The following is a 72,089-nucleotide window of genomic DNA, read 5'->3' as shown; positions in this document are numbered from 1 at the left end:
TCTAGTTAATAACCCTGATTGTTGGCATGTTATGGATTACCCTCAAATCCCCAGTATGGTCAGGAAACTGAGGTGAGAGAAGGTGGCCCATTGGTAGGATTGCCTTGAAGTTAGGCCAGCGGATTTGGGCGAGTATAGATGGGCAACAGTAGTTAGACTACATGGGTTGTATGTACCCGATGTCGTTCGTCTTATGCAAGCCTGGACTCGTAAGGTCTAGTTCACTTACTGACCATTTATATTTGTTAACCATGTTTGCCCACACCTGTATGGGACCTGGAACACCCTTCAACCGTTGTAGCCCATCGATAATGTTCACTCCCCAAGTATAGGGTTGTGATGTAGTAATAAACTCGGTGAGACCGAGGTCGAATCCCAAGGGACTGAAACCTGTATGTAATCTGAAATAAAATAGAACTAGAACTAGAATGAGATAAAATCTAAATCGAGTGTAAATTGAGGAATAATGATGAAATAATTATTTAAAACTTAAAGAATTCAGGGAAAGGAAACTAGGGATTCAAAGGATCCACTTGTAGAGATCAGGGAGATCTTATGCCTGCGTCAAGAACTCGACTGGACTTAAAGTCCCATCTTCATCCAGTTGAAGAATATAACTATGGAAATCAAGACTGAACTTCCTTTGATATAGTTTTCAAGAGATGAAAGGTATATGAATTAGAATGGATTCCATCACCAAACCATGCCTAGGAGATAAAGTAAACAATAGAATTAAACTAATTAACAACCAATCAACATGATATGAAAGTTAAGAATGGTACCGTCATCCGACCATGCCCAGTAGACGATGGTGAACAATAGGGCTTCCTGACGTCATAAACATAAAAAGGAAAGGAACATGCTCAAAGCTATCGCAGACCCATTGTAATTTTTGTCACAACAGACCATTAAAAACTAAAAATATTCTCTTAATTAAACCAAAATCAACATTAGTTCTTTATAAACAAAAGACATAAGCTAAAAGTCTCCCCTCACGCTGCAAGCTTCACCTCTTAGCCCTAGCTAAGAGGTTTAGCCCAACATGATTAGGCTATCCTCAAATATCATAAAGAAATTAAATAGAAAACTAAGAAAACAAAACTATGTAGAAACTGTTTCACGTCCAGGCTTCTCTGCTCCACGCTCAGCACAAAATTGAATGCCCTTTCTCTCTTTTTTCTTGCCTCTTTATAGGAGCACTAGGTTGGTCGGCAGAGTGTTTCTGCACTCCATGCAGTTGGTGTAGAAGTTTTACGCATCAGCAACACAAGATACGTGCGCGGGTTCTTCATAGGGCCCATAATTGAAGTCGATGGAAAAATCTACACCGTCCATTGGATGCGGCTTGAAAAGCCCGTTAGAGATGTTGATTTTAGCTCGGATTTGGTGTGGCCCACGGACTCTTTCTTGGTGACGTCTACCTGGCATTTGAACGGTTGAAAACCAATCGCCGTTGTCTTTTTCAAGTCCGTCACCTAGGCGTGAATGAGATGGAATGAGGGACTCTCTTGGACGGTCTGGATCAAACCGTTGACGCACGGTGATGGCCCACAAGATTCGTCCGCAGGCTCTGTTCCTGCGCATTCAGTACAGTGATGGCTGGTGGGTCCCAGATTGACGTCAGGTGGAATATCCACGCCGCCTATTGTCTTTTCCTTTAAAAAACATGCAGACTTGCTCGGTTTTGGATCCAAACCGTAGTGGCCCATGATATTTTCATTCCGCCGTCCATCTTAATGTTGAATGGATATTTCTTGTGATCATGTGCATGAGACCAAGAGGTCATGTCACGCCCCAAACTCGGAAACCGGGCTCACAAAATTCTCGATCACCGAATCCGGCGCCGACAGCCTCCGTAAAACCCCATTCTCGGCTCCCAGCGCCCATTCGCCAGGTTCCGATCCTGGGATGCTACAAGGAGGGTTTTCAACATCAGTTTGATTCGTAATAAGCATAACCAAAGGCATAACCCACAAACAACAACCAAAAACTTCATCACATTTCCACTATGATCAAAAACTTTACAAGTACAATGAACATAAAGGGAAATACAATGATGATAGACCAAAAGCTCCACAATGATCTGCTAAGTGCTCCTGCCTCAGCACTGCTGCGATCCAACGTCACCTGCACGCAACGGTCGTGCATAAGCTTATAGAAAGCTTAGAGGGTGGTGAAAGTGTTTGCTCAAGGTGGTAATGCAGTTATGCAGTATCAGAGTAATGCGGAACATGCTGATGAATGCCAAGAATACCATAGTCATACCAAGGCCATGTGGTGCAAAGCATGAATGATGTCGGCCCTACCAAGGCCATGCAATGTGAAATGCAACTCAAGTATACAAATCCTCATCTAAGTCCACATCAATACAGCTCAAAATCTGGGATATCACCGGGGTCTAGTACAATAAGGTGAGTGGAAAAGACCTCACTATCCGCCTGCAAATATCGGGCTCGGCTCGTCAATAGCGGACCCATTCCTCGAGCTGGTCAGACTCAGCCTAGCTTTGCCCCCTACTCTCGGGCAGGTAAGGCCGCACCCCCTTCCAACCGATCACGACACAGTGGAAAGCGCAACCGTCTGGTAATCGGCACTCAGCGCTCATACACCCACTCAGTCTAGACGTTGGAGTAACCTCTTAGTACCATAAGGGTTTAGGGACTTTCACCCAGGGATATCTATCACACCCCATGTAGAACAGTATTTTCGGTATCCAATCCTGGTAACCATGATACGTCTGTGGAGGCTACGGCCCTGATATCGCTAGAGCGTACAGTAACCATATCACACAATGCGAATGCATGAATCACACTATCCAGTCATACAGCAATCCTGCGCGTATCGTATGCTCATGTAGGGAAACACCCCCTGTACGGGAGCCCCTAAACAATCTGCCCGAAGGCATATGCTATGATCAGTCATTTCTCATATCAAGCATACGTATGATGCATATGATCATGAATCATGGAATTAAACATGTTATATGGGATGGATAATGTTCATAATGAAGATGGGCCTAGACGGCCTACACATTACACGTATGGGCCCTAGGAAAAGTCATAATGCGGACATTTAACCAACACTATGCTTGCAATGGGGACGTCAAACCGCCATTGCTCCCAAGGTATAGCCCGTCGTAAACATCATTACATAAATTATGTTGGGATTGCACATTGCAATGGACCTTAGGTATATCCCATTGGGCCTTCAATACATCAAATGGGCCGTATCATATGGGCCTCATATTCATCAAATGGGCCACATCAATGGGCCGCACCAATGGGCCTTATGTGCATTGCAATGGGTCATAACCCGTGGGCCTTAGAATGCATCAAATGGGCCTAATCTTATGGGCCTTATGTGTATCAAATGGGCCACACCAATTGGGCCCCATATGTACATCAAATGGGCCTCAACCCATTGGCCCCATTACATCTTAATGGGCCTCGACCCATGGGCCTTACATATAAATCAAAGTGGGCCTCAACCATGGGCCACAAGTAAGCTGAGATGGGCCTTAAATACATATCAAAGTGGGCCTCGACCACGGGCCACAAGTACTGAGATGGGCCTCCCATCACCAGCAAATTATATATAATAAAATATATATAATATATATAGCACATACAATATTATACATAATATAATATTATGTGTATACACACACACACACACACACACACACACACACACATATATATATATATATAAATATACATACACACACGTACACACCCACACACGCACGCAAACATCACAGTGGGCTCCACCGTCTGCATGGACGGTGGCAGCAAAACACAAATATCAGTGTGGGCTCCATGTGGGGCCCACCATAATGTTGATATGCCATCCAACCTGTTGATAAGGCCACGTGGGCCTAGATGAAGGGTGAAAACAAATTTCACCCTGATCCAAAACTTTTGTGGACCCAAAAAGGGTTTCAAATGTAGAGGTTCAATCCCACTATTTCCTACGGTGTGGACCACCTGAGTCTTGGATCAGGCTGATTTTTGGGGTGGGCCCACGTCAGGTAGTGGCCCACCCTATGAACGGATTAGATGGTAGATAAACATCAAGGTGGGGCCCACGGCTAGAGCCGTGGGTTGCTGATCGCCAGCCCGTCCGCCAGCGTACGTGCGCAGGTAGCAGCAGGCGCTGCCTACTCTCTGACAACGGCAGCAACGCTGCTGCTGCCCAAGCTTTGTTTTTTTAAAAAAAAAAAGATGATTTCCTGTGTTTTTCACAGGTGGGGCCCACGTCTGATCATCCACTCCGTCCAATGGCCCTCCATGGCTCCCGACAAGCAAAACAAGCCCAATATTGGGCCTGTTTCGGCATATAGAAACAACAGGGGATAATTCAATGGTAAACCCGTTGTTTGCCATGCCATGGCCCGCCTGAAAGTCTGATTGGTCCCATCTTTCGGCTCAACGCCTAAAACAAGCTTGGGAAAGGAATGGACGGCATGGATTTAATACATACATCAAGGTGGGGCCTACATAAGTGGACCATCCTCATTGGCTTGGAACCAAGCTATTTTGGTTTCTTTCCAGCAAACGTCCAGCGTCCCTGGACGCTGGACTTAGCATATTCGTTGGAGGTGGGCCCTGCTTAGGTGGGCCACCAAGTGATAGATGGCATGGGTACTACACATATAAGGTGGGCCCCACTTATAAATGGTTTGGATAAAATACCTACCTGATGGTGGGGTCCATTCAAGTGGGCCACACAACCTCATTATCATCACAAAAATAACATAAAATGAAAGAGAAAGAGATAGAGAGTGAGACCCGCGTGATGGAGGGACCCCGGCACTATGGGCCCTCCCTTGCACTAAATCATACATCAAGTGGGTCCCATTACATGTGGGTCTATGAAATCGAAATCCAACGATGGAGATCCCTTCTCCACTAAAATAGACGGTCTAGATGACCCTAAGTATGCAAGAAAATAAACATCATGATGGGGTCCATGGAGAATGGCCCCATCATGGAATGATCATGATGATCCAAGTGGGCCATTGGCCACATCTTAGGGTCCAAAGTGAGATCCAAACCATTGATCGGTTGGCTTCACTTGGCCCATCTTAAAAACATCAAAAACTACCCTATCAAAGCACCCACCGCTTGATCTTCTTGCTCCATTGGCTTCCTTAGCTCCTTGTGCCTCACTTTGATGGAGGAAGATGAGAAATGGATGGTTGAGATGAGAGATGAAGGGGTAGGAAAGGTGGGCCACACTTGAAGCTTGGGAGATAAGGGGAGAGGCTCATACGTATGGAATTTTTCTTGCTTGGGAAAGTTTGAAAATGAGAGAGACTTGTAAAGGGAGAGAGAGAGAGAGAGGGAGTGATGGGTGATGGAGTGATGGATGGGGTGGTGATGGGTGTAAGAGCTCTTTTTGACTTTTTTGGCAAAAGTTGTAAGAGAATGTATGGGCTTGTAAGATTTTTTTAACTTTTGGGGCTTGCTTGGGAAAGGGTGAAAGGTGATGTGTACTTGACATGATGGGATTGATGGGTTGATTGATTGATGTGACACCTTGTAGAGAATCTCTCGAAATTTACACGCGCGGCGTTTTCCTCGCACCGAACGCTGGCCCACATCTCCCAACCACGGTATCGCCTCGGCGCGTAAGTCGCGGCATTGGAACCGCGGCGATGACGCAGTCGCTAAGGTTCAAGTCCTGGGTTGAGCCGACTCGGGTTGACGGCATGAGAATCAAGGTCGCACGCAAATACCGGTTAAGGGTCGAAGGTTGCCGGAATTCGACCGGGAAGACCGCGGAAGCCTATGGAACGGTACGGTCTAGGATACGGGGCTTACAGGTCACCTTGGTGAGGGTCCAGACTCCCCTATGGACTTAATAGACGGTCCAGATTCTACAAAAGGATGATGAGTGGGGCCCACTAGTGAAAAATGGACTGATAATGGGAGGACGCTGTGTCCTTTTTTGAGTTGGAGAAGATGGAGTCGGTTAGCATGTGCTGACCGACTTTGAGAATTTTAGTGCACGGCTAGTGCACTTGTCTACCATGCACACATGATGTACATGAGGTCCTTTGAAGATGTTTGTGAGAAATCCTCTCTATCCATCTGTATTCTCATCTCATTTAACCCGTTGATACCAATTTTGAAGCAAATGCAGATCACAGGTGGGCCCAAAATCAGAGTTTTAGGAGCTGATTTGTTCGTTGGGACACTTCCACAGGGATCGAACAGATGAAATTCGACGTGTATGGTTAATTTATGGTCCTCAGGCTATGTATGAAGTTTCGAGCTGAACGGATGGTGAGAATCCTGTGATCTTGCATTCTGGACGTCTTTCGAACCACTTAAGCTCCAGTTTCTCAATTTTCTCGGATCTCTATCATGTAAATTCATCGATCTTGATCCCCTGGGGTCCATCCCTTACCTTAGTGAATTCTGAGTGTTAAATCCATACTTTTAGTACCCTGTTTCAATCCAAGCTCGTAAATACAACCTGCATCACAAACACGATTAAATCAGCCGTTAAACAGTACCAAGTTCGTAAATCTAGGCAATAATTGGGTCTGATATGCAATATTTGACCCTCAACAGATAACTAAATTGAAACCAATCCACCGCCTCATGAGTCGGGCATGGTGGAATGGGACACTGTGTCCGAGCTGTCGGCCTATACTGAGGCGACGAGCCTCCCCATAGTGACCACGAGTGATCCCTTTTCTCAGCACTCCCCATGTGCTTGAAGTCGGGGATGGGGAACCCGACGGGATTAAGGATCGCGGGGTCTTAACCTCACACGTTGGGGGGCCTTGGCCTCGCAACTAGTTCAAGGCATTGATACGTGGGGTGTATCAGTTTTTCCAACCTACTAGATGAATGGAATTAATTAAGAACTCGGCTAACATTATCATCGCATCGCACTAGCTAGGTTGGTGACTCGGCAGTAGAGGTCGCAATGAGGGAGTGTTGTTCATACGCAATCGTTAGTTGAAGTCGCTTGAGGGAGAGTTGTGGCGAGGGCATGCATCATATCATCTATCATGCATATGCATTAATAAGATTAGTCAAGTGTTTATGAATGATTGTCTTTCATTAAGTTCATAATATAATTGATGCTTGTTACAACTTAAGACTAATAACATCCACTGAGTTAATCACTCACTCCTACTCTAGGATAGTGTTTTAAAACACCAACTAAACTCTCCCGTAGATGCAAGTGATGCAAAGTACGAGAAGCCTGGCGGGGCGAGTCTTGATGAGGGGGGCGACCTGTCCTACTTCTAGCTGATGGGCGGTTCTCCATCAGCTTAGTAGCCGAATTTTGGATCGCTGAGTATTGGACTCAGCTCATCATTCTTTTTGGACATAATTTTTGTAATTTTTGTTGGGCAACGCCTTGTGCAACCCATTTATATTATTTTGGACTTATATATGTTTAGCCTCTTTCATTTCAATAGACTAGTTGTGTTTGTGCTTCATGTTTCAAGAAATTTCATACTGCGCATCTAAACCTAATTAAACGCAAATTAGTAAAAATCGGTTATAAGTGATACCTGGGAACTTGTGAGTCAAGTATATATACGACCCCCAATTTTCAGGGTGTTACATTTTCCTAATATGCTGAATGAATATGACTTAATAACTACCTAGTTAATCTTGTATGTCAATCACAATGCACTAGAATATGTTGTTGCAATTAGAGTTGGAGTCACGTGATGAGGGAGTGTTGGTATTTTTGAAATAGGCATTGAAGTCACTTGTGAGATTGTGTTGGATTGTTAGGCTCGTGCATCATTTCATTATAACATTCGTACATCTAACAAGATTAGATAAGAAATGTTTCTTTACATGTTCTATCATTACTTGCGATGATTGAATTGATAACATGTGCAATTTAAAATTAATGGAACAATTTAGTTAATTACTCACTCCCACTCTAACGATATTTTAAAACACCAACTAAACTTTGTTATAAATGCAGGGGTTATGAGGCGGCTGCATTGTAGGACGTGTACATGGACCTGGAGGACGAGTTCTCCTCCTTCTAATTATCTGATAGGCAGTTGTAGTTAGCTCACCACTTAACTGAATTGGCAGATATTCTTTTGTCGGATGGACTTTAAGCTTGACACATGTTTCTTGAAATTATATTTTGTGTTACAAATATGGATCCTATGCTATGGATGGATGCACATTATATATTTTAAATTGTTACTTGCTTTTGTTATATTTATTTCATAATATATTTTGCTGTTTAGCTTAGTTCTATGATTGCTCGAATATTATGTTAAAAGTATAATTAATTTATGCTTTTGAAAAGTATAGGTGACACTTAGAATATTGGGGATTGAGTACGTGATTGACCTCTGAAATTCACGGCGTTACTATGACTCCACAAAAAGCACTCCAAATATCTTGAAAATCTTTTCATCAACCTCTTATTTCTCGTGTGATGCTACATGCCATCCTCTTATTGGATTTTTCTAGAATGGCCAAAAATAAGGTACAACTGATCCAATTCCCAAATGGACCACACTAGGGATTGAACACCCACTGTTAAAAACTTCTTAGGAGCCATGAAAGTTTTATATTGATATTTGTGTTCCACATGACCTTATGACCAAGATGAATGGAAAATAAACATCACCGTGGCCCCTAAGAAGGTTTTAATGGTGAGGGTCATCATCACCATTGCTTTCAATACTATGGTCCACTTGAGATTTGAATCTCTCTCGTTTTTTGTTTTTTTTTCTGGTTTGTACTTTAAAATCTTCTAAAAAAAAGGATGGACAGCATGGATAAAACCCATACATAATGGTAGGCCCCATGGAGCCCGTGTCGAGACAGATTCTAGTCCAGCAAGGGCAAGACACAATCCACTTCTAAACATTGGAGTGAGCCTTAGAAAGTTTCTAATGGCATTTAATGTCACTGATTTCCTACTACTTATTTAGGAGCTTATATTTCAAATACCTCTCATTCCAAATCAAGGTGATTCCAAATCTTTAGTTGTATTTTGCACGAATACTTGAAATCCAAAAATAGCAATACATGAGAATTATGAGGTATATTTACAATTTAAATTAAATCAACTTTAATATTCCTAATTAGTGTACACATGTAATATTTGACACAATGTTTGGTCAAAAATGATGAAATTCCAAACCTTGGGTGGGCCATAAGCATAAGATCATAAGTGAATAACTAACCAATGTTTTTTTAACCATGTAAATATTAATTTATATGGGTAAAGTATTTTTAACCATCGATTTACCTAGCTAATGTTTGGACTGCTCAACACATTATATTAATGTAATTTTAGTGATACAACTGCTTATTCAATCCGTTTAGGATATCATCAACATACCACGTTTAGAATGAGTTAGTAGCCTAACAACTCATATGTTATGAGTGCGACCTTCTTACCTTTAAAAATAGCAAGGAAAAAAACAAACACAGCAAAATTAAGTATTGAAATCTTTCTCTTTCCAAACACCTTCTCATCCATGCTGCCAAACAATCCTTAACTTCACATCCACTTTAATATCCTCCAATAGACCCCGCCTCCTTATAGTTCACTTGAAGATTTAAATATACCTTTTCTTCTTTTTTTTTTTTTTTTTTTACTGATGCTCTAAAATGAGACAACAACGTGAATAAATGGCATGAACAAAACACACACATCATGGTGGGCATAGAGCAACCAATAGTAGTAACATCGCATGGGGTTAATATGCAATTCACCTGTCCCATCAAAAGACATTTGCAACCAAACCACATGAATTTACAACAAAACAAAGGAATTTCAAAACATACCAAAAAAAAAAAACATTTCATCTACCACGTTACAAGGCGCCTAACTCTCAAAAATGTACAATTACCATCCATTATCACCAAATATCATGGAATACATGGTACCAACCAACACCTCATGCGATTAAAGCATCGGCACCATGTACTTTCTTATGACATATACTTCATCCATCATGTGAGATTTATCAATTTTACTCAGCTGTATAGAAAACTAATTTGGGCCCACCACGGGAAATAATGTAAAATCAATATTTCTAATTTCACGAGATGTGGCCCACAAGAGTTTCATGTCAGGCTGAGTTTCCGAGTATATGTTCATTATGGTGAGGCCAACCTGATGAACGGATAGGATGGAATACAAACACCATGGTAACCCCACACAAAATTTATAGTTGACGTCCCCTTTCCATTGATCACCATCGTGTGGCCCATCTATGCTCTGGATCCGGCTGAGCTTTGGCCTCAACGTCTAAAATCGAGTTGCGAACCTGATTTCCCGAGTGGATGTCACGCATGAAATGATGGGCCCACGTAGGTTGTACGCACGATGGGACGCAGATTTTCTATGGGCCCATCATGATGTTTGTGAGAAATCCACCCCGTCTATCTATTTTGCGATCTCATTTTAGGAATGCTAACGAAAATGAGGTGGATCCAAAGCTCAAGTGGGCTGCACGAGAGGAAACAGCTGGTTTTCAGTGACCAACGTTGAAACATCTTTATGGCCACAAAAGTATGTATCATTTTCGTTGGCATTTCAGGCTGAGTTGGATCCCAGGAAGGTCTCAACGGTAGGAAACTCTTTCCCCAGTTTTTCCTCTCGTATAGCCCACTTAAGTTTTGGATCCACCTCATTTTCGTTCGCATTTCCTAAAATGAGCTCGTAAAACGGATGGACGGGATCGATTTCTCACAAACATCACAGGGCCACACGTAGCATCCCATGCAGAACTTCCTGGAAAGGCCTTGACAGGAAATCCGCGTCCCGCGCGATGCGCACAACAGGTGTTGACGAGGATTCCTGCCTTACCCGCGACTTGAATAGTTTACAGCACCTGTATTACCACCACGTACAACACCCAGGCTCCGTGGGGCCCAAAATATTTAATGTGTGACATCCGATCCGTCCATCTGGTTGGGAAGCTTATGTTTACCGTAAATCCAAAAAAAAAAAAGATAAACCAAACTGCTGATAAAAACATAATTAACCTAAAACCACTAATTTGATGACCCCACATACAAACTATGGTTGGCGTCCCATCCCCGCTGTTCCTTGTGATGTGGCCCACATGAATTTTAAATCGGTTTCATTTTTTGTAACAATCCTATAAAGGAGAACCCCACCAGATGAACGGAGTGGATTTTAAGGATAAAACACGGCGACACCAAATAGCTTGCGTGTTGTACGCACTACTTAGACAACTGTTGCAGATGATTCGGTCCGGGCAGCGCGCGGACCGGAAATACTCTACAACACCTGTTGTACGTTGCGCGTACAACAATAAAGATCTGTGGGCCCACAATTTTGTTTTCATAACATCTGATCCGTCGATCAGGTCCACCCTTAATGCCAGACCGAGTGACCAGAAAATCAATCCAATCCATTAACGACGGTTGACTACACGACAGGAAAATATTAAGATGGAAGGGTGACTAGAGATTGATTTCTGGGCCCACTATAGTGTTTATATTTCATCCAACCCATTCTTCAGGTTTGAATCAACATAATGAATGGAAAATACAAAATCAATCCTCATCTAAAAACTCAGGTGGGCTGTACGATGTGAAATTAGATGCTTGAGTGGCAATTTTAAATTTTCTCATCGGTGTAGACCATAATATTTTATATGAATATCATATTTTTTTTTATACGGTGAAAATGAGATTATAAACATGATGAACGTATTGGATATTTAAAAACAATAATGGGCCCCACAGAGATTGGGTGCTGTACATGCTGCCTAAATTGGGCCCGCACGGGCTGACGTTAGAGTGGCAGTAAGGTAATTTGATTAAAGACGAGTGTCAATTCAGGAATACGAACCACTCACTTGTCGGGCATCCAACCACCGATAAGGAAAGCTGCCCCATGTCATCCGAGAATCGTGGCTGTTGAAATATCTATAAATACCTGACCCTAACGCTCCCTTCTCTCATCTCCAACTCCACCAAAAAAAATATCATCTTTCAGAATCACAGAGAAAAAGAAAAAGAAAGAAAGAAAGCCAAAGGAAGAAGAAGAAAATCCTTTTTATTTTCTTTTCTCACTCTTCTTCTTTCTTTCTTAATCTGTGGTGAAAAGGCGAAAAAGTAAGAGAATTCAATGGCAGGGAGTGGTGTTTTTGCAGAGATTTTGGATGGAGATGTGTTCAAATACTACGCAGCAGGAGAATGGAAGAAATCCTCTTCTGGGAAATCTGTGGCTATTATCAATCCCACCACCAGAAAGACCCAGTATAAGGTCCAAGGTATAGTTGCTTTTTTTTTTTTTTACTTTCAGTTCAGTTGGGTTGTTCTGGAATTTAACAACCTTTCGAGGGGTGAATTGAAAATTTTATATTATGAGGCCGTTTGATAGTAAGCAAAGTTGGGAGTCAGCCGCCTCAGGCTTCAGGCGGTTATAAAAAAAGTCAGACATTCCATAACAGATGTCCGGCTAGACTCCCAAGAAAATATGGGACACTTGTCTCTTTTTGTCGGGGGTCGTTTCGATGCCTTAAATGATTTAAATGGTGTAAATCATTTAGCTGTAAGTTGTAAATGATTTTTATAATTTCGATAGTAGCCCGTGAAGTTAAATTTGATTTTTGAAATCTTTGTAAATGGATGATCATTACTCTTGCACTCCCTTTGAAAAATCCATAAACTTTTATTTGAAATCGTGCAAATTATCTTGACTTAAATTTATGAGCCCCATCAATATGTATATGATATATATGTTACGTCCATTTATTTTACCAGAATATTTTGAATCATGAGTGGGGAAATGAGACAGATCTAATACTCACGTGACCCACATCAAAGAAAAAAGGGCCCCAATAAGTTTTTAGGTATAAGTATTTGATTCACCTTTTCTTACGGTGTAGCTCACTTGAGCTTGGATTAACGGTGTAGATAAGCAACATACATTATAGTGGGCCTCACAAATATTTTGCAACATTTTCAATTCTACCTTGGACGATCAAATCAAGATTAGGAAAATAATTATTACCAATTTACATGTTATTTACAAAGGAATTTGAAAATCAAATAGGCTGAAATAATTGCTTTTTTACCTGTAAATTAAATGGAGCCAAAAGCTTACAAACCATTTTCAGCATCCAAATATAGATTATAAATAATTTCTAGTTAGCTTCATTTCCAAGTACATGGATGACTCTTTTAAAGTTAGTTAGGTTCATTTAATAAGTTCCTAGCAAGTTCAGAAAGCATTCTCTCACTCTCTTCTTTTTTTCTCTTCCCTTTCCTGTGTGTGATTACATCTAATCCATTGATTGTATTGGAATCGTTATTTGAGACCTTCAGATTAAATATAAGCCCGATGCATAGGTTGTATGATAAGCAACAGTGGAGTTGAGATACACCAGACATAGTAGGGAGTCTATAAGATTGTTTAAATATTAAATTCAAGTTGTCAACAGTAAATGCAGTCATTGAGATGCGGTCCAATTAGGTTGCAACAGATAAAAAGTTTCTGTTTGCGCCATGGAGATGATATTGATTTATCTGTTTAAAATCCAACTGCTGACAAACAAGGCGGTTGTGTTACAAGTTATCCTTAGAATATCCATTTTCTAGAAAATGCTTCTTTTTTCTTTGAACTATTTTTATAGTTCACCTCCATCTTTAAAATGGTGGTGACTCTTCAACCGTACAGATGGCCTCATTATGGGAAAATCCAGACCTTTCAGTTGCATTTAACTGAGAAAGTAATTGCAAACATCTGATTTCTCTCTTGGATTTTGACCGTTCACGAGTTTATTGCGAACAAACCGTTTGGGAGGTATCGATTCGGTGGTTAGGATTTCTTGATCATTGTCATATTATACATATCATCCATCCAAAATGGGCCTCACAAATGTGATGAACTGGAGTCTTATAAATGTTGTAACGGGAGGACTGAGGAGGATAAATTGTAACTATTTTCAAAATGGTGGTAAACCACGACTGAAGTCCAACGGTTGCCGCTCTCGTTATCCCAATTCCAAGTGGTTGCGCTTTTCACCGTACATTTGGCGAGGTGATATAGGCAGACGTGGATTTCCTGCTAAAAACTTTTTCAGGAATCTCCTGACGCGGAACCAAGGTAGGGCCCACCGTGATGTTTTTGAGAAATCCACCCCGTCCATCCGTTTTCTCGAGCTCATTTTAAGACGTACAACCAAAAACGAGCCGGCTCAAAGATTCAAGTGGGGCACACGAGAGAAAACTGTGGGGATTGAACGTCCACCGTTGAAGCGTTTGGATGGCCAGAAAAGTTTTCTATTCAGCTCATCCCAGTGGGAATGACGCTATAAATGGTTTGGATGTCTCAACGTGGGGCCAGGAAGGTTTCAACGGTAGGCATTTCTTTACCTGCTTTCCCTCTCGTGTGGCCCACTTTAGTCTTTGATCTGGCTCATTTTCGGTCGTTATTCCTAAAATGAGTTCGAAAAATGGATGGACGGGATGGATTTCTCACAATCATCAAGGTGGACCCTATCTAGGATGCAGCGTAGGAACTTCCTGGGAATCGGCGTCCAATCTGGACTGCTAATCTTCTAGGCCACCGCACGGATGGTTTATCGGATGAAAATTGCTGCAATCGTATTGCAATCGCCATTCATCTGTTTTGAGTCTTTGTAGCTGAGTGTAGACCGTTGATGTGTTTTGATTGAACCGTCCCTTTTTAAGGCCCATGATCGGATGGCTACCTCAGTCTGATCCCTTTGTATTTTGGTATATGGCCCATCCACGTTCTAGATTACTAAATCAATGGTCCTGATTACCTTAGAGAGGTGCAATCGTCATCGTAGCATTCCTTCTCTTTTTCTTTATCCTTTTTCTTTCTTTGGTAGGGAGGCGAACGGTTTTCCGGTTTGGCCTGTACGTTCTATTTTATTTTATGTTAATAGTTCGGTGGCCCTGCCGAACACTCCAAAGTGTAGGGTAACTAAGCTATGCCGTACAAATTTAGCCGGTAAGATCTGTAGTGATGGGGCCCAGTACGAAAACAGTCACGGATGTCAGCCTAGCTGGCATTCAGTTTGTGTGATGGAGATTTGCTTAGGGAGGACCACGAATGTTTTTGTCTCGCGAGCTACCTAATCCCCTGAACAATACTCCTCGGGATATCTTCCGTACATTGAGCCCCACTCGGTGATCTGAGCCTTTCATCCGGTGGTCCCCACCATGGATGGTTAAGGGTACAAATATAGAAATGGTTAAATATCCAAATCATCCCGTCAATGGACTTCCTGTAGATGAATAGGGATCATCTACTCTTTCTTGTGGTTTGAAGGCCACCAGAACAGCCGTCCCAAATAGTTCCAACGTGCTGAAGCCGTCGGGAATGGGCACGATCACTTTAATTACAGTTCGTTTGAGCCGTCTGATGTCATTCCATGATGTATATGAGGAATCCAAACCGTGCATCTGGTGGGAATCCTCATATTCACCGTAATACCATGATCCAGCCTTATAAATATCTAAGGTGAGACACACCACAGAGATCAATGTATAAACACACCTAAAACCTATGCATTCAGTTTTTGTGGCCCACATGAAATTTGGAAAGGATTGGGTTAAGATGTGTCCATTTACCCTGGTATGGTGCGGGTGACATAGAAACAACACCGTGGACTCCACATTCCATCTAGAAGTTTCTGTGGTGACCGTCCACCTCCTCTTTGCCCCCATTGTTCCCTTTTCTGTGGCCCACCTGTGATCTGGGTCAGGCTGAATTTTGGAATCTAGACTTAAAATTGGGGGGCACATCTGATGGACGGGTTGGATGTCACTCATACTTAACAATGGACCCCACATGGCTCCAACCAATGGTAATCACCATCACAAAATCGTCCCGTATAAGCTGGCTCATCGAGCAGCCAGAGTCAACACGATCGATTCGACTCACCGACTATTTCGAGTCAACTCAGCTTGAAACCTGTAAATCAGCTTCTGAGTCCGAGTTTTAGAAATTCCAAACTCACCCATGTCCATGCATTGTGTTTCCTACCAGCATGCACCCAAGAGGAGGTTAACAAGGTCATGGATACGGCGAAGCAGGCCCAGAAATCGTGGGCCAAAACGCCGCTGTGGAAGCGGGCTGAGCTCCTCCACAAGGCCGCTGCGATCCTGAAAGAACACAAAGCACCGATTGCTGAATGCCTCGTCAAGGAGATTGCAAAGCCCGCCAAGGACGCTGTCACTGAGGTAACGTCCGACGTTGCAATGCCAATGTCATAAATATATAAAACTGACGTTGAATTCTCACTAATTTGTGTTTTTTGGGCTGTTTTTCATGCAAAAGGTTGTACGGTCAGGCGATCTTGTTTCCTACACAGCCGAAGAAGGTGTGAGGATTTTGGGCGAGGGGAAATTTCTTGTGTCTGATAGTTTCCCTGGGAATGAGAGGAGCAAGTACTGCCTCACTTCAAAGGTATTGTAATTTGTTTCTTGGGATTTGAAATTTACACCCTTCTTTTTGATACATACACCGTCGTGCCGGGTTCGGGCCGGGCTGAGGTCTGTCCTAGCCTGCCCACAAAGTAAAACCCGGGACCGAGTCCTGCACGGGCGCATGATGGGCCAAAACAAACAAGCTTGGGCCCAAGCCCGACCACCCTCTATTGTGAGAGATCTAGGCCATTGGCTGGGCAGGCTGGGTTCGAGCAGGGTTTGTTTATAGTGATGGAAAAGACAATAAGGTTTGAGTGGCTTGGGTTCTTTTCTTCTTCTTTTTTTGCCTGAAGGGTGTGTTTGGTTACACCACATATCATGAAATTTCATTATATTTGGTTCAACCAAATGCACGCTTTATTTTTAGTTCTTTTCAAACAGATTATGATTTAATTGGCTTAGGATTTATTTGCTTCTGGGTGCATTTGGTTGCAACAGTTTCATGATATTTCATTATTAATTAGTCTAATTTGGTGCAAACTATCATGAAATTTCATGATATTTGGTACAACCAAACACGCCCCTAATTTTCATTTTTTTCGGCATTTTTATCTTGATGTCCTAAGAGGAAAGAGAAATAAAAAGAAAGCATCAAATGAACATATGAAGCATATCAGTTTGATTTTGGAGTAAAATTGTAGAAATGTAATTCGTATGTATTCCCTTGTTGATGTAGAGCGGGATGGTCATACCAATTGGGCTGCGTTTGGCTTAATCGAATAGAATTGAATTTCAATAATTCTAATTTGATAAGATGATAAAATCCTCAGCAGATTCTCCACTGCACCCAGATTACCGTCCAAGTCGAATATGGAAAATTTATGGAATTGCCATTCAAGGGTCTGGTTGAATTAGGTGCCCGCCCCACCATTTCCACTACACTTGATTGAATTTATAGCAATTTGGTCCAATTGAGCATCTGGACACTACCTAATTTGTTGAGTTTGAACAAATGGATATTGAGCTCTCAGTACACTATCTAAATGCATTACAGACAATGATGATCTGTATTTATCTTTTCTCTGTTTCAAGCATGGTTTTAAGACTAGGACGAGTCTGATACTACTCATCTGAGTCGAGTTGAATTCACTACTACCCAATCTGCTTCGATACATGACTCAAGACTGAGTGAGTCAATCCACGTTGCCAAGTCTGAAAACCATCATTTTCGAATGTTGGAGGATTTTAGTTGGTTTATTGATTTTGCTTTTGTTTGATCGTAGATTCCTCTCGGAGTTATTCTTGCAATCCCACCCTTCAACTATCCCGTCAACCTGGCGGTCTCAAAAATAGCTCCCGCTCTAATCGCCGGCAACTCCCTTGTGCTCAAGCCTCCTACTCAGGTATCACTATCATACACATAGCTAATTGCTTAGTACTTACCATTTTTTATTAGACCCAGAAATGGTACAAGTGGGACCTGGTTTTCAGTAACATGAGCCATTGATCTGGAGGGCTTCATTATCGCAGGTGATCTATGCACTAAAATTTCCTGTATTAGATGATTTGAACCACCCAATGAAGATGGATAAATACAACTGATTTTCCCATATTTTACAAGGGACAGATAGGATGGTTCGGATCGGCTCATGTGGGAGATTTTGGGGCATACCCCACCTACCATGCAGCCCAACACAACATGAGGCGGGGCCACGTTCATGTTATCGATGAGGGGTGTGGTCTGTACAATTGTATGGCCTACATACGTGATGGTAATAAGGACCGTTCACTCGCACGGCCCACCTTTTCTTTAGTGTTTGGTCATGTAGCCTCTCACTTCATGTTATTTGGTGACTCTATGGTGTAACATTTTTGCACGTTTGTGCATGTGCTCATGTTTTCCTTGCAGGGTGCGGTCGCTGCTCTACACATGGTGCATTGCTTTCACTTGGCTGGTTTCCCCAAAGGCCTCATCAGTTGCATTACTGGAAAAGGATCCGAGATCGGTGACTTTCTCACAATGCACCCTGGAGTGAATTGTATAAGGTATGTCTCATTTATCTTTTGGGTCTCCAGTACTCAATCACCACCATCCAATTCCCTTTCTCTCCATCAACTTACAGTTTCATTTTCATGTCTACTAGCTGTAATCACCTTTCACTTGAAATTCCCTTGTTCTTGCAGCTTCACTGGTGGAGATACTGGCATTGCAATTTCAAAGAAGGCTGGCATGATCCCTCTTCAAATGGAGCTTGGAGGGAAAGATGCCTGCATTGTGCTTGAAGACGCCGATCTGGACTTAGTAGCAAGCAATATCGTAAAGGGAGGTTTCTCTTACAGGTAAACAAAAACAATTCTTCTCAAAGCATCCTCAGTATTTCAACGATATATTAGCTGAAATTTACCATAGGCAACTGCTACACAAGTGGCCACACATGCTCCAGACTAGAGCAGTTCATCAAGCAGGCCTTGAATCGAATCTGGCATAGCCCACAATTCAGGTTGGTCCACTTCAGGTGGACCATGTGTATGCCAAAAAAAAAAAAACAAGATTTAAATGGTTACTGGTGTCCAATTTCGATTTATAATGTAGCCCACCTAATGACCGGGCCACCCTATTTTTGGGGTCTGGGTGCATTGATCGTACGTATAGCTTTAAGACACGAACAAGTACTGTTCGCTTGAGTCGACTCGGACTTGGTCAGATCCAATCCGGTTCAGCACCATGAGTCACCCCTGATTCGGCTGAGTCGGGCCAAATGTCCAATTCAGCCCCAACTCAGGCGAGTCACAACTCGACTCGAGATCGGACAAGTTGGTCTGAGTCGCTGAGTCTTTTAACTATGATCATGCAGCCCGCCTTGTGAATGGCCTGATCTTGTTTTGCAATTGTGTATTTGTAAGTAGCATCTTATGTTTTCACTATTTATCTTGTTGATGACTACATTTCCTGATTGATATACATCTCATCCATCATCTATACAGTGGTCAAAGATGCACTGCTGTGAAGCTTGTCTTGGTGATGGAATCCGTTGCTGATATTGTTGTGGAGAAAGTGAATGCAAAGGTGGCGAAATTGACAGTGGGCCCACCTGAGGACGACTGTGATATCACTCCAGTCGTGTCGGAATCGTCTGCAAACTTCATCGAGGGATTGGTTATGGATGCCAAGGCCAAGGGAGCAACTTTCTGCCAGGAGTACAGGAGGGAGGGCAATCTCATTTGGCCATTGTTGTTGGATCACGTGCGGCCCGACATGAGGATCGCATGGGAGGAACCTTTTGGGCCGGTGTTGCCAGTGATCAGGATTAACTCTGTCGAAGAAGGCATCCACCACTGCAATGCCAGCAATTTTGGTCTTCAGGTATATAATTTTTTGCCTTTGTTCCAAGACTCAGCGACTCGGACTGACTCGTTCAGTCCTGAGCTGAGTCATGACTCAGCTGAGTCAGACCGAGTCCCTCGCTATATTCAGTTCCAGCTCATGGTTTTGAACTGGGTCAGTCCGAGTCGAGTCTGAGTTATTTTCTGATGCTAAATTGAAAGAAGCGGAGTTTTTTCTTTCCACCCAGTAATGGTACATGCAGAGCCAAATTGGTGACACAAACCATAGATCTGGTGGGCCATATCTTGGGATAATTTGTTCCTTAGTATACATCTTCCAAATCAGATGATCCAAGCCATTAAATGAAAATGGAAAGCTACAACCAACAGTCCCATTCAATGGGGCCCAGCTGAAGATTTAGGATCTTTGGATACAGGAGATTTTGGGCAACCCCAATCCACCATGGGGGCCACAAATCAAGGGTGAGCTCAAATGGTCCATATTCAATGGCCGAACCTAACAACTTGGGGCGGTCACGATAGTCTGGACACTTGTTTCTGGTCATCCATCCATGTGGGGCCCATTTGATCAACGGTCTGGATGACCATACACATTTGCCACATGGATAGTGTACACATTATAGAAATCTTACTAATGGTGATTAGCTTGGTAGGATGCAAAAGAAAATGAAATTTTCAGTAGTTAAGCGACAAAGACCGATCGTCCATTCTCTCTGTAATTCTCTTGATAACTGGAGTTGTGGTATAAAGTTTAATTTTCCTCTTCTACAGGGCTGCGTCTTCACGAGAGACATCAACAAAGCAATGATGATCAGCGATGCAATGGAGACTGGAACAGTCCAGATCAACTCGGCCCCAGCTCGTGGGCCAGACCATTTCCCATTCCAGGTATAGCTATATTTCAAGCTTTAAAACATTCACGGATGCAACCATTCATCGGACACTAACGAATATGGCTCGACCAATGTTGTTACAGGGTCTAAGAGACAGCGGCATCGGATCGCAGGGCATCACGAACAGCATTACAATGATGACCAAGATCAAGACCACTGTTATCAACTTACCCTCTCCTTCATACACCATGGGTTGAGTCCTATTACACTGTAGTGTTAGTAAATGCAGCAAATGAGTACTCTTTCTGTTAGTTAGTTAGTTATATCCTTTTAAGGCTTTTTTGGAATAATTAGAGACAAATGATAGGATGGTGTCTCAATGGTTACATGTTGCACTAGTGTAACGGACGTTGGAATGGACGGTGTATTGCTATACTTTGATATGTATGTAATGGATGGATGGATGGATGGATGTTGTAATGCTCTTTGCATAGTTGAGGTGGAGAGAGATGATCTGTATCTTAGGAACTCAGGTGGGCCATGATTGAAGGCGGTGTTCGATGTCCCAGTGAATGTGGGAATGATTAATGGTTGGAAATAGCATGCACATCTGGTTGTCCATGTTTGGTAAGTTTTATGAAATTTATATTGAGTTTGGGAAGCTGCCCATTGGAATAGTAAGATGTAGTGTTGGAGTGTGTTTAATAAAAGATGTGTGTGTTTACAAATCCTTGTTTTTGTGGGGAGATATTGGGTTTTGAGAAATAATCACATTGACTGTCGTGGACTGTCTTTCCTGGCCGTCTGTGTGAAAAGGGTGGGCCAGACCATGAGGATCACCTGAGGTGAAAATCCAGCGGTCCATTCGCTAGGCGGGTTACATAGTTGAAATCAATGCACAGTGTAAAAGCGTAGTGCACCTAATGAGTGGATCCACGTTCTGTGTTTTTTTGTGGAAGGTGATCTTCATGGTGGGGCCCATCTTTTTCGTGATCAGATGTTGTGCTTGCATGATGAATTGGTGGGAAGAGAGGTTCACATCATTCTCTCTGTTTTTTGGCAGAATTGAGAACCAACACTGTGTTGATGGTGGAATATCAAGTTTTTAAGATTTGGAGTAGTGTGCAACTAGTCTGAGTCAACTCGGACTCGGTCGAACCCTGTTTGTACCAAAATCCGAATCCGACCCTGTTTTACCAAAATCCCTACGGATAAGATGAACGGTATTGATGTTGCCAAGTGGTGTCAAAGACATTTAAGAAGAGCATGCGGTATGAGATTGAGGATTGACTCGACCCAGAGCATTTTTTATTATTATTATTTTAGCCTCATCAGATAAATGTAAGTGGTTACCCCAGTCATGGTAGCTTCAACGTGCACATTTATGGGCAAAATCATGGTGGATAAAGTGTAACCACTTGTTTCCAGCTGGTTGCACAAGATGAAGACACGTATATGGACAGTTATTATCTTACCTTTTTCCCGGATCCTATAAATACAATGAGCAAATTGGAAGAAAAAGATCCATCGATCGTCAGCAGGAACACTATCAAGCTAGCGCAATGTTGTTTGTACTTAGGCTTTGTTTAGTCTCTCCCTGCTTAGTAGCAATAGTGTAGTGTTAGGAGCAGTCCGTCCTTGCGCACATGCTAGACCTGACTTAAGTTGTAGCCATTAGTTGTAATTGCATTTCACCTATTATGCCTGTGTGCCAGATCTAAAGGAAGACTATAGTTTAGGAACTCATCCGCCTACGCTCATACACTGGACCAACTATGATTGTAATATCTGGCATTGCATTTGCTTTGCTCATCAGTACGTTGATCTCAAAAGCGCTCCGCTACTCTCAACCAGGCAAGTGATTCCCCATAGCAGTAATTTATTTGCATTTTCCTTAACTGCATCAATCTCCTGTCCTTAATCATTTTGCATATTCCTTTCTTTTTTGTTCATTTTGACCATACAACTATTGCACATTCACTAGTCCTTGGATTTTCAAGGCAAAGAAGAGGTCATTCGGAGGAAGAGCCCCAACCTCCGTCAATCGCCTGAGTAATGTGCGCACAATAGTTGGCCGAATAAACGAACAATCAAGCCATGACCGAACCATGCTCTATCTCAACGGCAGAGGTTGGTGGTCACGGTTTGAATCGGACCCAATCAGCTCTAGCATGCCCGCAACCCCCACATGTGTTCCACACGACCAAATTTGAGAACCAACAGCGCTCTGACACGCCCCAATGGGACAGGTGTACAATTGTTAATTTAAACTTCTAACAACATGAGTAGACGATCTACTCGAGTAAGTGAGAATATGGAAGAAGAAGTCCTTAATTAGGCCCCTGAAGCATTAGAAATGTAGGCCGAACCAGAGGTCCTTAATCCATCACTTTCGACAATTTCAGAAGTAAGATCAACATCACAAAATAACTCTATGGATTCTAATGGAGTCTTAGGAAATGTGAACATTAGCTTGCGAGAAATAACTGAACAAGACAAGTTAAAGGCTGAATATTCTCAAAAACAAACTGAAGCAATAAATAGGCTTCGTGTCTTTCCTTAATGACAAGTTACCTGATTACCGTCAACTTAATCCAAAAATCAGAGATTCAGCAATGCTATGCCTGAAATGTCGATGATACCTCCACGTTGGCTTGCTTGACTCGAAGTTGAGTTCGAACCGAGTCGAGTTGTTTTTTTGAGCTCGAAAACGAGTTCAAGCTTGCCCCAGCTCGACTCGACTCGGTGTATATATATATATATATATATATATACCCCCTTAAAAAGAAAACCCTACTTACCAGTTACCCCCTTTTAAAAAATAAAACCCTATATATATATATATATATATATACACCCGCTTAAAAAGAAAACCCTACTTACCAGTTACCCCCTTTTAAAAAATAAAACCCTACCCGTACTGCACGGCCATTTCCCTTACCCTTCAAAAAATACCCTAAGGGGTCGTTTGGCACCGTGGATTGGAGGGGATTGGAGGGGGTTTCAAATCCCCTTGGTTGTTTGGCAACATAAAGTAATTGGGGATTGCCAATCGAGGGGGTTTCCAGTCCCCTCTTTGAGGGGGTTTGTAATCCACGGTGAGAGCTTGGATTACACCTAAAATCATTTCAGTAGTTGCAAGTGTAACATGTATGTCACTGTACACTATCATTCTATTGGGGCACATGGCCCACTAATGATGATCAGCACCGTCCAAACATTGTCCAGCACCAACTAAACATTGTCCATATTAATCAACAATTAAAAATCATTGGTTAGTGACTCGGACATGATCTTGTGCTTGCGGTCCATCCGAGACTTGGAATTTCATCATTTTTAGGCAAAGCATATATATCTCACTAATTAGGGATATTAAAGTTGATTTAGTAATTAAATTCAAACCCTTGTAAATATACCGTGCATTGGTATTTTTGAATTAAAGTTGATTCACAAACACACCGGGATGATTGCGAATCCTGGGGGTTTCCAATCCTCGGGGTTCCAAATCCACGCTCCAAACAGGCCCTAACCCTCCTTACCCGCGCGGCCATTTCCCTTACCCGTCTTCTTGACCCTCTCTCTCTCGGGCGCTCACCTCGCCCAGTCGCCCTGTCCGGCGCCCTATCTGGTCGCCACATCGACAGTCCGACGATCCCTGCCCTGCCCGGTCGCTCTTTCCCTTACCCGTCTTCTTCCCTCTCTCTCTCAGGCGCTCACCTCGCCCTGTCCGCCGCCCTGTCTGGTCACCACATCGACTGTCTGGCGTTCCCTGCCCTGCCCGGTCGCCCCTGCCCCTTCCGCAACTCGCTAGTCCGAGTCCGACTGCCGTTAAGCCGCAAACCCAGTCACCGCTTGCTTTTAAATTGATGTATTGCAGAAATCCAAGCCATTCATCAGGTGTGTCCTGGCATTTAGGACCAGGCCCCAAAAATCAGCCCAAACCATAATGAGGTGGGACCCACCATAGGAAACAAGACATTCTAGATCTCAGGTGGGCCCCACCATGTGATTTTACAGGTCGAGTCGAGTGAGCTAACCGAGCTAGCTCGGTTCGTGTACACCCCTAGCTGTTCCAGTCTTCCAGATGGTGTGGCCTACCTGAACTCTGGATCCAGCTAATTTTTGATGCATTGTTTGGATATTTGACATGCAATTGACTGTATTGTATAGCAAAAACCATATCAACTTATATGATGCATATATTGGTCTATGTTCCCTAATGTGTTATGGTCCTTATGGATCAACTTGTACAGGGCATTCAGCAGACATTCAATTTTGTCAACTACTCGTTCCACATTGAGCAGACAAAATCAGCTGAGTAAGAGTTCCTCTACAATTAATTGGATAGTCCCATTTATTTTTATTTTTATTATCATTTTATTTTATTTTTTATTGTCAATAAGAATTTCTCACGCCCAACTGGTCGGACACGTAACTTGCCATCCAGCTAGCTAATGACTTCCAACATGCTCGGCATCTCACAATATTTAGCTTTATCAGTGGCTGGACATTTGTTTTCTATATTGTGGGCTACCTGATGATCATACAGGATTGGTTTTCACAGTAGGTGAACTTCATGGTGGGGGCAAACCTAGTACAAGGGTTGAATGTGCAATGCACGTGAAATGATGGAAGTTATCAGCTGGATGTATGTTAACTTGTCATCCAATCGGCTGGACTGAACTTCTTTTTTTTTCTTTTTTTTAAATAATAATGATAATAATGAAATTTGAGTGGGTAAGCAGTACAATGGCACCATAACACTAGCCATCTGGTGACTTGCATTTGATAATTTAAATCTTAATTCTTTGTCAGGTTATGAGACATTGCATATTCCCTAATGTAAGCTGTCAACTGAAAGTCTGGAAATAGTTACTGTTAGAAAAATGTTACTTTTTAGCTCTTACTCCTTTCTATTAGTAGCCTTTGGAAACACCTTTTAAGTGCCCGACTCCAATGGTCTACTGCCATTTTAAAATGGAGCATGCAATCACAGCCCTCCTAATTGCTGACCCAACAATGGGATGGAGCATCACCCATGAGCCACACTAGGTAGATGATAGCAACCATCTGGCATTTGGGCCACTCGGTATTTTACTTTTAACCATCCATGTTATGGTGACACCAATTTGATAATTAGGAAATTTTCAATAAGTTTGATTTTTGAGATGCACTCCATCCATGGATCTAAAACTTGGTGACCATGTCGGCCAGGTCAAAACTCGAGTAGATGAGATTTCAGTTTGAGTTATTGAGAAACTTGAATCACAAGAGAGAGTCAGTTCCGACCAAGGTGTCCCGTATTAGTATCGGTTGGCGTACCGGTGTCCTCCAAAATCGATACGTATACGGGGGCGTAACGGCCCGTAACGGCGCAAAATTTTTCTTTTGCCAAAAAAAATGAAAAAATATGTATTAAATCCAGAATATTTTAAGCATTCCAAATATGCATTTATTTATAAATTGGAACATGTTTATGATGGTGTAACGGTCCACTCTTTAGTGAGAAGTTGTATCGGACTGTCTGATGAATTTATGAACCAGATAACCTGAATTTGACTACAAAATTCATATATTTAATTTTCTAACTATCTACTATCAATGATAGATATATTAGAATGAATGTAAAATGAAAATATCTTACATTAGGTGTTTGCAATTATTTTTGAGGAATTTCTCGAACATACTTGTGCACGTGACTGTGATTCCTGTCTATGACCTGTCATCCTCAAGTCAAGAATATTAAAAAATAATAATTAGTAGTGTCTGATATACTCCCTTACAACTTGATTAAGGATTACTTGATTGGTTGTTAAGGGAGCTATTTTAAATACAAGTTCGGCAGTGTCAAGTGTGTGCATGGCTTCTTGCAATAATACTGTTGTGAGCTGTTTGCTGTAAATACTTACCTTAACACAAATATATACTCATAATCACAAGTCACCACCAAAATGAAAATCTGTTTTTTTGTGGTTGCTCGACCTCCACATCATCGTCATCGTCACCATCAAGCTGAGGCTGTCCAATAGGTGTAGGTGCTGCATATCCATAATATTCAGTGCCAGAAGGAAATACTATATCAACGAAACTAGAGGATGACTGATCCTGACTAGGCAACGACTCTGACCCAGAGTAAGGATATCCACCAATGCCCGTCGAATAGCCATACTGGTACCCATACTCAGGCTATTGAGAATCTTGAGATTGAGAGTGCGTCTGCTGTGATGAGTAACTTGGATTTAGATCTGGATATCTATAATCATATGGATATTGATCGGGAGGGCTACTCCAACATGAATGTGATGGAAAAGGCTCAGTATAACTATCATAATAACCAAGACCATGAGCCTGCTGATGTTCCGGACCTCCTGGACCCGGTGCACCACTAGATGTACTCACCTCCTGCTGGCTGTATCGTGACTCGGTACACTCATAAGTCCGATCTTGTGTACCACCTCGTCGATGTTCATCAACATCGTGATTTGTAGACTGCTGTATAGGGTGTTGAGTAACATCAGAAGTGCCAGCACCAGGGGCAGGGGGGTCATCGTCATCATCCGACACGGTTATGCTACCACTGCTCGTACTCTTTTGTTAATCTTGAGCTGTATCCATACGTGGCATAAACGCTGCCCCTCTTACTGGGTCCAACACATCTGCACGACTTTCTTGTTGCGCTCTGCGTATTTCTAGGTCATCAATTTTCAATTCTTTACTATCCTCTTCAATTTGTTTTTTCCTTGTTTCCAACCAAGGTAGAAGTGGGTCATCCTCATCATAAATATTGTCAAAGTTTATTGGACAGTAGTCTCCGTCATTAGCAGTTATAATGCTCCTATGATGTCGTCGCATTCTTAGTTTTATATTGTAGTGCATGAAGACAAGTCTATCTAATGTTCTAGTTTGCAATCTATTCTTATTCTTTAAATGAATGAGCGCAAAACAACTCCAATTCCTTTCACAGCTAGAGGAAGATGTTGTCTGGCTCAAAACTTTTACTACAATTTTTTGGAGAGCCGTCGTACTCTCTCCGAAATTAATCCACCATTCGGCCGGTTGCAACCTAGATACTGCATATTGTGCAAGAGTATCTCCAAAGCTACCAAGGCGATTTCTAAATGTATCTAATTCATTCAATGCCTTTATTTGCAGATCTAAGTCAGGCTCTAATCTCTTTATCACATTTTTAGCCCGACACGAACTTCATCATCCGCAATAAATGATTGGGCATATCTATACCTAGGATTTAGGTAGTAACCTGCTGCATGAAGATCGTGATGGAGTTGTTTTGTACATCTCTTATCGATCATCTTCTAATAAGTCTCCCAACTTCTACAATCACGTTGAATTGTAAACTTTGCCTTATCCATGGCATCATATAGGAAGCCCATAGTAAGTGCTTCATCGGATTCAACAAGACGGAGTACCCTCATTATTGACTCCATCACCTTTAGGATCGCCTTGACCTTCTTCCAATATTTGTTGTCTCGTATGGTGTTCGTAACTTCGACTGGTGTCCCTGATGTCTTCTTCCCATGTTTTGTGTTGAGCCATTCTCGGAAAGCGAACATCTCACTCAACTCTTCCCTATGCTAAAATAAACTCTTTAATGCTATAAAGTTTGTTGCGAATCTAGTCGCCGCAGGCATCAACAACTCTCGTCCTCTCGTGAACTTTCTCATTATTGCAACTACTTGATTATGGTTGTAAATAAATGTCGTCACTTCCATTGCCCTTTCGACCATTTCCTTAACATTCTTCTTCTTCCCAATATCTTCAAATATAAGATCAATACAATGAGCAGCACATGGTGACCAAAAAAGATGTTTTCTCTTATCCATCAACATATGTCCTATAAGCTTATATGTTGCTTCATTATCTGTCACAATCTGCACTATATTCTCCTCTGCAATCTCGTCCACAACTTTATCCATTAGTTCATTAATATAAGTAGAATTTTTTATTGCCTTTGAAGCATCCATTGACTTGTGGTATATAGTTCCTAAATGGCAGTAAACCATGAAGTTGATCAAGTTGCGTCTGGTTGGGCTAGTCCAACCATCACACATGATTGTGCATCCCTTGGCTTGTCATACAAGTTTAAAGGTAGCCACGTATGCTTTCACATCCACATACTCTGCATCTGTCCATTTCCCACTAATCTCCTTAGCCGTGGGAGCTTTTATTCCTTCGCCTGCTTCTATTGCTGCATCAATTACCACCTGCCAATATGGAGAATTGGTTGCGTTAGGAGGTATGTTGGCATGTATAAATAAATTTGTTACTGCTCTACCTAATTTCTCAACGGAAGTTCTACTCCACATTTGTTTTATCTTCTTTTGTTTAGTTAATTCTTTCTTAAACAGGATTGGATCAATAGAGGGTCTCCTAGGCTCATTTACTTCTTCATCCAAACGTATAGGGGCATCACGTGAAGATGTCTGTCGTCGGCTCCCAAACATACGTCATAACCTACCAAACCTACCCCCCCAACCTGCAGAAGCAGTTGCACTCCCACTCTCACTCCCATTGCCCCCCTGTATCACTCACTGACCCATGCGTGCCAAACATGTGGCGATGTTCTTCCTCTTCACGAGCTAGATGCAAGCTCTCTCTCCTAGCTATAGTAAATTCTCGATCTGAATCTTCGTCAGAATCAATAATATCTTCATCACGAATGTCCATTTATTCAGGACCAAACACTTCCTGTCGAGCTGCATCCAAAATATCATTTTTCTTCTTTTGTACAACAGCACGTTTACCCTTCGACTCATCCAGACTAGCTTGCATTAAAAGCATTATCTCTTTCGATACTCTACTATATGGCGCAACTTGACCCTTTCGATGTGTCAAATATTGTTTGAGACGGGTAATTCCATCAGTCACTAGTCTATCACAATACTTGCACTTCATTTGGTGCCTAGTACCACCAACCCTCTCACATTGTTGTCATCCAATATCATCACTTACTTGTTGTTGGCCAGACCCAAACATTTCTTCAAGTTTAGGTAAATACTAGATAATTAGATATAAGTATGAGTGTATGACCTATGTTAATAAAGATGATTTTATATTCTAACTAAACCCTAAGAAGCTCCAAGGCAAAACCCGTCCAATATAAGCAAATAAAAAAATAAAATCACTAATTCAAAAATAGAAAAAAATTATAAAATGACACCCCAAATCTGTAAAATACACATTAACATGTTCTACTATGATTAACACATCACATGGCATGATTAAAACAGTAAAACAATTGTTAAAAAATTATTTTTCAAATTTTTTTTAAAAAAGCCATAATTAATGCATAAATATAAAAAAATATTAAATAATTATAAAATGGCACCCCAAATCTGTAAAATGTACATTAATATATTTTACTATGATTAACACATCATATGACATGATTAAAACAGCAAAACAACCATTAAAAATTGATTTTTCGAATTAAAAAAAAAAAGCCAAAATTCATGCGTAAATAGAAAAATATATATATAATATATAAAATGGCACCCCAAATCTGTAAAATATACATTAACATATTCTACTATGATTAACACATCATTTGGCATGATTAAAACATCAATACAATCATTAAAAATTGATTTTTCAAATTTTTTAAAAAAAGGGCCAAAATTCATGCGTAAATAGAAAAAAATATTTAAAAAATATAAAATGGCACCCCAAATCTGTAAAATATACATTAACATGTTCTACTATGATTAACACATCATATGGCATGATTAAAACAGCAAAACAACCATTAAAAATTGATTTTTGAATTTTAAGAAAAAGGAAAAAAATTCATGCGTAAATAGAAAAAAATATTTAAAAAATATAAAATGGCACCCCAAATCTGTAAAATGCACATTAACATGTTCTAATATGATTAACACATTATATAACATGATTAAAACAACAAAACAACCATTAAAAATTGATTTTTTGAATTTTTTTTAAAAAAGTTTAAAATTCATGCGTAAATAGAAAAAAATATTAAATGGCACCCCAAATCTGTAAAATGCATAGTAACATGTTCTACTATGTTTAACACATCATATGGCATGAGTAAAACAGCAAAACAACCATTAAAAATTAATTTTTTGAATTTTTAAAAAAATGGTCAAAATTCATGCGTAAATAGAAAAAAATATTTAAAAAATATTAAATGGCACCCCAAATCTGTAAAATACATATTAACATGTTTTACTATGATTAACACATCATATGACATGATTAAAACAGCAAAACATATTAAAAAAAGTATAAATACATATTTTTGACTAATTTCTGAAAAATGGCCCACCGAGCTTTGATTCAACAAAATCCGTAATATAATATGTTTTTTTCTCGAATACCCAGCCAAGGTTGGTCGAAATTAGTAGTAGAAGGAGTGAGAAACAGTTTTGAAGCAAGAAGTTTCAAAAAAACAGAAAAAACAGAGCTTAAAATGTATAAAAAAAAAAAAAAAGTTACCATTTTTTTACTGTTACGGACTAGCCGTTACGGATCAGTAACGGCCGTTACGCCTATAATGGGCCCGTATCGGCCGATATGGGCACAAAAAACCATAACGGCCGATACGACCCTTAAACGCGTATCGGCCTTCACCATTACCGTTACGTATCGGCCGATACGTAACCGTTTTGGCACACCTTGGTTCCGACTCAATCGAGGATAAGTTCCGACTCAATCGAGAATAAGAGGATATTTGATCACTCAATTACCATAACAACCAATATTTTGTACTATGTTTGGATAGTGTGCTTCCAATTATATAAATGAATAACTACAGATCACAATTTGTTCCTTACAAATTGGAAAAAAATGCTAGTGAATCTGGATGTACAAGTGCATTATGGGATCCCGGTTCAGGATAGTTGTTTTATACCTTTTTGTGAAAGTCTTCTCTCTAGGTAAGGTTACTTGGGATTCTAATCCAAATGGGACTTCATAGCAATTATTTGCATTCCCATTCATGTTGGTACTTACAGAGTTATTTAAAGTACATTGGGGAGTTCTTTGTAGGTTTTCTAGCTTTAAATCCGAGTTCAATTTTAGGAGCCGTGATGAAGTTGTTTGGGTTAATGCGTGGGCTGAGAATCCAAATACTATTCCAAGATTGGTAGAGAGCGTGGGTAGTGGAGTTTTTATGTTATCTATTATCGAAGTGGAAGTTGCCTGTTTGTGTCAATGACCTGGTTTTATGTCTATGCTCATAGGGATATTTCTAGCTTTAACTTAATGTAATTACATAGATGGTTATTTTCCTAAAAACTCTCAACAGCCCGTTTGGTAGAAGAGGTAACACTTCTAGCCGTGCTCTCTGAGCAGTAGCTCCTTTAGATCCCGCTTTCACGTCGGCCCAAGGGTCCTAGCGTGGAACTACTAGATCTGCCCGTTGAGTCTAAAAGCGAGATGCAATTTTTTTATTTTTGTTAGCTAGTCTTAATTTATGCTCATATCTATTGGCTATCGGATATCTTTTATTTTTATAAAAGTTGTTAATAGTTATCCTTTCAGCCTGCTCTTTTGTTTGCCTATTTATTAATTATTTTTATTGTTCTAGTTGTAGTATAGGATCATCAGTTGCCCATTTGAGGATTTCTATGTTGCCAGATATAGATTCAGTGTGTTCTTGGATGCATAGAAATTATCAAATTGTCCCTTTTAGATAGTTCAATGTTGGATAGATAATAATGTTTTCATTTATTCTAATTTAAATGCACATGCTTATTTCGGTTCATATATCCTAATTCTCTCTGAATATATTTCTTTCATTTATTTCCTCATCAAATATCCACACCGTGTAGATAGTTGACGTGTGAATCAAATACAAGATTAATATATTCTGGTGAGATAAGGGGAAATGCTGCCGAAATTTTGGCGTGGCATTTAAATTAAATAATGAAAGCATTACTATCTATTCAACATTGAATGGGTGACTGATTTAAACGCTTAGGAAATAGTTGAAAGTTTAAAGGACATTTATACACACGTGATACATCACTTAGGAAATTCTTTACTAAAGTTGGTTGAAATTGTTTCATATCTTTAGAGATGGCTAGTGAGGATGAACTCCCAACTACCTCTGGTGCCGGTGCGTCAGCCACATCACCTCTTGTTGTTGAGGAAGAAGGGTCTTCAGCTGCAACTAAAGGAAAGAAATGATCAGTTGTCTGGGATGATTTTGAAGAAGTAGTAGTTAACAATGTTACTAAGATCAGATGTCTGCACTGCAAAAGTCTATACAGCAAAAATTCTGGGGGGTCGACTACTCATTTAAACAGACATAGGCAAAGTTGTGCAAGAAGACCTAGAATTACACCTTCAGGCCAACAATTGTTATCGTTTACAAAGTCCGAAGGAACTGCTTCTGAAGGTACACTTACCACTCATAAGTTTGAAAAAAGGAAGCTGAAGAAGTGCTTTGCAAGGCTTATTATCATTGATGAGCAACCATTTGAAATGATAGAGAGTGAAGTATTCATGGGATATAGTAAATTTCTTAATCCTCAGTTTGAGAAGGCCTCCCGTGTTACTGTAAAGAGGGAATGCATGAAGATGTATGCAAGTGAGAAAGTGAAGTTGAAAACAGTTTTAGATTCGGTTTCAAAGATAAGTTTGACTTCTGATATGTGGACAGCGCAAAATCAAAGAAAGTGATACATTTTATTGACTGCACGCTATGTTGATGAAAATTAAAAACTTTGCAAGAGAATATTGAACTTTCGTCACCTTCCACCTCCTCATTCCGGTTTGATTATTTCAGATTGCATTTATAACTATCTACGAGATTGGGGCATTGAAAAAAAGTCAGTTTATTAACTTTAGATAATGCTTCAACAAATGATAGTGTAATATCATTCTTACGTAACCAGTTCAAGGCAACCGACAGTTCATTTTTTGAGGGAAAAATATTTCATGTTCGGTGTTATGCACACATTTTGAACCTAATTGTATGGGAATGGTTGAAATCAATTGACCAAACTATAGAGAATGTGAGGGAGAGTGTAAAGTACATAAGGGGCTCGCCTTCAAGATTGAGTATATATAATGATATAGTCCAACGTTTGAATTTGAAGTCTCCAAAAATGTTGAAGGTAGATATCTGCACACGTTGGAATTCGACTTTTGAAATGTTGGATTCGGCCCTGGAATTGGAACTTGCATTTTCAGAATATGCAGCGCGTGATAGAACGTATGCTTGGTTGCCTACTGATGATGATTGGAGCAAAGCGAAAAAAGTTCACAAAATTTTAAAAGTTTTTTATGACTGTACGAAAATATTTTATGGCAACAAGTTTCTTACAGCAAATATGTTTCTTTCAGCTATATGGAAGATCAAGGAAGCCCTAAAGAAAGGTGCCAGTGAAGGTCCATTTTTTCTGCAACTCATGACAAGTGGTATGCAAACAAAGTTCGACAAGTACTGGAATGAATGTCATTTGTTAATATCCTTAGCTGTTGTTCTTGATCCTCGGTGTAAGATGAGTTATGTTAAGTACATTTTCATAAAGATTTATCCTAATGAAATGGCAGTAAGTGAAATCTCGAAAGTTCGTGACGCAATCGAAGCATTGTACAATACGTAACAACCACAGGGTCTATACCAAATGTTAACGAAGTTAGATCGCATGCTGCTACAAGCTTTGACACTATACTCGACGATGGATACATGTCTTTCTTAGCAAAAGAAAATATAAACTCTGAAATGAAAGAATCAGAGTTAGACTTGTATCTCAAAGAGTCAGTCGTACTACGGCAGGATTCAGACTTCGATGTTTTGGAATGGTGGAAAATGAGAGTTAGTGAAGGAAAATACCTTACACCATCGACGATAGCACGAGATATTTTATCCATTCCTATTTCAACAGTGACATCGGAATCTGCTTTTAGCATAGGGAGTAGGGTCGTAAGCAAGACTCGAAGCTCCTTTGCACCAGATACAGTGGAAGCATTAATTTGTACACAAGATTGGTTGCGTCCGAGTTGGAGAGGTTCTGATATTGATGAAAAAGAGGAAGAGGATGTGTATCAAGCCGCAACACATGAAACAACAGAAACATGAATGAAGTTAGGTTAACATTTCTTGTTAATTTATTGGAACTTGAAAATAATGTCATGTAATGGGTGCTTTTTTATTTATTTTTTTATGTTATGTTGATGGATGCTATACATGCAAGCATTAATGGCTTTTTTTTTCTTCCATAAATTGCTTTTGCTTTATGTCGGTATTTCATTATTGCTAAAATACTTATTTTTCCAACATAATAATGTAGATATGTCTTCAAGTGAACCATCGATCAACGTTTGGAACTATGGTTCCTTAGTCCATTCTCCAATGTCTGGAAAGTTTAAGATTTTATGTCATTTATGTGGAGCCAAGTTTGTTAACAAAACTAATCGGCACAGATTATACTTATCCTGTCGAGGTGGAGATGTAAAACCGTGTCCTAAAGCCCCAAAGAAAGTCCAAGTTCTTTTCCAAGCACTTATTGATTCAAACAAAAAAGCTTCTACTCCCCCATCCAAACTTTCTAAGGCAGAAGAGGAAACTAAATTATTAGCATTGGAAGAAGAATAATTCCAACTCGCCTTAAAGCGCAGTATGGAAGAGGCTTCCACACATCGGCGATGTCCTCTAAGACAACATGATATTGAAGCAGGTTCAAGTTGCACGGCTAAAAAGAAGAAGAGTAAGAATTCAACTAAGTTTCTTTCCAGTCTTTGTGCATTTTACAGAACGTTGGGAACTACATATAAATCTTCTCACAAAAAAAGTTTGAAAAATCTAATTCCAACTATGCAAGAGGGCGATAAAAAGTTATTTCCACCTTCTGATTCGGGAGAGATGAACGAGTACGTATTTGATTTGGATAGCAGCTCGAGCTCAACAGACGAATCTCCTCTACAATAGTGTCTTCAGTTTGTATTTAATATTTTATTTTATGCTCAGTTGTGTTATAAAATGTATGTAGATGTAGTAAATTTATAATTTTAACTCGATACTTTTGACTTCCTAGTTCCGAGTTTCGACATTAATCGCGAAAACTAAACTCAAATTCAAATTCGAAACTCGAAAATTCAAAAACTGAATGGCTCGAAAGCTCGAAATTCGGCTCGAAAAATGAACTCTAACACGGCTCGAAAGCTCGAAACTCGTCTCGAAAAACAAACTCGAACACGACTCGAAAGCTCAAAACTCGGCTTAAAAAACGAACTCGAACATGGCTCGAACTTGGCTGATTGCTGACCGAGCCAAGCTGAGCTGAGGCCAACTCGACTCGGTTCGATTCGATGTACACCCCTACCTCCACGCAACATACGAACAGACCCGGATGTAGTAGGTTGAAATATGCCACCACAAGTAAGCATTATAAGAAACGGATGAAATGGCTAATTTAACGGCCCAATTGAAAATTATTTGAACCATGGCATGCCAGATGTAGGACCATTTATGCCGAATAATGACATTCTCGGAAGTCAGGTGCTCGGTATGCAGCTTGCTCATGGTTTACAAGTACCTCCAATAGGAAATCCCGAACCCCGTACCTGCAGGTCAGGAAGAAACTATTAATTAGATAAATAAGGTAGCATACCAATGTCATAGACCGTATCTGGATTGGGTTGATTAGTTTACAGGAGTATCGAATGGAATAAGAATACCATAATTCTCGTTATTTTCTGGAGACACGAATCAGCTTACAGTAGAAACATATTGATCGATTCACCTAACAATGCGATGAGTTTTTGACCAAAAAAATATGTGAAAATGAAATGGTTTGTAAATCCGCAGATTGACATGACGTTTTCCTTGTATATTAACTTCTCTATAAACTTGGTGCAATCTTGTTAAGATATGGAAGAAATGTTCCATGCTCAGTTTTATCGAACTGAATCTGAGTTTTCCTTAGCTGATTTTTCTCGGCTCAAATAGTTACTTGACGAACAAGCTGAAAAATATATCACTCGATTTAAAAAAGCAAAGAATATATGTCGAATATTTCTCCCGAAAGCTCAATTTGTGAAACAGTTATAGAAGGTTTAGACATTGAGCTCCGGAAGAAAATAGAAGGAATGGATTTTGAAGACCTAGTAGATTTGTCGGATCAAGCAACTAGGTATGAATGGCTATTCAAAGAAAAAACCAAAGGAGAAACTCATCTTTGGGTATTTATTATTGTGACCTAAATTATAAGATTGTATTGGCTGAAATCAACCTTAATAAATCATTTGTTTGTAAGGCTTTAGCCAATACCGATGATGAATAATCTCTTTAGGGTTCTGGTATAGTTAAGGGAGTTTTGGAACAAAACAGGCAATATTCCTTTAATATTATAAAGGCCGACGAGATATTTGATTTTTTGTTAACGGTCAAACTCATCAAACTTCCACCAAAACAAAAAATCCATTTGTTGGATGAATTAAAAAAGATAAAATATTGTAAATAGCATGGTTAACATTCTTATTTTACAATAAATTGTGTTTCTTTTAGGAACGTGATTCAAGATAACATAGATTTAGGAATGTTCAAGTTTTAAGATAAAGAAACCGAGGCTATGTTGGTCGATGTTGATCCGTTCCCACCAACGTTGGGGATTAACATGGCCAAGTAGATCTGCAAAGTATGAATACCTCTAGACAGAGAAAAGAAGTTGGATCGGCGAGAGAACAACACAAATGTCAGCCGAATAATGTCGACAAAATGGATAATCACTAAAATAATGTTAGTGCATTGATTTGAGTACCTTGTTTGTCAATCACGTGAGTTTGTGTGTCATATAGTCAGTTGAGCCCTTGGAAGCTAAAGACCAAAACCACAAGAGGACGTGGAGCATCAAGGAGCAAATAGCAAGTAAACGAGGTGTCTTGGTGACCCTAACCCTTGAACCAAAACAACCCTTAAACCTCTAAATTATCCTAGTCCTATAGGTAAATCTTGTGGATCATCCCTTAACCTTAGAAGCTTAATTAGAACATGATAAATAAAGCTAAAAGAGGTATTAAGCTACTATGAAATCATATGCCCAAAACAGCAGTTTTCGAGTCTTCATTTATCCCATTGACGGGCTGTCGATGAGACTCGATTCAATCGAAGGTCCATTCAATCCAATCGAAGAATAATTCCAGCAACCAACATAGATATTTCTGAAATTTCCTGATCGGATCAACAGAGGGTTCAATCCTATCAAAGGACCTCTGATCCCATCGAAGGCCCTTTCGATTCTATCGACAGAGCCGTTAACTAGCTGTTATAAATTAGTTTCTTATAAAAGGGCATCTAGTTTTTGGGCAAATGGATAAATTTTTGGTGCAATAGAAGCTTAGGAGATCCCTCACTCATATCTCACATTCAAAGCCTCTAAATACATGAGATCTAAGTCATATTCCTTATTATTCATCACTTAAAAGAGGAATGTAATCTTAATGAAGAACATGAACTTAGTTTCCACCTTGTTCTAGAGATTAAACTTCCACCTTGTTCTAAAGATTAAACTTGAACCAATAGTCAAATCCTTGTATAAACCCTCCAGAACACCCATTTAGATAAATCCCCTGGAATTATAGCATTTCATTAGTTGTAGTAGATTCATCTAACCTCCCATCGCCCTGGTCACCTCAAAGGAGAATCACATGCAAGGTTGATATTGAAGTTGAAGTATTAGCAACGCATCAGCATCAACGATCATGGAAGCAAAAGGGGAGTTGATTGAAGTACGGGAGAGCATATCAATCAAGCAACCCAAGACGATGTGTCAAAGGGGCTTAATTCAACAAGCATGTGTCATTTAGTGAGTCCATACTCAATTTCCTTATGTAAGATTGAGGGTAAGAGTTTATAACAAAAATTTGATAGATTCTTGTGTAATACCTGAGCTCTTGTATAGGGCCAAATTCACCGGACACAGGTGTGTACGTGTTAGTCTCGTGGGAGCCTCCGACGGGAGTAAACATAGGTCCTTGGACCAAGACCACGGTTGTTAGTTAGCCAATAGAAAATCAACTAAAGTTTCTTGGGAAGCCTCTGGTGGGAGTGTACATTAGATAGGTTATTGTGTAGGACCGCAGTCCTTGTGTGATGCTGTAAAGGTTAGAGGTAAATTTGATTTAAAACCTTCGATAGTGAAATTCGGTAATTCATGGGTCGAGTGCGTCACTAGGAGTGGAGTAGGGAAACCGAACTACCATACATGTTTATGTTTGGAATTGCCTTATAAGCACTTCTTTAATTATGCTTATGTAATTGTTTAGATGAATAATAGATATGAATGATTATATGAATGCTAGGAGTTAATAGTTAGCACATCTCACACACACATGTACATTGTTATATATAGACTAGTTGCTTAAATGTCATATCTAGTGTAGTCTATGTGATTGGACCCACTTTTGGCTTTGAAGCCTTAGTGTTAAATTGATTTACTTAGTTTAAATTGGCACTTTAGTTTATGTAACCAATTATGTGTTTAATAGACATAAATTTAATTTGGTCTTAATCACTCCCCTCTAGGACATAACCACCATTCTATAGATTTGTCAAGCTTCCACACATGGTTGTGGTATCATACGCCACGTGCAATTTCAATTGGTATCAGAGCAGGTAGATCTTTATAGGCTTAAGAATGATGTCTACTTATAAGGAAAAATATAAGGTTATCCAAGGACATGAATTTATTTGTAAGTGGATAAGCGTATCGGGGACATTAGAAGATTTAAACTTGATGGTCACATCTTTGCCTCTACCCCTTCTGTAATCCAAATGAACTCGTCTACTTTAGGAAGTAACTCGAGAGCCTCTTGTGTAATATGCTTATGGAGATATTGGGTACTTTAAATTTAAATGTGCAAACTTAAAAGGGGCCCAATCAACCTCAGTCCCAAAACCAATGTGGAGAATTCTTCGTGACTGAGAAATTGGCACACCAATGAAGAAGCATTCCTAAAGGATCACCAGAAAAGAAGAGAGAGTTTCCAACTTTTTTATAAAGACCGATCGGATGAAGGTGTTGCCATCTCTAATTGCCCAACTTAATGAAAAGGCTAAGTCAATGCTAATCAAGAGCAATTATTATTAGGGTATGATTCATATAGTTAAATCACCTACCAAACATAGATCTTCAACTAGGAATTCACCTAAGGGAAATGCATTTAGGAATATCATTCCCCCTCCCAAACATAATTTGGGTCTTAGGAAATTCACACCGAAGTGGGTTGTAAAGAGGGATAAGTGACCTTAGAAGGTCTTTGAGGGCTAATTGGAAAATCAAAGGATTTCAGCCTCTTTGATAAGCACTATATGAAAATCAGAGTACTTAGCCTCATCTTGTACTCTATTGGTAAATTTGAAGATTATAGCCTCATTTATCTTGATAGTTTGAGCTTTAAAGTTGTTGAACTTTGGTATCATATGTTTTTTAACTTACACTGTCATTAGTCATTCCTATTTTGATTTATATATCCGTTGAATGACCGTAATAAATATGCTCTATGTTTTAATATTTATATGCACCCCTTAATCCCATATTAGTATGTGCTATATAATTAGTAAATCCATGACTTACAGAGTTTTTCAAATTATGTTTTTATTGGTATATCTATGAAATTAATTCTTTATCAAACACTGACAAAATGGGAGAGGGGAATCAAGTCCCACCAAAACAATTATCTCTGTTTTGTAGGATTTGTTTATTTTATGTAGGAATTGATGAAGATAGGGGGAACAATTATAGGGGAGCATTGCTAGTGTTACATGTCTTGTTTGTATTGAGTTGTAAATCATTTATCTTTGACATGTAATATTTTGTATTGTTTTGGTATGTCATTGGTATGGACCATGACATTATTTTGATTAGGTTTTTATCACGTTATTGACAAAGGGGAGATTGTTATTGCACTAATTTGTGCACCTTGTTTGACAATCACGTGACTTCGTGTGTAATGTAGTCGGTTGATCCCTTATAAGCTGAAGACCGAAGACATAAGATTACGTTGAGCATCAAGGAGCAAAGGGCGGGTAAATGAGGTGCCTTAGTGACCATAACCATTGACCCAAGACAACCATTGAACCTCTAGATGATCCTAGCCCTATAGGTAAACATTGTTGATCATTCCTTAGCCTCAGAAGCTTAATTGGAACATGATAAGTAAGGATATAACACATGCTAAGCTGTTGTGAAATCATATGCCCATAACAGAAGTATTCAACAATGGTTTTATTCATCCTCTTGACCATGTCGTTCTGCTAAGGATTCATAGGAACTATCTTTTGATGCTTAATATCGTTCTTGATGCAATACCCCTAAAACAGCTTTGACATGTATTCTCCACCACTGTCTATCTAGATGCATTTTAGCTTCTTGCTTGTTTCTCTTTCAACATTAACATAAAAGTGAAGAAAATTTTCATACACTTGGTCTTTAGTTTTCATAGCATTAGCCCAAACCTTCCTAGAAATGCTATCAATAAATGTGATACAATATGATGCACCACCATGAGAATTATACCTCATGGGACCACACACATCAAAATGAACCAAATCTATAATGCACGACTTTCTTTCTGAAAATTTGCGAAAAGAAACTTTATGTTGCTTGCCTACTAAACAATGATTGCAGAAATTAAGAGATGTACCTTTAATGCTAGGAAGAAACTGCTTCTTTATCATAATCTGCATGACTTTTTTGCTTATATGGCAAAGCCACTTATGCCATAAGTTTGGTGAGGAGGTATCTTCAACAATACTTATACCGTTCTTGCACATCTTGCTTGAGTCTCGTAGAGTGTATAACATGCCTTTCCACTTTCGATAACAATGGATCCTTTGGCAAGCTTCCAATCACCTTTGTCAATGTAGCTCAAATAACCTCACTTATCTAGGTCATGTCTAAAAATTAAATTGAGCCAAATGTCAGGAACATGTCTCACATCATTCAAGGTCAATGTGCAACCCATATATGTTTTGATGCATACATCACATACTCTTATTTTTGAAGCACTATCATTGCCCATCCTGACAACAACATAATCACCCAATTTCTTTGTTGTAAAGAGATCTCTTTTGAAAGTAACATGAAACGAAGCACCTATATCAACTACCAATTTGGTATCTTGACACCTGCCATAGAGACACGCAACTTCACCAGATGTAAATGTCACAGCTTCGCCTTTAGACACAGCGGTGGTAGTATATTTCGCTTCTTCATTTTCCTTTCCGTTTTCTCTATTTTTCTCCTTCTCGGGTTTTCAACATTCATATTGGTAGTGGGCCAGTTTGCCACAATTATAGCAATTGATATTATTTCTGAATTTGGATTGACCTCGTGACTTCTCACGGTAATGGGGCTTTCTACTTTTGCCTCTTCCCCTTATTTCGATAATAAGTGCTTGTGAGTGAGTAGAGTCAACTGACTTTCTTATTATTTCTTCATTGAGTAAGTTGCTTGTAACTTGATTCATAGTAACCACACTATTCGAGGTCGAGTTGTTAAGAGATACCACCAAAGTTTTCCAACTGTTAAGTAAAGAGATGAGCAATAACAATGCTTGTAGCTCATCATTTAATACCATCTTTATAATAGATAACTGATTCACAATACTCTGCAATAGAACTCCCTTCTTTATATTTAAAATTTACGAGCTTTCTAATTAAAAAGGCCTTGTTTCCGATGGCTTTTCGTTTATACAATGCTTCTAACTTTTTTGATATGGTCTTAGTAGAAGATTCATTCGACACATGGTGAAAAACACTATTACCCAATCATTACCGAATATGTCCAATGGTTTTCCTATTTAACTTCTTCCAGTCTTCATCTAACGTGTCTTTTGGTTTGACTTCATCATCTTTAACCGGTGAGTATAACGCCTTGCAATATAAGATATCCTCTATCTTAGCTTTCTAAATCGTCCAATTGGAGCCATTAAAACTGACCATTTTATTGTGGTAATTGCCTCCATTTTAATACACACGACGAACAACAAACTCCCAAATATGACTAAGCTTCCAATCAAAGCTATGATACAAATTGCAAGGAAAGCAACACCTTTCCCAACTATGTGTAAATTAGTGGTGTTAACAATATGGAGAGATTTAATGAAGGATGATCAATTCTAACCTAGGCAAGCGTTTCATCAAACATGTAAAATGCAAAAAAGATATCAAGATTTTTAACGTGAAAACCCTCTAATATACAGGGAAAAATAATGGGACCTAGTCCAACAACAAATCTATTATGAAAATAATGAAAGTACAATTATCAAGAGAACATATTTTTTCCTAAAAAAATTCAATTGTTTCAAAGAAAAACAAAAAACAAAAAACAAAAAATCTAAAAAGATTGCTAGCTATTGTCTATCCCTCTCTAAAAAAAAACCATATTTTTTACTAATCTAAAAAAAAGAGCCAAGACAAAAGGTTCAAAATGCCTTTCACTTAATTTTAGTCTGACGTGTGCGTCTCCCCTCTACATGAGAAGGGATTCCAACAGACCAACTGAATTTGTTGAGTCCAGTGCGACTTATCCGAGTTGACTCTAAATTGGTCAGATCCAATCTGGTTCAACAAATCAAGAATTGAAAATAAGGGTTACTGCTCAAATGAGTTGCTACCTGATCAAGGGTTCCTAATCAATTTCTTGAAGTCGCCAAATCTTAAGACATTTGGAAGGTTTGTGGGAGGTACGATCAGCTCCAGCGTTTGTGCTGCTCACTTGGGTTTGCTGTTCGTACAACTCTCGTTCATGTTCCCTCTCCCTCTTTTGCTACAACGTGGAACACTTGAAGATTACACTAGAAGTGGTTTGCTTGTTTTTTTTTTCCCCAGTTTTTAAAGGAAGAGATTAAAGGATCGTTGACTTTGAGCCAGTAGCATGACAAATTGGGATTGGGCCATTCATCATTGACCAAAGGCTGGACTCACCCGTTAAGTCAAGTTTAGTGGATTAAGTATATTTTTTAGCCTTAGATGTCTCATTTTAAGCCTTTTTATTCACCCTCACACCCATATATATCACTTGAGTATTGGAACCTTAACCTTAGTGTTAAAATCCAAAATATCTATCTATCATTGAGCCACTGTAGCTAAAATGATAGTGCAAAATAGATGAACTGTGTGGATAAAACCAATACATTATGGTCGCCCCTCAAGCCCTTCCTAACTAGGGAACATCCGGGGTAACACCCAATCCACATATTTGATTTTGTAATCCATACCATTGGTCTATTGTGTCCCACCGTGGATAGACTATGAATCTAATGCTTCCTTGATTTGAAGCTCTTAACCATTTTTTATGTGACCTAAAATAGAATTCTGATAAGAGAAACACAACAGCAATCAGCTGTGGTACTCAACAGGTAGATGGTATGGATCACCTGCCCCATTGCCATAATTAATAAGGCCTATTCAATGTACAGAGATGTGAGATGTGAACCATAGTATCATATAATTCTTTATTACCTATGAAATGAAGGGAGAGGGTTATGTGTTACCCGGGTATTTCCTTAGTTTATTATTATTATTATTATTATTTACACACACACCCACCACACTAAGTGAGCATTCAATCACTTGTATCCGTGTTCAAACAGAGTCCGTACATTCATTTTTTCAAGGACATGGTTCCAAAAATATTAAGCAAAGCTAAAATTCAAGTGGACCACACTAAAGAAATAATAGTTGATTAAATGTATGTTATTAAAATTTTCTTAGGAGCCACCGTGATGTTTCTTTATCATCCAACCTGTTGATAAGGTCAATAAGAGCTGGATGAAGGGAAAATAAAAGGATCAGCAAGATCCAAAGCTTATGTAACTCACAAAAAGTTTTTAATGGCCATTCACCACTATTTTCAGTGGTGTGGTCTATATGATATTTTTATCTGTTTATTTTTTCAATTATGTCTAAAATGATCTGGAAAAACAGATGGACGGTGTGGATATAAAAAATAGCCATCAATGTGGGCCCCACAGTAGGCGTAACACCCACTAAGGTGTTGCCCGGGAAGCACCTAATCCTCTCTGAAATAGTGAAATGAAGGGAGAGCAGCAAACCTTTTCCCGCCCACTTCTCTCAAACTCATCCATTCATTTTCTAGGGTTTTGGATGCTTGAGATCTCGAGTAATCTTCAAATTCGAGAAGAGAAGAGAGGAAGCTCGATACGGCGGCTGTAAAAACCCTCTCCCTTCTCTTTATATGATCTTCGATCTGAGCATATGCGTAATTGGGGCCCATCTTTCAGGTGATCCAGTCCGTTGATCTGGTCGTTCATACGTTGATATGGACCGTGCCCTTGAAATCTCACAGAGAAAAAGATCCTATCCATGGAATGTTTGTGCTTTTTCCACTGAATGTAGACCGATTGTATTTTTTTCGTTTTCTTTCGTCAGCTGCTGTCTATTGATCCCATTCTGGAGATTTTCACGGGGTGGTCCATCCATTACGTGCCACCGATCAGATCATCGGATGGATGTTCTCTGTTTTGTATGGCGTGGCCCACTTGATGATTGGATCAGTCCTGTTTTCATGGTGGGGTGACCCCGATGGACGGACTGGATGCCTCAAACACACCACGGTGGCTCCACATGGAGCAAGTGGCATGGAATTCTCGTCTACAATGGTTGTGGATGAACTTGCCTCAATTAAAATGCTATGAATTATGAAAGGTTCCAAATCAAAACATGGACTGGTAGAAGAGTAATCATATTAGGGTAATGGTCTTTTGCACTGAGTGCATTAGAACCTTCCTACGCACCTAGTTGCATTTCGACATGTGGGCCTTCAGTGTCGTTGATCGGGACCGCTCATTTGGTCCAACCCACTTCTTATAGACCACCAAGAAGAGAAAGCCACATCATTTGGATGATCCTAACCATCCAATGAAATATCATATAAAAATGGATGGATAACAAATCAGTGCCCGTCATTGATTTGCCAGGCCCCACCTTGGATTTCTAATGAATACAATAGGTTATGGCGCAACTCAATCTATGACTTGGATGATTATGTAAAAGAGGATTGGTGCATGGATGGTTAGAATCATATGATCTACATGATATTTTTTTCAAGGCAGCTTCTGAAAGGTTGGTTGGACTAAATTAACTGTCCAAAATTGATTATTTGGATTGCCCATGCGTCCAAATGCAACTAGGTGCATAGAAAAGTTCCCCTGCACTTGCTACAATGGAGCATTCTCCATGAAGGTTGTTTGGGTTAATTGCCAAACATCACTATCAAAGTCTTCCTACCAATTTGTCCATTGTAAAACATTTTTGCTCTTTCATCTTTTCTTTTGTTATTTCAAATTTTGCACTATTTCATTTCCTCATAATACTTTAACTTTCCTTCAATAAAACATCAACAAGCCAACAGTGAAGAGCTTCCCAAACAAAAACTAATTAGCTCATATGCGAAATCTATGTGAGGATTTCCTTTTCTAGCAAAGAGACAGCCTAGAGGAGAATATCAGAAGTTTCATGGATTTATGTTTTCTGTGTAGGTTATCAGATAGGGTTTTGGTATAAAGCGCTTTAAAAAGGTACTTTGGATGGCTTAAATTAGAGTGTAGATATGCTACATCAGAGGATATTTAAATTATGAGCTCTTTGGGCCTAAATAGATTTTGTGAGTAAAAAACGGATCCTAAACTACGGATCGCTGAAGCAGTAGAAATAAGTAAAACTTAAAAATAAGAGAAAAAACTATAGAAAACTTAAAAATAAGAGAAAAAACCATACAAAACTTAAAAATAAGAGAAAAAATTATACAAACTAGCAAAAATGGAATAGAGAGATATAACCACATTACATGCCGTAGGAGAGGACCAAAGGGTTTTGGTGAAGGATTTGAGTGATTAGGGAGAGATGGAGAGACTAGCTGCTGCAAATGTTGGGAGGTTGGAATTTGAGTAAAGGGAAGTACATGTAGCTTGAGCAAGGATGGAAAAAAGAAATGTTGTGAGGATGTCAACTAGCCTTTTGAAAAAGAAATTTATGGGTCTTTAAAGCCCTTCACCTCCTTATCTGTTTCACCACTAGTTTTACAGTGCTCCTCCATGGGTGGCAGTGTTTTGTGTGGTTGGTGGCTAGAAAGAGAGTGTTAACAATTGATAACGTAGGTCTCTCATACTCCCAAACATCTACCTTATGTGCATGAAGAGCACTAAATCGATTGATCACTTATTTATTCATTGCACCTTTGCTCATGAAGTATGGGGCTGTTTCCTTAAGGTGGCTAATACACCTTGGGTGATTCCGGAATCCATAGAGGCTCTCTTGTGGGCTTGGCATGGTAAGGGTGGGGGGAAAGATGCTAAAGCGTTTGAGAGGCTTCTCATCATGGCTATCTTTTGGGCTATTTGGAAAGAATGGAATGGGTGGTGTTTCAGGAATGAGAAAACTTGAAGGTTCTCGTTTTGGCTTGGGCTCCCTTTGTAAAAGCAGCTAAGGAGGCTATTCCCTTGTTCGCTTCTATGTTTTAGTGTAGAGTTGTATTATTTTCTCGCCTTTGGTGGGGTCCTTAATAAATTATTTTGTTGTCTCTCAAAAAAGATTTTTTTTAAAAAAAAAGGGAAAGAAAAAAAGAAAAGAAAAGAAAAAAGAAATTTACAAAGAAACCAAATGAGTGGAGGAGAACCACTATGTGCAACATTATCGGGGATGAACTGATGGGTCACACTATGAATCTCTAGGAGAGGGTGCTCAAGCAAAAGTTACGTCCGGAAAGAAGGATATTGGAGAATTAGTTTCCTTCATGCTAGAGAGATAAATTTCGGGCTATTTGCTTAAACAATTGATAGAAAGTATAGAGAGAATATGAATATACATATGTTTTTTTTAAAAAAAAAAATGTATATTGAGAATGCATACATGGAGGAGCTAGAGAGGTTATGTGGTGGCTACTAAGGAGCAAATGGTTCTCAGGAAGATATTAAATCATTGAAGATGTGCGAGAGGGGTTTTACAAGAGTGACAACAGCTTGTAGTGAGACTGTGAGACTAGCAAGTCCCTATAATGGAGGGTCTTCATGAGGGGTCGACATTAAGCCCTTGATTTTTGCACTTTTCATCTATGAATAAACCACAATTATTCAAGAGGAGGTGCCATGTTGAACACTTTTTTTTTTTTTTTTTGCCATTGCAGATGATGCAGTGTTAATCAACGGGACTAGAGAAGAGGGTGAATGTTAAATCTGATGTTTAGAGGAAGGCTCTAGAGTCTAGAGTCCAGAGCTTTACAAAATAACAATAGAAAGAGAGTATTTGGAATGTAATTTTAGTAGGAATAGTCTGTGTCATGGCTTCAATTAAAATTTTCATTACCTTCACTCTGTAATTCAAAGAGATGGAGGGATCAATGGGCATGTTTCCAATAGGATTTAAGTTGGGTGGATGGAGTGGAGATGTGCCTTTGGAGTGTTGTGTGATTGCTGCATGCCAATGAAATTTAAGAGATAATTTTACAAAGATGACCACCCAACCCGTTCTGCATATGGACACAATTAGGAAGCAACATGATTATAGGAAGAGTGTTGCAGAGGTAAGGATGTGTGCCGAGACTGGGAATGATAGAATCAAGAACGAGGACATCAATAGTAGGTTTAAAGTAGCCCTAATAGGAGAAATGATGGAGAAACGATTGTGATGGTTCAGCCAAGGGCTACAAAAGCTCAAGAAAGCCTTGATATGTGAGGAACTCTGATTGGGGTGGAAGAGCTTGAAGGAGGGTAAGGGGAAGATCTAAAAGGACTTCGGTCAAAGTTTTGAGAGCGGATACGAAGGCCTGTATGCATACTAATTGTTAGATCTTGAATTGGAATCATTTGCGAAATGGTTTTCTAAAGCAACCTCTTGTAAATGGGGCAAGGCTGTAATGATGGTAATAAATAGCTTTTTAAGATAGAAATTTAAATAATAATAATAAGTTATCTAAGGTTATGAACTTTGTGTCCCAACCACCACATCAGGACCAAAAGTTTTCATTAAATAGACCAGGTCATTGGTACATGATTAATGTATAGAAAGTTCTATAGCATGGGATGAGAATCATATACTTTCCCTACATGATAGAAATGAATGTTGGCACTATGGGATTGAATTGTATTTCACTGATTCAAGAGGTGTCCATTGACACAAGAACGTGTTGACTTCCTCGAGAGCAGTTGTCAACACATTCACCTTAGAGGATTTATATGATACTTTCAGTTCACAAAGCACATGTTGGTTCATACTCATGAAAATATCCACTGTGCATGTGGTGCATATTCAGTCTTTTGATATTGTCCAGATTATGGGCACTACTGTGGATGGTGTACCACCCAAAATCACATTGACCTGACTAATTTAGCCATCCGCTCAAGTGATATTTGCTCATTAATATGAACAATGGACATTTTCTATTTTTTAAGAATCTTAGTGGCCATTGATCGAAAGAATCGCGATGAGTTTAGGCCATGCCCTATCCTTAGTTGTGCGCCTTAGGTTCAAATGATTTGGATTAACATATGTATGCATGTGAATGGTTTAAATTTGCATGACTTGATCCACCATATGCTACCATGTGGTTCTACCATTCCCCTCTGCAATCAATAAGAAAAATGATAGTCACACAACTGTTCAATTTGTTAGAGAGGAAATGATCAATTTTTGTGTAAATCCATTGAGAAGTAGAAAACTTCGATTTACTTCCTCTCTCTCTCTCTCTGTTTTTTTTTTTTTTTTTTTTCCAGTTTCCTTGCTTGTTTTCCTTGCTTTCTTTGTATATTTTATGTTGCTCTTCGTGTTGTATGCATCATATCTATAGATGCACTCCTAGATTTGTGTCTTGGTGCTCATTTTTCCAGTGTTTTCTCGATTTTTTTTTTCTCCTCATCTTCATGTAGATCATATTTCTTTAAGGGTTTTGATTAGATCTTTGCATGTACGTTTAGATCCGTCTATAATGGGTCATTTGCTTTTGTATTTTTTCTTTGTTGATGACTATTGTTTTTTACAACAAAATATTTGTAATTGGGTTTATTAACCGGGGAACAGAGTAAAGGTAACAAGGCCTACTTTTGTACTTCTTTATTTCCAATATTTTTATCTAATCATTTCAAGATTGATAAGTATAGGAACTTCTTTTTTGTCATCTATTTTACAGAAATGGCTTCTTCACCCAAGTCTGCCACAAAAGCATCAATTAATGAGCAATACAATTTAGAGGAAACTCGTAAGATGGAATCCAAGAGAAAACATGTTCCAGGGATGGAAGAGGTACACCAACTTCAACTCTATTTCATTCCCCTTTTATCTTTACGTGCGGTTTGTAAAACTTATTTTCAGCACTTGTAACTGAAAAATGCGATATTCAGTGATTTTGGGAAGTCAGACCCATTTGGTAAATACAAAAAAATTAAGCATTTGATTTTAATTATCAGTTAAAATTGTGGTTTTTTCAGCTATCGGCCCTCCACTCATCACTTATCGTTCAATGCAGCAAGTGATTTTCCTTTAAACTTTTAGATGAACATTGATGAAAATATTCCTGCCAACAATTTAAAATGACAAAATTACCCTTCAAGCTTTCAAAACCTATCTCATGCCTTTCTCATCCGTTCCATCTTCTCCAACAAGACCACAAACCCTAGCACTCTCTCTCCATCTGCATCTGTTTCATCTTCTCCTGCAAGACTGCAAACCCTAGGACTCTCCATCTGCATCTGTTCCATCTTCATTTTCCGGTAAGATTTCCGCCACGGCTTCTCTCTACCTTTCTCTTTCATTCTCCTCTTCTAGGTATCTTGAGAAGAAGACTAATATTGTTCATATTATTTGGGGTTTTCAATGGTAGCGCCATACTGTTATTGGGCAAGCAATTTAGGCTCACAACGCCAATATCTCCTGCTCCTGTATCCTGTGGTCCAGAAATTGGGATTTGAAATTGCATGACTTGGGCCAATGGTTTACCCAGAAGTCTTGTTTCCCCTTGCAAATACAAGTGTTTTTCACTTCTGGATCCCTTTGTTCCATTTGTTGGGCTAAACTAGTATAAGAGTCATAATATGAGGAGTTCCATGCATCCGTTTCTTGCAGTGTTTCTTTGTATTTGTTTCTCTGCCTGACCTAACACCTTACCTTCCCTTCTAGAAGTATGATGGTGGCATCTTGTGAATTTGTAACTCTTGTTTGATCATCGATTCAATATGACTTTCTTCTTAGCAAACGTTTTAACTTTTCTTCTTCTTTTTTTCCTCTTGTGAATTGTGAAAATTTTATAAGAGACATGGAACTTGGATTTACTCCATGCTTACCTTTTTGCCTAGCAACTGCCCTCCATGACCCTACTTTGCTTGGTACACCCGTGGATATAATAGTTGGGCTGGGGGTAAGTATCTGTTGGGACCATGCCAGCATTTGGGTGTGTGTCGATGTGAGCCTCGGCCATGGTTGGTTCCAAGAAGCCTGGTAAAGGAGGAAGGTGGATGTCTGGTGGCAGCAGATTGTAGAACTTTTACCAAATCTTCCATTTAAAAAGCTAACCGCACATTTATGGGAGCATGGCTAAGATGATGATGATGATGATGATGAGGGGGGGGGGGAGGAATGAATTCATGGAGACTTTGGAATTTGTTTCCACTGACTCAGGCAGGCCCTGTTTGACAGCTGCAGAAAAATGAGCTTGTCTCATTTTAGTAATATATTAGACATGTTTGGTTGTAGAAATTTCATGATTAATCAGTCTAATTTGGTGCAAAATATCATGATATTTGGTGCATTCAAACATGGCAGAGGATATACCATAGTTTTTGTAGAAAAATTTCTCAGAAGATTATCCAATAGATAGCCCTCAGTGGGCTTGGACTGCACGTCTGACCCACTAAACCAAGCCCAATCCTATGTTAAGTCTGGATTCAGCTAGTGTGTAGTCTTCACAGCTTTTACTATCAAGCCTAGGTTGAAGCCAGCATATGGCTGCGAAGGGCAGGATTTAGGCCTGAATTTAAAAGCCCACGGGCATCACTCGGGTCTTAATGTGACACCAAAAGATAACAGGAAAGGGAGAGGGTAATGCCACCACCTTCAAACACATATTTCATATCAATACAAGTTGATTAAAAAGAAAAAGAAAGAATGATCAGCCCTAACAGTCAATTTTCGGATCATAATCTTAAAACCCATATATTTCAGATGTCTAAAATCATCCGACAATGGATTTTTCTAACATGTTGCCCATCCACATATGGCTCACCAAATGAATGATATGGATCCGTCAAGGTGGGCCCACCGGCTTTCTAGAGCAAAAACACTTGAAATTCAAACTTTTTATTTATTTATTATGGTTATTATTCTTTTTGTTACATCTGGAAATTAAAATGAACCTAGATATGGAAGAAAGCAAAGATCACAAACTCAAGGTTCTTTGATAGAAACTTAGGTTCTTTTAGGGTGTTGTTTGGTTGCACCATTTTTTATTGTTTTTTTTAAAGGACAACCACAGATTCATCAAAAAAGGAGAGGGAGAGAATTCCCAAAATACAATGAAGGTTGCTTGAGCCCTGCTACAACTAAAAGACCTGTGAGAGGTTTGGGCCCATATTTGATGCGGGACAATTAACCACTTGCTCTAAAAGCTCGAACTGATAGAGCATGATGAATTAATCCCTTTATCTCATAGCCTAGGCCCCACATCGCATGGGTTAGAACCTCGGCCGAAATCCCCTCATGGGCCCCACATCACATAGGTACCGCCTCACACGAGCCACCCACCTCACATGGGTGGGACCCGCCTCACACGGGCTGCCCACCCCTAGTGTGCCCCTGCAAAGGGAGAGAATTCCCAAAATACAATGAAGGATGCTCAAGCCCTGCTACAACTAAAGACCTGTGAGAGGTTTGGGCGCATATCTGATGCAGGACAATTAACCACTTACTCTAAAAGATCGAACTGATAGAGCATGGCGAATCAATCCCTTTATCTCATAGCCTAGGCCCCACATCGCATGGGTTAGGACCTCGGCCGAACCCCCCTCGTGGGGCCCACATCACATGGGTACCACCTCACATGAGCCACCCACATGACATGGGTGGGACCCGCCTCACACGGGCCGCCCACCCCGAGTGTGCCTTTGCATCCCACAGGCAACCCCACTCGAGCTCGGTGTGAAAATGTCCTTGCATTAATCACCCCCGGTGAGGAGTCTTGAACATGAGACCTCCCGCTCGGATACCAATTTGATGCAAGACAATTAACTACTTGCTCTAAAAGGTCGAACTGATAGAGCATGGCAAATCAATCCCTTTATCTCATATCCCAGGCCCCACATCGCATGGGTTAGGACCTCGGCCAAACCCCCTTCGTGGGCCTCACATCACATGGGTACCGCCTCGCATGAGCCACCCACCTCACACGGGCCGCTCACCCCGAGTGTGCCCCTGCATCCCCATAGGCAACCCCACTCGAGCTCGGTGTGAAAATGTCCCTTCATTAATATCCCTCTGAGCATACAACATGTTTAGCTCTTTAGAAATGGCATTAATCTCTCTTAGATTGTGAGCAAAAACTACTACGTCACTGGAAACATAGGCAATCCATGATAAAAGCCTCTAGAAATTTTGCAATGGAAAAATGGGCTTCTGGTTGAAATCCTAATACATCATATGATAATTCCTCGTTAATGAAAACCATTCTAATATTTAATAAAATAAACTTCTATACAATCAATTAACAAATCAATTATACATTTCCTTTGGTTGACTTGTGCACACAAATCAAATTCTATATGACCTTGGCTATATTTTTACTTTCACATAGGGAATGGCTCCTAGGGATAGTGGTAGGGCGAGCTAGACTCCTAGAGTGATCCCGCACAGATGAAACTATTCATTGACTTGTGGCTTGAAGAAGCAAATAATGAAGCAATATCAAGAGGAACTTTGAAGCCAACTTTATGGAATCAAACCATAGAAGAACTCAAAAAACAAAACGAGAAAGTTTTTACTAAAGAACTCATAGGATTATATGAAAAGCAATATGAAACATGGTTGAAGTTAGCGAGTGTTACAAGGCATGACTTTAATGCAACGACGAATACATTGGATTGTCCAGCTGAGAGATGGGAAGATTACCTAAAGGTAAATGCTGACTTTATGATATTCATATTATATAATTTATCAAAAAGACAATATGATTAACTAAGATATGGCTTCACTTTGTTTGTATCACAGACACACTCGGACACAACAATTTCACAATAAGCAATTTCAATTTTTAGATGAGATGGCAGCCTTGTTTGACGACATATTAGCAACTAGATCAACTAGTTGGAGTTCACATAGGGAAGGAATGCCTGAGGATGGATCCCTATCTCAACCAGTTGAAGGTCCCTCACGGATCGCAACTAAACTCAACCCGCAAACTCTTTTTACACCGTGTACCACACCACTTTCGAAAAGCATTAATACTGAAAGTGATATTGATCAACTTGTTCATAACAAACACTGCAAGAAAGAGAAAAAGGATGAGACTCAAAGCGCAATAGAAGCTCTTCTAAAAACCCTTGCAAAGGATGCTGATCCTAGAGCCACCATCGAAGAGTGCAAGAATTCTTTAAATGAGATGTCACTGCTAATGAAAACGGATCCATCATACATTGTTGTGCTTATGATGGTTTGGGAGAAGGAAGAATATATGCAAATGTGGATGAATATCACTGAAGAAGAAGTGTGGGTTGCTTGGTTAAGGGTAATTCAAAATAGACTAGTGTTGTGATGGTCTTTTATTATTATTTTTTCCTAAGTGGTCATGATGGAGCCATTACAAAACTATTTGGTCTTTATGTTTAGACAAATGTCTTACTTTATATGTTTTGATGTTCATGGATATGCTTGGATGAACCTATTAATGTTATTTTTGGAGGGGGAGTAAGTAGACAAACCCCTTGGGTTTAGGGTATAGGATGTTTGGCTCTCTATGGAGGTCGTAGATTCGAGCTCTATTGGGGTGATCATACGTTTTATTTAGGAAAACTTTTGACCACCATTGAAGAGGCTTGGCATGGTTTTGTGGCCGTTTCTGGTCCAATCTGGTCTGGCCATTTGGGGTAGTCCAGGTTTTAAAACATTGTCTACATAGCTTGAATTAGTTATGTTTTCCAATCCATACGTAATATATACACATATTAGTTTAACTCTTTTTTTCTATTGATTATGCTTGTCAATACTAACTCCACTTTGAAGCAAAGTGCCACTGTGCCAGCTGGTTGCAAGTCTAGGTAAAGGAGGGTTGATATTTGGGTGGGCAGCCACCAATCAGACCTTTGCCAGAGCAAATCATTAGAGTTTTGCATTTTGAATCTTGATTAGCAAAACAAGACTTGTACCCTATAGCTGGGACAAGTCTAGACAAGGAATGATGATGATGCCACCTTGCCCTTGATTAGAGAGAGCTTTCCTAGAAATTTTCAATGGCACAGGGCTGAACCAAGGCCAAAAACAAGGTTTGGAAATAGTTTTCAACCAGCAATTGATGCATCTTGGTTATAACCTCACTAGCTGCGTCATTGTCCCAAAAGCCAAAACACAAGGATGTGATGGTCAGGCCTGTCAATACATGTACTCATCTTTAACACCTTTTCCATTTTACATTTGAATAAAAAATGTTAGTATCTGAAATCCTTATGTGCAACTTCAGCACCAATAAAGTTATCAGTCATTTGGTAATTTCCCTTGCATCTTTACCTAAATGAATTTTTAACCAAAATGTGCAATGAAGACCAAGAATCGTGCCCGTTAGGAGTAGTTGGTATAAGTTGAAGTCTCTAAAAGGGCAAGGGGAAGGCCCATTAAGTGCGATAAGGCTTAAATGACGACGTCGACGATGATGATTTTGAATGAAATTGATAGTATCTCAAATCAAGGTTTAAAATTGGTGTATTAGGTATTGTATCATTCACCACCAATAGAGCTTTGTATCGCCTTGTATCGGGCAGTTTTGGGCCAATACGCAATATTGTTCATGGGCAATACAGGCACACCACGTGATATGTACCGGTTTTGGATGATACTTGAAACCTTGCCCAAATCCATACATGCAATATTCAATTTAGCACTTATAAATGATCGAGTCATTTGATGATCTATGGTTTGATTGAAGTTATGGCCCTTGATAGCGTAGAATGGTGGAAAAGGATTCATATAGCCAACCCCATTTAGTTGGGATAAGGCTTAGTGATATCTAAGCATTTTTGGCCAAGCTAACATTTTGACCATGTCCAACCTGATCTATCCAACAAATTTAGTAAAACAACAAAGAAGAGTTAACTAGCCTTAGAGTCATGTCTAAAGATGGTGTTTTATGCATCTCTCCCCTCTTGTACTTCTCTCAGCATACTTCCTCCTTGCATCTTCTTCTTTATAAACAAGCTTAAAAGGACTTTTATGGCACTACTGCTGCAATCACTTCCTATAGTTATGGAATCAAAGATGAATCTTAAGTGGGATAAAAATGTCCATAATAATCAATAAGACTAACCTCATGACAAGGGCTAGATATGGCTTTAGCATAAAAAGTGACCTTGAGTCAATTTATACCTTTTGCTTCCTAGGAACCAAGGAAGAGAATGGTGTATACAGTTTGTCCTCAATCAATTGGTGATCCAACAATGTACGCGCCTTTTATGGTAAACCTCGTCCAAAAGAACCTTTAGATGCAATGAATGGAATCAGATGTGGTGATGCAGATCCACCATAAAAGATTGGTCACTTCCATAATTCAATGACAAGCAATAAAAAATTGTAGAGTACGGTCTATCTTTAGGGTTGCATTTGGACTGTTAGCACAGCCTGGCCGGAGTCCTGCCACCCAGTTGAGCCAAGAATATGAGCAAATGATTGCAGTTGACTCATTTACGTGGAGAAAATATAATGACATCATCATTTGTAAGTAGCTCAGGGACAAATTATGAGAACTTCAACTTCGTCGATTCTTTTTTGAAAGTCAATACCAACTTCATAGGTAAGCTTCTCTAACAAGGCATGGATGCATGGTTGTCATATTATCAAGATGAAAGAAAAATGTTTGTTGCCATACGGGCTAGAGTTTTGCACCTTTTTTACTCCTTACATGGTAAAATATGAGCTGAAGTTGGGAAATCGATTTCCATATTTATATTAAACCACCAACCTTAAATCATGCAAAGTCTTATATCCAAGTTCTCTTTTCCAGGTAACACGAAGGTGTTGTTGATTCGTTTGATCTAGTTGAAAAGCAGCATATGAGATCAGTCACATTGGTGCTGGAATATTTCTTTCTTTGTGTATGTGCGTGTGTATGCATACATGCACATGCGCGCGCATTGTTTCTGTGTGTGCATGTGTGATTGTGCACGTGCGCATGTGGTTGCGTGCGTGCGTGGGCATGTGTGTGGGTTGGGTGATTTCAAATATCAGAACTTATGTAAATTGTGTGGTGTGTGTGTGTGTGGGTGTGCAATTTCAAATATCAGAACTTGACGACAAAGAACAGTTTCCCACCACACGTCTTTCAAAAATAAAATGTTCACTTCACAATAAGCTGCTTAGCATGATTAGGGAACAATTCCTTATTTTCAACATGTGGGCCCAATACGAGTCCTTCCCGTGATGGGCGATATCCAAAATATGTTTCTCTACATATTTAGCCAATGGGAATAAACACACTTTTCGTTGAGAGAAGCTGCCAAAGCATTTTTGGTCAGAATACTTTATCCATATCGTTGAGCCTTTTAAACCTAGATCGACTTCCTGAAAAGGCCTACTAATAGCTTTCCAACTGCACCAATCATATTTATGGCCGTATTCGCTCTCACCCCCACAAGAATGACACAAATTGTAGTTCTAAATTTTAAAACTGACAAGGGTGGGGATAAGGCATATTCAGCGTGGGAAGCTACCTGATTAATAGCCCAAGTTCATGTACATATATGACGTTGGCATGCGTAGGGCATTATACAGAACCTGTGGGTTATTTATTTATTTTAAATGCTGAAGTTCTTCATTCTTCTGTGAGAACAATTGGATTTTGGGTTGCCCCTACTTTACAATGATATTATAAAAAATATACATAAGGCTCTAGTTGCGACTAGTTAGCTTTTACTTAACCCTGAAAAGAGCAATTGTGAAATCAAAGGCAAATTGGTATCTATGTCGAACTTCGGATTGGTTATAACATGCTTGAATATGTAGGGATGGAATATTGTAAATTGTGTGCGCGCGCCTGTGCATATCCTTTAGTAGTCTTGTAGAGTCTGTAATGTTTCTTTTCTTAAATAATATAAAAGGTTTGTGTTAGTAATTTTGACCTAACACAACACCTCTTTTAAATTTAAACCCAAAACTCTTATCTCTCTTCTTCTTCACCTTGTCTTCCTCCTTTTCTCCATTTTTCTTTATTTCTTCTCTCAACCTCTTCTTTTCTACTTGGTATCTGAGCAGAGGATCTTCATGTTGATCACAGCTACAAGATCAATGATCTTCCTATTGGCTTGTGTAAGCCTTCTTGTTCCTGCACTGAACATCCTATGAGTAACTTTGTTTCATTCCAGCATCTTTCGCCATCTTTTAGGTCTTTTGTAACTTCCATATTCTTGTCATTTGTTTCTCATAATTTGAAGGAAGCCTTGCGTAGTCCTGGCTGGAAACAAGCTATAATGGAAGAAATGCGTACCCTTAAGAAAAACAAAATCTGGAAGTTAGTTCCATAACCTGAGGGAAAGAAGATTGTTGGATGTTGATGGATTTATACTAGCAAATATCTTCCTGATGATTCCATTGACAAATACAAGGCTCGGTTAGTCGCCAAGGGTTAGACACAAACATATGGGTTGATTATTTTGAAACATTTTCTCCAATGCCTAACCTTGACTTCGTTCATGTGATCATTTCTAAAGTGGTCAATTTGTCTTGGCGCTTATTCCAACTGAATGTGAAGAACGCTTTCTTACATGATGATCTTGCAGAGGAAGTTTATATGGATCAATGACTGGGGTTTTCTGTGCCAAGTGACTCACATCTTGTGTGTTGTTTGAAGAAGTCTATTTATGGTCTCAAACAATTCCCCAAGGCCTGGTTCGACATATTTAGCCGCACTCTTCTGGACTTTGGGTTTGTTCACAACCATGCCAATCATTCTCCTTTTATCTATCGTCGGTCTATTGGAGTTATGGTTTTGATTTTTTATGTGGATGACATTCTGTTGTTTGAATATGATGTTGTGGGTATTGATGCTCTTAATTTCTTCCTCAAGACAAGATTTGAGATCAAAGATTGTGGGCCTCTTCATTATTTTCTTGGAATAAAGGTTGCTCAGTCCAAATCGGAAATAGTACATCTTGGAGGAAATATGTTGTTGATCTCCTGTCAGAGACTGGGATACTTAGGTGTAAATCTGTTGCTACACCAATGGATGTTACTTAGAAAATTGGCCTTGATGATGGAGAACTTCTTTCTGATCCTAGCATGTATCGCCAGTTAGTTGGCCAACTCATCTACTCGATCATTACACAACCTGATCTTTCATATGTTGTCAGTGCGATTAGTCAGTTTATGCGTGCTCGCCATATAGCTCACTGTATTGTCATGTATTGAATTCTTCGTTATCTAAAATCAGCTTCTGGCAAATGTTTATATTTTCAACGGTATGGTCATCTTCATATGTCTGGTTAAATGCTAATTGTATTGGAAGTTTTCATGATTGACGGTCTACATCAAGGTACTGCACCTTTGGTGAAGATCTTGTTACATGGAATAATAAGAATTAGCTAGTTGTTGCTCGATCCACTACAGAAGCTAAGCGTAGAGCGTTGCTCATGTTACGTGTGAGCTTATTTGGCTATGGATCTTATTATAGGAACTTGACTATCCTTTTTTGAGTTCCATTCCATTACATTTTGATAATCAAGCTGCAAATCACGTTGATGGCAATTTATTGTTTCATCAGTGTACTTAGCACATTGAGATTGATTGTCATTTTATATGGGAAGAAGTTGCTAATAAGAAGACTGGGATCCCTTTTGTTGGCTCGAGGGAGCAATTGGCCGATATTCTCACTAAGATGCTCTTCATCGTATGACTGACAAGTTGGGCATGATCAATATTTATGCTTCAACTTGAGGGGGAGTATGGGGATGGAATATTGTAAATTGTGTGTGTGCATGTCCATATCCTTTGGTAATCCTGCAGAGTTAATGTTTCTTTTCTTAAAATAATATAAAATGATATGCACACGCACGCTCACCATTTACACTATTCCATCCCTATAGAAAAACACTTGAATCCATTGTGAAATTTAAAGTCAATTGTGCTATCTATACTTTAAGAACTGTACTTCATGAAATGTTCAAGAAGCATGCAATTTGGAGTCAGCTTATGTGTCCCTTGAGCTTCCAACTAGAAACTTAACCCCATAACGATAACCTATCTATTGAAACTCATTGAAAGATGCAAATCGGTTCCCGTGGGCTTTCTTATAATTTCATTTTCTTTTATCAATATATTATCATATAGCAGGATTTGACTTGGATAGGTTTGAAAAGATTCGTAATTACTTGCAGGAAGAGAGTGAAGCACCTGGGGACAAGGGTCCAAGACAAAGAAGTTGATGCTCGAGACCATCAAGATCTTCAGAGCAGAGAAAGATCATGCTATGAGTATTCTTTACTTTGGTCTGCTTTATTTCTTTAGGGTTGGTTTGGGCATACCTAAAAATGTGGGAAAGCCCCTGAGTCCACCTGGAATGAGAATGAGATGACAATGGGTCCAACCCACTATTTTCAGGCCAGATTTCTCATATATTGTCAGGATTCATGATGAAAGTCATGGCAAAAGTTTCATGCCTGCTGCCAACGTGATGCAACCCTCCTTTATCTGGGCTTGGGACCAGCAATGAGAGCATAGAAATCCCATAGGCACTATGTAATAGTAAATATCTTCGCCATCTAATAAACCGCCTTGATTTGTGGACACTTGTTTCTTGATATATGACTATTTATCATTGGATATTTTTCACATGTGGAAGTAGGAACCTCCAATGTGGTAAGACAATGTAAATTCCGCAGGACGCGAAGCCCATGTCAGTCCTTTGTGGGGCCAATTCCTCTACTAGCTCACCTACTGAGCCGGAGAATAATTTGTTAGGATAGAGGCTTGGATGATGATTTCACAGATGGATCATTTATGCGAGATGAGCCAAATGTCTCCACTTCTGTAAATGCACATGGACCAGGCTTTATTCCCCTCAATTCTCGTTTTGGATACATCGAAACAGACTCTTATGCCCCTTAATCATCACAGCTATGTCAATGTAAGTTTTCATAGTCTAACATGTTGTATGCTTTGTCTTGCAGCTTGAAAATGCCATGCAAGATGTTGTAGCTGAGAATGTTATATTCCCTGGCGAGATAGGGAGAGAGATAAGAAGACTTTCATCACAGGGCACGATGATTTGCCGATGACATCCAATGCTGAGATAGCTGTTCTGAAAAGTCAAGGCAGAGAGAGACCAGCTAGTAGGTTCTTGATTTGCTTTTGATTTACTACACGTCTGGAAGTACCTCAGGAAATGGGGCAGTTGGAATGTTCCCCTACCAAAATAATCTTTGTTCAAGCAGTACTTGAAATAGTTCTAAAACTCACTGGGTTGACTCAAAACTCGTCCAAGTCAACTCAATTCGGCACGATTACGGGGTAAGTTGCTGGGAAACTTGCTACTTAGTCTGACTTGGTCCTGACTTGGGGATGACTCATTGAGTTGACTCGACGCAACTCATGGTGACTCGAACCAAGTCCCTCAGAGAGTTGTAATGTGAACATTAATAAAATATAAGCAGGGAGGGAGGGAATCAAACCCACAACCTCTATCACAAGAGCAATGCACCATTCAGTGTTTAATTGACGGAATTTATGTTTTATGTTACTTAATTCTTTTAAACGTCTACTACTGTCCCTAATTTTTTAACTTTATAACTATTAAATATCGAGTCTAGCCGACCTAACTGAACATCGAGTCGAGTTGAGTACTTGAGTTTCAGGTTTTCAAACTATGCTTGAGACAAACAAACTATTTTAAAAAGCCTATTCAGCTTCATTTTTTATGCTGTCCTGGACACTGAGCTGGTTCAAAACAAAATCATCCCACCGACTGATTCAACCAAAAGTCGATTTGGGGTACTTCCAAAAACGGCATTCATCTCGGGCACTGCTTGCATTACTCGGCCCGGCATCCAGAAGCCTTAGCACAGCAGGATGGCACAATGTGTCCCCACAGGAAACAGGTAATTCGGTTGTTCAGAGCAAGATCATGAACTGGAATGTGCTCATCAGGAGGTAGCGATCCTGGAGAAATCTAACCAGGTCTTGTATGATACCATTGCAAGCTTGAGTACTTCTGTTTAGCATTTGGGTCGCCTTGAACATGCCGACGGAGAGGAATCCAATTATAGATAGGAAAACAGTTGTTGAGAAGAACCTATGCTTCCTAATCCAAGTTGGAACGTTAAAACAATATGAGATTCTGAATTTGTAAACACAGAAAAACTTGTTGTTTTGATATGGATGGACCTTATAATGTTATTCCTACTCTCCTATCTCTGGAATATTGCATTTCCTGTCATCTGTACGAAATTCATTGTTTTGTTTGTGTTTGTCTATGGCTTCATTTCACAGGTCTGCTAGTCCCATCTGTATATGATTCAGCTCCACTAATGCCGCTCGTGATGATCTGACCCGCATTTCAAATGTCTGAGCTGTATGTCGGGTGGACGCTACCATGTAGATGCCATGGTCTGAAACTCTGGTCGATCACAAGTGAGACGGACAGTTAAAAGAACTTGGCTGGCATTTTGAGCCACCTAGATGTTTCAAATATCAGACCAGCTGATGAGTGGACCAACCAGATTTTAGGGCCAGAAAATCTAATCAATGGGACCCACTTTATCGAACTTCTTCGATCTCATATGGGTGTGCCGCTGCGTGTGGAGGGGACTGCATTACCAGGGGTAGCAATGGGTCAGGTTGGCCTGCAGGTCAACCAGCCTGACCCACTTTTGAGGCAGGTTTGGGCTAAGCTAGATGGGTAATGGGTTAAGGTTAGAAAATGTAACCCATTTAGGCTCAGGTTGAACTGCACCCAACCCAACCTGCCCATATAGCTCATTAACGGGCTGTGCTAGTTGACCTGATGCCGCGAGACTGGAAACCCGAAACAAATCAATAGACAATAAGTAGACACATTCACTTAATGGATGTATGTTTGTATCTACTAATTGGACTGGGCTCGCATACCTGTAGCCCCATACTCCATTCTTGAACCCATGTGTAGTCGTGCAAGGTTGGGTTGGTTCGGTTCAGGCCAACCCTATTATTTTAATTAAATGGGTCAGGTCAGGTTAGGTCTGGCCGGGCCTGAGTGTGATGAATTGTAGGTGGGTTGGGTCAAACCATAGGGCAATGGATCACGGTCGATTCATGCCAGAATTCTTGGCCCATTTAGTAAATGGGTTAGGCGCAAGTGGACCTCAAACTAGTCACCCTCATTGCAATTTCATTTTCATGAGAAAATAATGATTACTGTTGCAAAATTACCTCAACATTAACACACAAATTATTTAGATTTTAAATAATTGATTATATAAGTATAATTATTTAAAAACTACAATTGTTTATTAATTTACTGTAATTATTTTAAATAAATTTTCTATTTTTAGTAAGATTTTCTGATAATATTATGAGAAAACTCTCGAATTTTGAAAAGCTCTTGAGAAGTTCCCAAGAAATTACCAAGAACAAGATTTATCACCTTTTGAATCTCAATTGTATTCCAATGATCCAAATAGTTTATACAATGAGTCTCAACTCATTGTAGACACCCCATCATGGGCTGATAAGTTGATTGAGTTTGAACCAATGGATTGTCAACTGAAATCATAATCTTAAACCCTAATATTAAAGGCCTAAACCCTGAGAACGTTAATCCTAAACCTTAGGACCCTAACATTTTAGAGTCTTGAGTCAGCTCGATGAGTCAACTCACCCAATCAATTTATTAAGTTAACTCATCCAATTAAACTACTTAGTCCAAACAACCTAGTTAACCCACCTAGTTAAGCCCAAAACCAAGGCTACACCAAAGCTCAATCAAAGTACAGTGCGCAATAGCAGTATTGCGCCCTTCACAACAAAGCCTCCACACAAGTGTGGGAAGCTGCCTACTAGAGCAAGGAGCAAGTGTGAACCAATGACAACTAGCTTATTGTCAGCCACATGGTACTCTCCCTCTTTAGGATGGCAACCCTGAAGCACGTAGAATCTCTCTTTTACAACTCCTAAGTGTGTGGCTGGTGTGTATTTACTTCGATGTCTATTTCGTTTTTCCAATTTATCATTTTACCACCCCATCCAACCCATGAGATGATGTTATGTGGCAATCTCTAATCCTAACCCTTCAACCACCTTTTGCCCCTAGAAAATCAGGTTTTAGGGCTACTTCCCTTTCCATTTTCATAATCAAGTAGTGTGGAAAATCATCCACTACATCCAAGCACCCCTCTTCATCCCTTAGGACCTCAGCCATCTAGCCATCCCTCCACAAGGAGAGAGAGAGAGAGAGAGAGAGAGAGAATCTAGCCTTGGTTCAGCCTAGCCTAGCCAAAAATTGAGTTTCCTGTAACACCCAAGTTCTGATCTAAGCAACTCAATCTTGTCTTTGCGATATTATAGTCCATCCAACCATTCAAACCTCACTTAGTTTCATCTTATTATGAGCATTGGCACTGTACAATACTCATTCTCTTCTCAACCATCCTGCTCCTCGAATACACCATTATTGCGCTGCATTTTATCGTTTTCTCATCTCTAATTGATAGACGTATGCTCTATAGCTTACCGATATAATTGGAGCCTGCCCACCAAAAACTCAGCCAATTAGTCGACATTTTGTCATAAGCATCAACACAGCATTGAGCATCCCACACATCACATTTCCACATACATCGCACTCACCACTCGTTCAGTTCAAGCGTATGCTCTGCGGCTTACCAATATAATCAAACTATACCCATCAAAAATTTGAACTGATTAGTCATTGTCATCATTGCATTCATTACATCTTTTGTGTGTGAGAACCAATCTTATTCCTCATAAGCTAATCAGATATTATGAATTAGATATCGTAGATTTGTATGGGCAGAGTGGATGTCTCACACGTTCCCTCTCTACAACCGTGGTCCCTTATTCAGAATCTCTAAAACGCAAACTCAAATGTCATCTAAGGGCGAAGGATTTTTGGATTCTCAATTTTAAGTGTTTTCTACAAGTTCTAACCAACTGTAAATTTGAAGTAATTGGTTAGTAACAACTCTAGTCAAACATAAAACTCTCTTAACCCCAAAAGCCCGAGAGAGAGAGGCAACCCATAGAAAAGCAAGGCAATTCCCTCACACGGGATCCAATGTCCACACTCGTATAGTGGATAATTAGATATACAGCAAATAAAATTTCTTAACTTGAATTATTTCAACCATTTGAAATTTTAAGTATTTTGCTTTGAAAAATGACACTTGCTAAAAGGGTTCAAATATTCAATATCATAAACTTTTTGGGCATCCCCTATTTTTGGGTGGCCTACACATAAAGGGTCTGAAACCTATTTCAAGAACCAACAACCAACAACTAATTAAGCATTGCATGGATGGAACTTTCATGAGATGCACCCTATCCATCACATATTCTGCCTCATGGTATCCTTGGAACCCAAAAATCATGATCATTCAAACCTTAGGTAAGCCACATGATAGAAAATAGTTGGAAAGGACTTCCCACCATTAGTTTTATGCAGGGCTCACTTAGGTTTTTATATGACATCAAATCCATTCATATTATGTGACTCATTAAGATGAATGAATTATCCAAAAATCCCAATATTAGTTTTATATAGTGCCCACTTAGGTGGCCACACTTTGAGAATTTAGAGCTTGATGAATAATTTGAAAGAAGATAGCCCACTTAGTGTTCAATTAGTATGATATTTGAAATCAAGGCCAAACCAAGAGGTGGTGTACCTAATGGACGGGGTGGATTTCATGCACTATATTAGAGAAAGTTACCCCCAATAGTTACATACATAAGGTATACAATTGTTTTCATTATTTTAAGGGCTTGTTTGGTTGTTGGCAATTCATTTCTTAGTTTTTATATATTCATGGGAATGTTAGGGTTGCCTAGTATTTTTAAAAAATTATTGAATTTTGTTTGCTTGATACACCAAGTTTTCTATAATAAAAAAAACTTGGAAAAGACTAAAATTTTATTTTAAATTTTTTGCAAACTCTTAAAAATAAGTTCATTTCAATTAATTAAGGGCATGCTTGCTTCAAAGGGTAAAATTGTAAATATACTAAAATTAGTAATGATTATTTATCATGTGAATTTCAAACATTGGCCAGTTTTGTTGTGCCAGTTTCGCTGAAGCCGAGTATACGTATGAAGTAGATAAAATTTGTAGGGCCACCATGATATATGTGTCTTATCTATTCCGTAGATCTGTTTTATCAGCTCAATTTACTAAGGCAAATCCAGATGTGGACCACACGTACTGCTGGATGAGAATTGAACATATACGGTTGAAAACTTTTAAAGGGCCATAAAAGTTTTGGATCAAATTGATTTTTTTATTGGTTTATTTATGTCTTTCTAACCTTTTGAACTAGTTGGATGATAGATACACACCATCACATGCCCTATATAAATTTTCACTTTCAATGGTGGATTTCATTATTGCCTTGTTTCCTATGGTGTGAACCACCTAAGCTTATAATCTAAATCATTTTGGGCTGATGCCCTAAAATGAGCTGATAAAACTGATGGCTGGATCAGAAACATAGTTATGGTAGGACCCATAAATTTTAAATGCATTGCAAAATTTTCAAGGCAGATTTAATGGGTGATTTCCATCTCACTCCAAACACCTATTCAAAGAAATAATAACCCATTTACTGCCAGCCATTTACTAAGGTAAATGATTAAACAAAAGCTCCAAAAAAATGCAAATTGGACAATGCAATAAATTCCATACTCCCAAGGTGGTTTGTGCATTGCTGTATATAAGGATAAGATCACACACAAGAGATGCACGAGATTAATTATAAGATAAGATGATTATTATCTTTCATTAACAATTATTATATGTCACAGATCAACTACAATAAAATGAATTCATTTTTAGTTGTCTACTATATGGTGATGTGTTTTCATTCTCTAACTAAAACTTAGGTAAGATTTTTGAGAAAAAGCTGGAAACAAAATTCCTGGCAAAAGTAAAAGTTCAAAAAGATAAAAATAAATAAATAAATAATAATAATAATAATAATAAATGATTCTCGGTAAAAGTTTTTCTTTTTTGAAATAAGAGAATTACTAAGTCATGAAATATAAAAACAAGACACCAAAAGCCTCTAAAGCGGCAAAACCCCAGCATAAAAAGGTGTTGTATTTTCTGCTAGAGGTGATGATGGGGAAGAATGCCTCGCACCTACTAGTTGCACATGGAGCCCACTGTGGCATGCACATGACATCTAGACCGTCTAAAAGAGTAACCTAATCATGAAAACATAATGCCTAAAATTTTCAACTGATCCAACCATTAAGTGGGCCACAAAATAGAAAACAATGAACAACCATCCCAAAACTCCCAAATTCACATCAGGCACACCTAACCGTTGGATATACGTGATTTTTGAAGCTTCTCCGTTTCATGGTGGGGTAATCATGATGGACCGATTGGATGCTTTACAGACACCTCAACGGGCTCCACATCCTGATAGTTCCAAAGTTCTCTAGTCTTTGACTGGCGAACGCATGAGATACCTTTCTACGAAGTGGTCCCATCCACGTATACTCGAGGATGAACGCGGGTTGGGTACTTCCCCGCCTGTCCCGAGCTTGGGACAGGCTAGAGTTCTGAGAGGCCACGTGACGTACGGATTTCATCCACACCATCCATCCGTTTTTCCATATCATTTTAAATTATGAATCCAAAAAGTATGCAGATCCATTGCTCAAGTGGACCACAAAATGGGGATTAAATTCTTACCGTTGAAAACTTCTGGATGGCCACAGAGGTTTTGTATCAAGATGATATTTTATTCTCCCTTCATCCAGTTCTATATGACCTTATGAGCAGGTTGGATGGTAAATAAACATCACAGTGGGGCCAGAAAGGTTTCAACGGTCGACTCATTTGCAACGCTGCTTCCTGTGGGGTGGCCCACTTGAGCCTTGGATCTACGTTATTTTTGAGTTCGTAAATTAAAATGACATGGAAAAATGGATGAACGGTTTGGATAAAATCTAAACCGTTGGGTAGAGGAAATTAGTTAACTGGGCCCCACCGTGGCTTTTATTTTCCATTTCAGAGGTAACGGCATTCTCGTGAGGGAAGATCGTGTGCCACACATGCGGCACACGTGTGTGATGATCCTAACCATGGGTACTGTGGGCTCGAACTTTGATTGGCCCCTAACTAAAAGTTGCTTCTAATTGTAAATATCTAAACCATCTAAGAAATGAGCCTTTCCTTGTATAATGGGAGCCGTTGCTGATTTTTGTCTTTTATTTATATGCTGCCAAAAGGGCTATAGTCGTCCAAACACTGATTTTTAGACCATGGCCCACCCAGCATTGAGATGATATATCAATGGTTTCAATCACATCTTCTGCGATACTTGGAATAAGCTAATTCTACGGTGTGGGGACCACCGTGATGTGTGCATGACACCTGCTGGTACATCACGTGCGCCCTCTAATTTTCTCAGTGGAGCCCGAAAATTAGGACCATTCAAAATTCAAGCAAGACCAAACCCTGTGAGATCTTGACTGACAGCCCTGAAATCACGTGGGTGGCCTATTTGAGTTCTAGAATGGCCTGATTTTTGGGGTGTCCGTTCATCCCAGCCGCACACCATCTCATAAAATCATGAATGTCATATAAAGAACAGTGGGCCCCACACCCAATCAGGTGTCGTGTGTCCCCGTTCCAACTGTTCCCTGTCACGTGACCACCTGTTTGTTTGGATAGGCCTATTTTTGTGATGCCAAGTGAACTTTAAGGGGTGCATTTTATGGACGTAGTTAATGTGGGACCTACATCATGGTGGACCCACGACGACATTATGGTCAAATCTGCCGTTGATGGATGATTGATGGTTGGTTCTCACATTGATGGCAGATCAATGGTTCGATATATTGACGATAGAATATTAATGGTCATTTTTGGAAATGTGAATGATCAATGGTCGGATCTAGTGGTCATGGATGATAAGAAAAACAGGGCCTTATGATGTATGGACAATGATGGATTAACAGCTTGATCTAGCGAGCAACGGCTGGATTCAATAATAAAATATGATTGTCGGTCAAAACTAGTAATAAATTTAGATGAATTTGTTGGGAGACCACAGAGCACATATAGTACAATCAAGAGGAGAAATCCATTTGCACGAACCAAGCACAACAAGAACACCATGATTTAATGTGGAAAATCCTCGTGGGAAAAAAACTACGGCATAAAGTGACGGATGATCATTATAAAAGTAAAAATTACAAACAGAGAGATCTTATTTGATTTGAACAGCTTTAAATCTAACCCTTGTTACACCATTTGAAATTATTGGACGAATTAGAAATCTCTAATCCTTTCTCCCAATCTCACTTACACCTATATATATAGCTTATAAAATAATTCCAAGCAAAATTGAAAACAAATACCGCAAAATCACAACTCTGCATAAATCCATGTGATCCAATCAATGTCATCGAAGGTATATCGATGGCATCGATTAAACACCTAAATTGTTCATAGAAAAAACATGAAAATTTTGATTTTCTCTAATTGCATCGAACTGATCTTCGATGTCATTGAATACTCCTTGATGACATCAAGAAAGGTCACAGTTAGTACAACGACTAAGATGAGAATATTTAGAAAATCTTAATAGGATCGAACACTGTTTGATGCCATCGAAAGTGGCATCAAACGGTCTGTCAATGTCATCGACAAGCCCCATATCTGTCTCGATTTAAGACATCAAATACAACATATCTGAACTATGCGGCCCACTTTATTCATGGGTAAATAAACACCAATGACATTATGATTTGTGGAGATATTCTTGTTACACGTTTCACTGCAAGAATCAACAAATAATGCATTTAATTATAGATATAGTCTATCCATCCTATGGCCCACTAATCAAATGGTCCAAGTTGCCTAATCAATCTACCATTTTCAGCTTGACACCCCATCGTAAGATTTCATGGATGAAAGCCCCACGTATGATGCATGTACATACATGGCAGGTATCCAATGGTAATAGGGTTGTTTACCTGCGAGGCTTGACATTGGCTTCAGCATGGCCATGGGCGCAATGAAAGATTGAAATGCACAAGAAAACAAAGGATTCTATGCTCTGATACTAGATATAATCCAGCTCGCGCGTCAAGAGAGAGAATGCGAGGAAGATTTATGCATAAGTCGGCCATTGTTTGAGATTCAAACCTGACCGGGAGAAGGAGAGAATGACCACAAATTATTCCTCATTTGTCTCATATGTTGTAGATGGGAGGATCGCAAATCTGTTTCAAGTCAGTTGGCGGCAAGTCCTACTCATCGTGGGAATTTGAATTGTTCAGTTTGAACCTGACAATCTAAGTCTATTAAAAAATCTGCTTTTGCTGGGCCGAGCCTAGCCCAAAGACAATCTCAAATGAGAACTTATCACTCCCAGACTACAGTTTGTACTTAAACTCACACAATGATGAGAATGAATTTTTACCAAAAACTTATAGAGGAATCTATATATTTACCAAATAGTGGCTGGAAGATTTGAAATTATGTAGTGCTTTTTGAGGAATGAAAATGCAAAAATCTCTTCGTTTTATTTTCTTTAAAAATTAATAAAAGTCTAGACTTGTGGGGCCCATGCAGTATGTGTATAACATCCAACATATCTAATGTATGCACCCCACCATGGTGATAACACGGAGAAAACATCAGGCCTGTCAGATCATCAGATGTGTTAGACTTGAATTGGGATATTTTGAATGGTGTATGTTATTTTTTTATGGATCAGCCCACTTTATGATTCGATCATCCATATTTTTTGTTCATTTAATAATAATGTTGGTGTGCATATGCTGTGTGGGTTGGATGTGAGACAAATGCCACGTGGGCCCCATAATTCCTAATTATGCACTTTGTTGTAAAGAAAAGATGAAGGAGAATGGTAATGTAATTTCTTTTCTGCATAAAGCATAGCATAGGAATATCGATATCTCCACAAACTATTTGGTAAAATCCAAATCCTAAAGGAATTTTGTGGTAAAAATCCTTAATGAAAGCTATATAGATCACAATTCAAGATGGGTCACCCAAACAATACTCTAAAAAGGGAATCACGGAATTGGTGTACTAATAACAGGCTGTTGTATGTTGGGGAATTTATTCTCTGATTTTTATATTTCCTGAGAAATGTTGAAGTTGGCTTACTATTTCTTGGCAAATGATTAAATTTGCTTGGTTGATGCATCGGATTTTCTCGGATTTCCTTAGGAAAATCTGAGAGAAAAGTCTAAATTTTTGTTTGAATATTTCAAAATTTCCATTTTCATCTAATACAATACTTCTTTTGAGTTTTGCAATTAGCATGTCTTATCACTCCCAAACTACAGTTTGTACCTAAACTCACAAAATAATGAGAATGAATTTTTACAAAAAATAAAATAAAATTTATAAAGGAATCTATATTTTACCAAATGATGGCCAGAAGATTTGAAATTATGTAGTGCTTTTTGAGGAATGAAATTGCAGACATGCATTAATTTTTCTTTAAAAAATAAAGAAAGTCTAGACTTGTGGGGCCCATGTAGTATATATATAACATCCAACCCATCTAATGTATGCACCCCAACATGGTGATAACACGAAGAAAATATCAGGCCAGTCAGATCATCGTATGCGCTACACTTGAATCGGGATATTTTGAATAGTGTGTATTATTTTTTATGGATCCGCCCACCTTATGATTCGATCATCCATATTTTTTGTTCGTGTAATAATAATATTGGCATGCGTATGTTGCATGGGTTGGATGTGAGACAAATGCCACGTGGGCCCCATAATTCTTAATTATCCACTTTGTTGTAGAGAAAAGATAAAGAAGAATAGTAATGTAATTTCTTTTATGCAAAAGCAGAGCATAGGAATATTTGTTTCTCCATGAACTATTTGGTAAAATCGAAATCCTAAAGGAATTTTGTGGTAAAAATCCTTAATGAAAACTATATAAATCACAATTCAAGGTGGGTCACCCAAACAATACTCTAAAAAGGGAATCACGAAATTGGTGAACTAATAACAGGCTGCTATTTGTTGAGGAATTTATTCTCTGTTTTTTTTTTCCCTAAGAAATGTTGAAGTTGGCCTACTATATTCTTAGCAAATGATTAAATTTG

General features: G+C 39.4%; 2 protein-coding genes and 1 non-coding gene across 10 annotated transcripts; 2 read left to right on the top strand and 1 right to left on the bottom strand.

Annotated features, from left to right (window-relative positions):
- The first annotated feature begins 11,943 nt into the window (after window positions 1–11,943).
- On the top strand, window positions 11,944–21,046 carry LOC131216989 (NADP-dependent glyceraldehyde-3-phosphate dehydrogenase). Its single transcript, XM_058211644.1, has 9 exons — window positions 11,944–12,268; window positions 16,021–16,214; window positions 16,312–16,440; window positions 17,684–17,803; window positions 18,310–18,446; window positions 18,585–18,740; window positions 19,386–19,764; window positions 20,517–20,633; window positions 20,722–21,046. The coding sequence occupies exons 1-9, from the start codon at window positions 12,124–12,126 to the stop codon at window positions 20,833–20,835; spliced, it is 1,491 nt and encodes a 496-aa protein (XP_058067627.1). The 5' UTR covers window positions 11,944–12,123; the 3' UTR covers window positions 20,836–21,046.
- Window positions 21,047–24,339: 3,293 nt separating this feature from the next.
- Window positions 24,340–62,229, top strand: LOC131216987 (uncharacterized). 8 transcript variants are annotated; one of them, XR_009157149.1, is made up of 4 exons: window positions 24,340–24,896; window positions 49,714–49,826; window positions 60,140–60,235; window positions 60,932–62,208. XR_009157149.1 is itself a non-coding variant. In XM_058211643.1 (3 exons), the coding sequence occupies exons 1-3, from the start codon at window positions 24,788–24,790 to the stop codon at window positions 61,037–61,039; spliced, it is 330 nt and encodes a 109-aa protein (XP_058067626.1). In that variant the 5' UTR covers window positions 24,340–24,787; the 3' UTR covers window positions 61,040–62,209. The 8 variants fall into 8 exon arrangements, 1 of the variants encoding a protein (XP_058067626.1); XR_009157147.1 differs by lacking the exon at window positions 49,714–49,826 and having other exon boundaries at window positions 24,340–24,475; window positions 24,832–24,896; window positions 60,140–62,210; XR_009157145.1 differs by having other exon boundaries at window positions 60,140–62,210.
- LOC131217695 (U4 spliceosomal RNA) lies at window positions 54,980–55,130 on the bottom strand. The gene has a single exon (XR_009157288.1). It is a non-coding gene; the product is annotated as a U4 spliceosomal RNA (small nuclear RNA).
- Window positions 62,230–72,089: the final 9,860 nt, after the last annotated feature.

Source organism: Magnolia sinica, chromosome 10 (assembly GCF_029962835.1).
Source record: "Magnolia sinica isolate HGM2019 chromosome 10, MsV1, whole genome shotgun sequence".
Classification (NCBI taxonomy): Eukaryota; Viridiplantae; Streptophyta; class Magnoliopsida; order Magnoliales; family Magnoliaceae; genus Magnolia; species Magnolia sinica.
Note: the sequence above shows the minus strand (reverse complement) of the source record. Positions and strands in the feature narration are given on the sequence as shown.

What these genes read in the sequence shown, in the direction of transcription:
- LOC131216987 (XM_058211643.1), top strand. Translation starts at nt 24,788, where the DNA reads ATGTTCCCTAATGTGTTATGGTCCTTATGGATCAACTTGTACAGGGCA. An exon ending in GAGCAGACAAAATCAGCTGA is followed by an intron (nt 24,897 to 49,713) that starts GTAAGAGTTCCT and finishes TCTATTTTACAG; the next exon opens with AAATGGCTTCTTCACCCAAG. An exon ending in ATGTTCCAGGGATGGAAGAG is followed by an intron (nt 49,827 to 60,931) that starts GTACACCAACTT and finishes TTTGTCTTGCAG; the next exon opens with CTTGAAAATGCCATGCAAGA.
- LOC131216989 (XM_058211644.1), top strand. Translation starts at nt 12,124, where the DNA reads ATGGCAGGGAGTGGTGTTTTTGCAGAGATTTTGGATGGAGATGTGTTC. An exon ending in TGCTCAAGCCTCCTACTCAG is followed by an intron (nt 17,804 to 18,309) that starts GTATCACTATCA and finishes TTTTCCTTGCAG; the next exon opens with GGTGCGGTCGCTGCTCTACA. An exon ending in CCTGGAGTGAATTGTATAAG is followed by an intron (nt 18,447 to 18,584) that starts GTATGTCTCATT and finishes TTGTTCTTGCAG; the next exon opens with CTTCACTGGTGGAGATACTG.